The sequence below is a fragment of the Fistularia commersonii genome, chromosome 29 (assembly GCF_037954325.1).
Source record: "Fistularia commersonii isolate RoL2024-O1a breed Wild chromosome 29, RoL_Fcom_v1.0, whole genome shotgun sequence".
In the NCBI taxonomy this organism is placed as follows: Eukaryota; Metazoa; Chordata; class Actinopteri; order Syngnathiformes; family Fistulariidae; genus Fistularia; species Fistularia commersonii.
In genome coordinates this window covers 4,099,138-4,157,383 of record NC_141312.1, presented here as the reverse complement: position 1 = coordinate 4,157,383, position 58,246 = coordinate 4,099,138, and the positions used below count along the sequence as shown (strand labels likewise).

At 40.6% G+C, this 58,246-nt stretch overlaps 1 protein-coding gene across 1 annotated transcript; it reads left to right on the top strand.

The window, feature by feature from the left end:
- Positions 1-7,194: 7,194 nt before the first annotated feature.
- On the top strand, positions 7,195-44,471 carry mtnr1bb (melatonin receptor 1Bb). Its single transcript, XM_086176676.1, has 4 exons — positions 7,195-8,290; positions 36,037-36,155; positions 36,252-36,596; positions 37,099-44,471. The coding sequence occupies exons 1-4, from the start codon at positions 8,083-8,085 to the stop codon at positions 37,513-37,515; spliced, it is 1,089 nt and encodes a 362-aa protein (XP_086032802.1). The 5' UTR covers positions 7,195-8,082; the 3' UTR covers positions 37,516-44,471.
- The last annotated feature ends 13,775 nt before the right edge of the window (positions 44,472-58,246 follow it).

The window sequence follows — 58,246 nt, the reverse complement described above, 5'->3', positions numbered from 1 at the left end:
CCTGGCGAGGCCCGAAACCCGCTCGTTTCTGCTCGTGGCTTTAATTTCAGACGATGGAGCGGCTTCACTCCGCTGAGCATGAAAAGGGTTTGAACTCATAAATTGCTGCTTGTGGCTATATCTTATATTGCATTTGTTCCAAACGCTCAAGAGTTGCACAGAGTTCAGCCATAATTTTTTTTTTTTTTCCATTATGAGTTGTTTTGTTTTTAGAATAGAGGATCCTTTGCACTCCCTGTTCCCGTGGGTCTTGACCGGTGCAAAAATCAAACACGTAAATGATGAATCCCTGATGAAACTGAGCTTCACCGCTCTTAGTATCAATGAACAAAACTATTTGAAAGCTGAATGACACATGAAAACTATATTCCAGTACATCTTTGATTAACGCAACACAGACCTTGGCACATAATCCAAAAAAAAAAAAAAAAAAAAAAAAGCAACTAATTTCCAAATTTTGCTGCGTCTTCCGCTGACAAGTGCAGTGACATTTATAAATCACTTTATCTCTATCTTGGAAAGGTGGCCGGCCATTCATTTTTTACCAGAGACGAAAGGTTGTGAGGAAGCTGTGGTCAGTGTGTGTGTGTGTGTGTGTGTGTGTGTGTGTGCATGCTGTACACACACTATCTGCCACTAAGAAAATGCACTGAGGTAGTTTGTGATTATCTCTCCTGCTCCCCCATGCTCTCCATGCAGTTGACATGAAAACTTTGTCCTTATCATCATCCCATCCTGCACGTATATAAACCACCATGCTGACTGAAATAACAACATTCCCATGGCAACCAGACATTCCTGTGATCTGTGATGTTTGAGTTTCATTTTCCCTGTCACATCCAACACATTTTGGCCAATTAAGGTGCGAGGAGGAGTGTGTGTGTGTGTGTGTGTGTTGTGGATGATGTTGGTATTTGCAGACTTGCTTTCAAAATTCTGTATGTTTTCTATGATAGTCGCTACACAGTGACACGGTGTGTGTGTGTGTGTGTGTGTGTGTTTGGGGGGAGGAGGGGGGGCCACACCAGAATAACAGCTCAATCACTTCTAAACATAATCGGAAAATACTCTGCTTGTATAAGTTGGGGTTTCATTCCTTGGTATCTATAGGAAAGCACCTCCATATTATTTAAAAATTAAAAAATGAGAACATTTTTGTGGATAGCATTTCAGGACAGCTATCAGTTGCTGCAAATTATTTTTGTTACTATTTTTGAGTGACGGTTAATTTTTTTGGAGGTTTTTTTTTTTTTTTCCTGTGAAATGCTCCATATATCTATCTTTCAGCGCATGCCAGTTTGTGTCAAGGAAATAGATGGAAATAGCTCCTAGTCAAACGTTGGCTCTCTCTCTCACTCTCTCAAACCACAAAAAGCTCAAACAGGTACAAGGCGGAATCCAGGGGAGGCGAATCTTGTTTTGCTCGTCCTACAAACTGTGCGGGCAACGACCACATAAAGTATACAAGGAACCTGATACATACAGGTCACCTCTGCCCGACCTGTTCTGGAAAGGTCTATTGGCCGTTTTACGGTCTGACGCTTCGCAAAGATTCAGCTTTGTTTTGCTGCCCCTGTTATTGCAGCAGCGGACTTCATGTTTCCTCCTTCTTCCATGGCTTTCAAAACAAGGCTACGCACACTATTCTTTTTTTTTTCTTCAAATTAATTATGAATTGTCTCAAGGGATAACACTTGGCGAAAGGTTGGCGCTACAGTCCGTTGACAAATACGTGTTTATTTCATCCTTTGCATTATATTGCAAAACACCACCTCTCCCTCGAGCCGCGCGAGACTCACAAAGGCTAAACACAAACAGTAAAACAACACCATCCAGGTGGACATTGTTCAGCTGTCCAATCAGTGGGTAGAATTCCAGAATTCATTTGTTCGACACGATTTTCAATGGGGTTATTCTGACAACGGTCTTGCGCGGCCTTGCAAAGACCGTTTGTATTTATGTGAATGCAACTTCTACATATCTGTGAACCTTGAGACAACAGCAAACATGAGAGAAACCAGACAGCGTGTGCATTCATTATGAGTCAGGATGAAGTGCTGAGGACCTGTCTGTCCCTCTTGGTAGGCTGGATTTTCACCGGACCATCTGGAATTTACACCACCGATTCAGCTAAGCCACTTAACCCCCCCCCTTTTTTTTTTTTTCCTCTCCTTCCTTCTTGTCTCTGCTCCATTTTTCACAATGACGTTCCTCTAGATCTGACTGGATGCAGCAGTGAAGGCGAGGGATGGACAGAGGGATGAAAGGATGTTACATAAAGGAGAAGGAGAGTGAAGAATAGATGATGGTTGGAAGGGGAAAGATGAGGAGAGAAGCGGTAAAAGTAAGGGAGATTACTGTTCCCACTCCCTGCCTATTAAGGGGTAGCTGTGTGGGTGATTATAAATCCATGCCGTTCTTACTAACACCAGGATTACAAACCCAGCCAGACCTAATCTTTGTGCCTAACATCTGCTTCTGATGACACACATACACACACACACACACACACACATGCGCACACACAAATATAAACATGCACAAACTAGTGCAGGCATGTACAAACAGTCATACGGCTGTTGTGGCTGCATTGACTGTCTCAAGTAATTTCCTTGCATGCATTATTCATGAATAATTGAACATCAAAATCATGCACAATATTCCCGGAGTGCTACGGCAGCCAAATGCCGGGAGATGGGAAAATCGGATGTGAAAGTGTCACAGCCTCACACACGCACACGCACACACGCACACACACACGCGCACACACACGACAATATGAATACACATAAGAGTGCTGACCTCAGTTCTGTGTGACTGAGAAGAGGAGGCTGTGCACTAGACTCAACCCGGCCCCCCCTCGGCTGTTTTAACAGATTATTACTAAGGCAATCCTTTGGCATATGCCTGAAAAACAAATGCGAGACAGGGAAGTTAACGGTCTCCCTTATTGGATTTTCTTTTTCGATTTATGAACATTAGTCTCATTGGATTAACCCACAACTTGGCTCTTATTGAATGCTATCACAGATACGGTGTGTCCAGTGTGTAAATGTAAAAAAGATCTAATGGCAGACATGAATCCTAGACTCTGGATTTCAATCAGTGTACAGTGATTTGAATTTTTCAATGATTAAACCATGCACATACCCCCTACATACCATATATATGTGTGTATATACACCGCTCAAAAAAATAAAGTGAACACTTAAAAAACATATCCTAGATCTAAATGAATGAAATATTCTTATGAAATACTTTGCTCTTTACACAGTTGAATGTGCTGACAACAAAATCACACAAAAATGATCAATGGAAATCAATTGTATCAACCCATGGAGGTCTGATTAGGAATCACACTCAAAATTAGAGTGTAAAAACAAACTCCAGGCCGATCCAACTTTGATGTAATGTCCTTAAAACAAGTCAAAATGAATCTGTGTTGCTTCCTGAGTGGACACTATGATTTCACAGAAGTGTGATTGACTTGGAGTTACACTGTGTTGTTCAAGTGTTCCCTTTATTTTTTTGAGCAGTATATATATACACACCCTGAACATATCCTATGAGTTGGAAAGCGCTACAATGGCTTACGTCATATATTTGCCGATTACTAATTCTGCACTTTTTCAGAGCAGAAAACCTTTTTCTGTAGTCTTTCAAGTAGATTTAAGGCAATTCCCCTCGAACGGTTTTATTATAATTTCAAGCCATTTATACAATTTCGGGGTACTTTTTGTGGAAGATTTTAATTTTGAAAAAAAAGAACACTCTCAAGAGGGCTTACTGGCAATTTACTCATGGCATTTTCTTTCGAGGAGACTTTAAAATACTATTAAGTGCAATAACATAAAACAGAATAGGTACTCTTTACCCGACACAAAGTCTTGTTTGGAAGGAGACAGCGGCGCAATTCCACGAATCCCATTTTGCACAAATCCATGAAATAATACCACAGTCACAAAACATTTGACGTATATCGATATGTTTCCCGGCCATACACCAACAGTGTCTTATTTTCAGCTGGGGAGGTCATTTCGCCAGAGGCTGACTTGGGTTCTCCTCCCAAATTGGAAAGCGAGGGACAAAAGAGTTACAATCTACACCATTACCGTTCGACGCCACTGGGTCTTTCACCCCGATGATGACGACTGCTGATGTCTTTGAGGTTTGACTTTGGATGAAAAGCTCGCAAATCGCAAACCTCACGTACAGCGAAGAAACAGCTGAATCGCATTATCAGGGATGTGTTTATTCCAGCCTCCACGAGTGTTGAGCTGTAGTATGCTGATTTGACAGGGGCCCTCAGTGTTCCACTCAGCTTCTTATCTGCTTTAACTCCGAGGAATTGGCATGCTGTCACCCTCGAGATTGCTGATATCTGATTTTAGTAAGAAGGGAGTTTGTTCTAAATTGCACTCTGTTCATGTTTGCCGGCCAAATGCGCATCTGGATTTGCTGAAGGTGCAACAATTGCAAGACTTTTATTAGATTCTTGTTAGGGCATAAAATTCTTATGATAGTCATCTTTACGGCTCATCTGATTACTCTAATTTATGATCAGTCAAAAACCACAAGGCCACGTAACAAACACACCTAAAAAGCAATTAGGGAAGCACAGCCTTGCATTAGTGCTGAAGACAATAATTCCTATCACTGCCACAAACATTTCGAGTTGAAATTAATTCTGGATACTGTAGTCAGACTGCGCTTAAAGTCACCCTGGGTAAAAAATTAAGGTTGAGTCATTCGTCACTGTACGATAATTAGAAGTAGTGCATCAAGTTCCTTGTCCTGGGGCCAATTCTGCAGTCATTTAGACAATATTCAATGGAAAGGTTTAAGCAGTCAAACTGAATAACAATTATAATTTGTCACAACAGGTGGAAACTCCGATCATCATTTAGAAACACAATATAATAAAGTAGCTTCATTCCAGTTATATGTCTGTTTACATTTCAATTCCTCCTTTTTTTTTTCTACTTGCACATCCTGTTAATACTGTTTCTTTGCATTAATATGCTTATTAATTATTGTTTGGTTTTTGCCATTTTTACTGCCTATCTGGTTTCAATGTGGCGGCAAAATATGACTTTCATTGTACAGGGAAGCATGTTTTCAGACTGAATGTATGACAATAAATCACTGAGTCTTGAACGTGTCACCCCTGATCGGATCTGCAGGTGTAAAACCGTATCAAAGAAAGTATTGGCTCCATCAGATGCTCTGCAAATCTTTGTCAGGATAATCAATGGGCCATACATTTAAAATGTAGCTCTTTATGAATGAAAGAACCACTTGCAGAAAATAAAAAAGCAAGTGAAATATATCCCAAAAATTACAAAATAAGGGAAAAAAAAGCAACAAAAAAATAAAATCAGAACACTCTTATATATATTTTTTTCAGTCCACTGAAACTGTGAGTCATCCAGACTTTTTTTTTTTTCTCCAAAAAAGAGAAATGAAAGGGATGATCTAAATGTGTGTGTTTAACTTAGCTTTTTTTTTGCCCTCACCTTAAGAAGTATTTCAACATATCTCAATACCAACATGTAAATTCTGGATATTATAAATGTGAAAAACGTGCCAGATTTTTATAACACCATCAGATGAACTTTGAAGCATTCAGACGTCACAGTGTTTTAATCCTGTGGATGTACAAAATATAACCCTTTCTAAATTGATACTGAATATACTGGACTTTGATTAGAATTGTTGCAATATGGTATGCAAGTGCAACCTAAAAACTTCCCACGAGACAAAGAATATGGCTCGACCGCTGACTTTTCTTCGTGAGAATAGAATAATTGCAGTTTGCGGGAACATTATTCACCCACTGCGTCATCGATGTTTATATCATCCAATCAAGTTGATTTATATGGTTTGCGCATCAGTAGTGCGACGGGGTCCCTTCATATTTAATGCACATTCACTCAGGTGGATCGTGCCCTGGATTTTACGGATGCGTGTGTGCCTACCAGCGCGCACGTTCAACTGACGGGCGCGTGCACGAGATAGAACTGTCTGTCTCCTGGTCATCACTTCAGGCCTGGAGCGTATCACCCCGCTTTGAGGCTGACATGAGGCTGCTCTAATCTGTTCCTGCTGCGCTGCAGGCCATTGGCTGCAGCCATACGCCCAGCAGAGACAGGGTTAAACAGGCAGATAGCACTGGCCTCAATGTGTCACGACCAGCGCCGACGGTATCGATGACATATACATCCACTGGATCTGATGGAGGGTTTGTTTGCAATGTTGGCACCGGTTACGCAAATTCCGAACGTACGGGATTAGACCGCTCGCTGCCTCCACTGCACAAAGTGAATCATAGTCCGGAGTCCAAAAATGGCCCACTCGAGAAGACATGCATGGAGTGCATAGGGGGAATATCTGTGTTCCACTTGTTTTCATTTCCGTATTCTCGTCTATGCTGATTCACATTCGCTATCGGACATATTCTGTGACATCTGATCAGGTCTGATCAATTAGCAGGGCGTCTGATATGGCAAATATTCCCGAGCCAATATTTTCCAGCCTGCACGACAACGGCTCGGAAAACTGGAAGCGCCGATTTAAATGCTGATTGATGAAAAAACTATTTGCATTTTCACACCTCCTGGGATTTGTAGCAAGAGAGAGAGAGAGAAAGAGTAGGAGGTATGTAAAGATGACTAACATGTCAAAGAAACACCGTTTGTTGGAAAAATATACGTTCGCCTACATGCGTGGAGGGGACCTTCAATTCACAACACTCATACGGGTGATTGATCTGCCATTCAGTTAAAACTTCCTCTGCACACAATCCCCTATTTGTGCAAACCCATATTGACGGTGCATTTGCAATTTTTGCTCAGAGATATATTTTAGATTGGAACGTGACGTGTTGCACATTTAAAACGTTGACCTACGAGGACATTGTAGAGAGTCTCTCTGTATAGAGCCGTGTAGGTGTTCCAATGACTGCTTTTATTTATGAGAATAATTGCTGTGGGTCAACTTGAGCTTTGCAGTGACCAAACCCTCCCGGCTGGTGAGAGATCCGAGCCAGCTGAGGGGAAACCTTCAGAAGGCGTGCTGCTACATAAGAGTGGGAAAGTCAAAGTCAGAGAGAGAGAGTGAGATGGTGGGAGGGTGAGAGAGAGAGAGAGAGAGAGAGAGAGAGAGTACAGGGGTACAGAGGGAGGGAGAGACAGAGAGAGGGAGGGAAAGAGAGGGAGAGAGAGAGAGATTAAACACATAAACCCAAATCAGAGATAAATAAAATGCTGTTTGTGCAGCCGTGCCTCTCGCCATCCCCGCTCCGAGGATTTCTCCACGCCCCGCTGCGCGCCCGGCCGGGGGCTCTTCTGTGATATTTGCCACGGTGTTCCCCCGCCACGCACGGAGGCGGCGGCGTCGCGGATCCCGCGTGTGGCAAGGGCATTTCAAATGGTTAGAGCCGACAACCCCCCCATCCCACACACACCCTCCACCCACCCGACCCTCCACCACCGCCAACCACCTTTTTTTTTTCTCTCCTAAAAAGAGTAGCAAGTACAATCCCGGTGGCTCTCCAGTGGGTCAACTTATCCTCTCCCCACACCTCAAAAAAAAAGAAAAAAGAAAAAAAAAACAAGGAATGGCCTTATTTGTTTTTTTAATTTTTGATTTATTCTTGAAGGTGGGCGAGAACCAATCGGCGTAAAGACATGCCAAACTGCAAACCGAAGTGAAAAGGGGATGCAAAACATGAGAGGTGTGGACGTTTCACCAGTGGGCATCTTCTGAAGGACCAAGAGTTCCTCCGCAGGAAGGACGCTGAACCCGCGCCATGTGAGCGCCGCGCATTTTGGAGCGACTTTCGCACAAATACAAATCCAGCTGAGGATCCATGTAACTTTGCATTTGACCAAAACCCCCACAGACCCTACAAGTCCCTCAGATCGGACTCAGAGGAGGATCCTACAAGTCGCGGTGCGGGACTTTCCGTGCGCTCTCGGAGAACCCGGCGCCGGTGCGCTCCATGATCCACGCACAACGAGCCGGTGCCGGCGGTGCCTGCGTGGCATAAGAGGCGCCCGCGTTGGGATTGTTGCGCCAGGGATGCCGGACACGTTAACGCTCATAAAGAACCGGACGGAACCGCGGCTGGGGCAGCTGGAGCGCACACTGGCTCCGGAGGGGAGCGCCCGCCCCGCCTGGGTCATCGCCATCCTGGCCAGCGTGCTGATCTTCACCACGGTGGTGGACGTGCTGGGGAACCTGCTGGTGATCATCTCTGTGTTTAGGAACCGCAAACTCAGGAATTCCGGTAAGATCTGGCCGCATGGGGTTACGTAATCGATGTGATCCAATATAAAAAACCCGCACCAAGTTCCCGGCGTGGCGCTCGAAAGGTGCGCATCGTGGAAGTTCTTGTGCGACACCGAACGCATCCATTCCGCGCCTTTGGAACTTTGGCACAATGCGTACATTGAGTTTAGTTGTTTTTGTCTTCCGCCGGTGTTTTATTCGCTCCTTTCCCTCGACTTTTAAATGCACTTTGTCCCCAATGCCTTCACCACCAAGCTCCCCGTGCACATTTTCCCTCCTGCATGTGTTTTCCGTATCTACACATACCTCCGCCCGGGGATCAGTCAACAGGATATTACAGACACATCTACGTCTGAGCCTAAAAGCACCCAGTGATCATCTTAACAGGATCTGCAGCCTCTGATCCAGTTGTTAAAGGGATCAAGCCTGTGACAGGATTTTGTAAAATACCGCTGGCTAATGATGGCACATCTTCCCAACTACCCTGACAGATCGATTGATTCCCTGCCTTGCGATTGGCTGAGCGCCTCCTCCTGTTTACCGCGCTGGTTACTTGGCTACTAACCTTGGCTAATGAAGCTCATTATAATTGCGTTGATGTGAATATCTGGGTAAGCCAATTCAAAATCACAAGACATGGAATTATGCTTTTATCAAACCCTCTTGCCAGACAAAAGGGATTTTTTTTAATTTAAAAAAAAAAATCCCAATTTCTCTATTCTTTTTCCTGATTTGTATTTCCTACATCTAAGTTAATTTTTGCATCCATAATTTTAACATATTTTATCACCGGACATTATTTCTTTTGTTTCATTCATACAATGCATGGAAGAAATTACACTTGAGACCGGTCCAATACAATAATTATAGTATTCATCATGAATAATAACTATTATAATTTTTATTGTTGTTATAACCTTAAACATCCATTGACAGTCAGGAACTTTGAAGATGCAAGTTTTATGCGGTGAACCAGCCACGCTGTGCTGACCAGCTATTTTACACTTTATCAGGCCACAATTAGAGTAAGAAACATGCATTTATTTGCATATTCTGTAAATCAGCAACTATTATTCATCCAGGAGGATGAAAGCAAGACTTCGCTGTGGTTGACGGCCAAAACCCCCGAAAGGACGCAGCCACGCAACCTCATCTTTACCCTTAAAAGGGCACAAGGAACCTCATTTACTCTTTACATCTTTGGTAGAGTTTAAAGATCCGTATAAACAGGCTAGGTCTGCAGTTTTAGGTAAAGTAGACAGGGCAGATGTTTACAAAGTTTTCCAGTGGAGAATTCGTGATCGTGGGCTGTTGCATTGGTTGAAGAACATCGGTAAACTTTCTCATCACAAGCTGAGCAGATGTCCCTCTAAAAATCTTTCACCGCTGCCAGCAACTGCTCATTGAATCTGTGCATGCTGCAAAAAACTTCACCGCAGCATTTGGACTCTTTACAACTTCAGTAGTGATGTTACACACTCGGTGACTTGCCAGATACCGTCAGGGGAATCAGGAGACCGATACTGCACGATACCGCGTGCAGTGATGTGACTATCAACCGGAAAGTTTGCCGATAAATGAAAATGATGGTCATGTCAACATGTCAACTCACCCTCTACGCTAGTAAGGGGTGGTTTGAACGGGAAAACGACATTTTATCTTCTGGCCGATTGAGCTTCTCTAAGCAGATGAGAACCCCCACCCTCCCCAGTAATCTGAGTCTGCGAGCCATGAGAAGATGATCTGAAATGAAGTGATTTGTGCCTTGTCTTTAACATATTTTTTCAATGTACCCTTCAAAGCCCTCGGTGGCCTTGGATTATGTAATGTGATGATTTTTTTTTTTTTTTTTTTTGCATTCATGTTTTCTTTTTTGCAATATTTTTTACCAAGTTCACATGAGGGGTCATCGTTTGTATTTCTTGTTTTGGGGGGCTGAAAAGGCACACCTCCAACCCCCCACACCTAAAAAGTGATATATAACCAGATATAGTGTCAGATTTGTTCCATTCTTTCTACATCTTTTTTTTTTAATTTTTGAATGATTTCTCTCAAATTCCTCTCTGATATTCTCTCTTTCTTTTAAAGGGTGGTTACAATTCTTCTTGACTGCACAGATGGCTCTCTACAGACCCTCAAATGGCTCTTCTTTAACTGTCTAGAACAAATAGGACAAGGGCGACCTTCATACCTGAGGTCATTTGTCTTTTGAACTCTGAAAATCTCTCCATTCTTATTTCTGCTGCAGAATGATGTGCCGTGCGCTCTATGAATATAAAATGAACACTGTGAAATATACAATTTACTCTTTGCCCTTATATCCTTTTTTACCGAGCGGTGTGTCATTACGGTCTTTGTTCTTTTTCCTTTCAGTATTTTAAGTATTTATCGGGTCACTGTATTATGCACGGTTGTTCCAAACGCTCGTCTTTGTGCGCATCGGGCTGAACGTCGCAGTCAAATCGCCTCGCCGGTTGTGGGTTTTGATAATGTGTTTTGCATTATTTGAACATTTCATGTTCAGTCATGTGGAAACGCTGATCATTGAAGTATCTCGGTGTAACGGCTTCTCGAGGAAAGAAAGCACAACCGGCACTCCGAAGTATTCTCTCAAGCTCGAGTTAAAGTTCCGGCGTGTTTGTCGCTCTGAATCACCTGGATTATTATTTTATTTATGCTATAGCGGAACACAAAAATTGAGTGTTCAGGAATGCATTTGTAGATCAGGAAGCAAATGTCAAGTGTGATTTCATTTGTTGAGTGCAAACCAAAGTCTTCTTTTTCTTCATTATCTTATTGACCTTCATGCGCATTGACAGTCTTGAGACAGCTGCATTCAAAGACTTTAATCTAACCACACTTCCCTCTCATGCCCTGAATGAATAACAAGGAGATTATGCTTTATTAAAAGAAAAAAAAAAAAAAAGATGTTTTTTGTGACCGGAGAGCAACATGTGTGTCTCTGCCGCTTTCAGGGGTCTTATGTATTCAGCTGCACAGTGGTATTGAAACATAAAAATATATATATTTACAATAAAATAAATGAATGCAGACACGTGATGCCGATGAGAATCATACATCCGCCTTGGCAATTTAACCTTCCGCGCGTGTTGTGAGAAACTTTGCAAACTACCGTATGTTCACAGCAGTGGTGCGTTTCGTACGCTAATGCTAATGTATAACAAATAACTTCTTACCTGAAAAAACCCAAATTATCTGGTTTACGTTGTTTTGGTTTGGTATGAAATAGCACAAAGCAGAAAGGGAAGTAGGTCAAAGTAGGTTAAAGTTGACATTTATATACATATCTCTATGTATAGAAGTGTGTAGAGGCGGGGTTCCCCCTGGATCGATCACAGGGCCTCACAAAGAGACATACAACCATTCCCTCCGGACATGCTAAGAACATGCAAACGGCACACGCAGAAAAGGCCACTGCTGGAATCCAACCACGGACCGTCCTAATTAAAACATCTGATGAAATGTATACATTAATATGAAATATGAAAATGACACTAATATATTGCATAACAAAACACTGAATTAAAAGGCGTTTTTATGACTTTTTTTATTTCGGCCAACTGCTGAGATTCTAACAAACTTAACTTAATGTGCGTTTAATAACAGTGCAAAGGGATTAAATCATTTGAATTTGTTTTTAATGTGCTCATCCATTACTGGTTAGCATACTGTATACGCCTTGTTCTTTCCACATTGGTAGCTTTGAGCCTCTTCAATGTCTATTGGGTTGTGCTTTGGGCTCGGATGTGAGATGAAAAGTGATCATGTTGATTGTTTTCTTTATTTGCTGAATCAGGACGATGAGCGAACTAAAGTGTTCAGTCCTACATCCCCGCTCGTAAAGAACTTGCTTCCCTTTAAATGCCTACAAAGCAACACTTGACAAAGCATCTGTTTCAAGCCCAGTGTGCCCTAATGACATCGGAGTGTTACCAACAAATAATAGATGATTTTATACCAATAGCCGTCGTTGTTGATGTGATATACAATAACATTTTCCATCGCTGTATCTGTGCCTTATGAACTACCCTCACAGGCAATAAAAAAGTGGTATATATTTTGTTGTTTAGCCACGCACACAGGTGCATATCTGCCTTGGAGCTCTCAACTCGAACAGCCCACTCAGCAGTTCAGAAACCAAGTGGAACCTACAGTCGTGAACCTGAAGCGTGGATCCAGCCCACTCAACAGCTCATATGGGAAAACACCTGACTTAACAACAGCATTCATGCAGTTGCAGCAGGAACTGCGGGGAGCGTATGATTAGTCAGTGTTGTCATAGTTTTGTCCCCACTCAGTTTTCCCTCGGAGCAGCAAACCGAGCAAGTCGAATGCAGAGTGCCGTACTGAATCATTCAAAATATATCAGATGATTTATGATTTGTAAGTAAAAAAAAAAAAAAAAAAACTAAAAAAAAAACTGACAAGTTTTGGGTTTATCTTTATCCAAATTACCCATAGTAGCTCTGGCTGCACGCTAGCCAGAGCTAAGATGGGAAATTAGCTCTGAAACCAGGCTCTGGGGAAGACGGCTTTTGTACTGTCACCATGCAAAGCATTACCTGCCTATTGTTCAATGTTCCCTCATCAAAGACCGAGATGTTTACCGGAAGTCGCTGTCTTTCCCAGCGTGCGGTACGGCACGCCAGCCATCCTGTGCCGCAGACGCTCAGCTGCCCCCATGCCCGCATTTACAAACCATTCAAGCCATTTGTCTTTTGAAACCCTCTTTGACTCACACACACATTTGCTCCGACGTACAGGCGCGTTCCTCCACACGGAACACATATAAAGAGCTGCGCGACACACGACTCCTCTTGCAAAGCTGTGCGATGCCGTGCCTTTCTATATGAACAGCGATTGTGTGTTTGTGTGTGAAGCGCAGTTGCGAGGGGCAGAGGATTTTGTCCCCTGAGATTCGTTTTTGAAGGAGCTTAGGTGTTGCAAGCCTTCAAAGCGAGTTAGACGGGATCACACATTACAGTCTCTTCAAAGAGACTTTATTTACATCATATCTGCCCCCCTCCTTCTCCTTCCCCTTCTAGCTACCTTTCTCAAAAGCTCTCTATCCCTATAAAAAATAATGCTTGGAATTTTCCTTAGTTAAGACGAAGGCCTTGAAAGAAAAATGCTGTGTATTCAGCGCAGGGTTTCCAGTCTCTCCGTCTGCTGACTCTCTCCATGGTGCTGAAACATGCTCACTTAACTTATCTACTAACCGATAAAACGCGTAAAAATTCATAAAACATTAATGTCAGAGCGGTTATCTACCTGTGAGGAAAAGCTCTTGAAATCGCAAGAAAGTCTGATGTCACTTGGCTTTGGAGGACACTTGTTCCGCTCTCCGCGCCCGAAAAAGTCTCCCCTGTTTACAAAAAGGATTAAGAATTACTGTAGCGATTAGGTTTGATTCACCGCGTGAAGGTTTCCCCCGGCAAATGAATGGATGTCGATATGTTATTGAGTTTGTGCGTGACCGGGGGAACTGGAGGGGAGCGACGCCGAGAGGCCGCGTTAAATTTCAAATGGACAACTTTTAACTTTTTTTAGTTAATTGGACACGTCGTCTCACATTTTAGACATTCAGGTGACAGATTAATCCACAGCTGTCTCCCACTGAATAAGTATGGGGGGATTTCTGTGTCTTGTTCAAAGACATTTCGACAGGAAAGAAGGCTTTTGGCAGACTATTACATGGACTTTCTCAACACTAACACCATCTGCCCTGCCTATACTAATGACTTATCTGTCATTTTTTTTTTTTTCCTCAGCAATATGCTATTAAAGACTATGAGAGGAAAAGCAGAAGACCGGAGGCCGACAGTGAGTGGTTTGCAGTGTGGCGAACAGGCTTCCGGGGGAGCTTTTTAATGTGTTGCTTTAGCGTAATCAGGGTTGTTTTGGCTCAAATGCCGATACGTCCTCGGATCGCGATTTTGAAACCGCTCTCCAGGAGTCTGAAGCAACCTACTGTAGGTTGCGGGCTCTCACAGAAAGGGATGCATCCTTCTCCCAGGGGTGTTAGCATATTCAGCTTACAGGCGGTTTGCATGAGTAATTAATCAACAGCCATTCTTAAATCATTTGCCTCTCTTTGAACAGTAACCCATTTGTAGTCCCTCTCAGTGTCAGCGGATTCACGTGGACTACAAGCTGGGGGGGGGGAGAATAAAAAATCATTATCTCTGTGTGTTGTTGAAAACATTGTGAAGAGTTGAAAAGATCTGAGAGGCAGCTAATGCAGCGAAAATGTCAATCTTTGGTTACTAGAACATCGTGGCCTTTGGGTATTGCTACCTTTTGTTTGCCACCTCCCAAAAAACCCTTTGTTTTCCCATCTTACCTCCCTTAAGGCCCCTGGTCTTTCTTCACCTGCCCACCAAAATAACTCTTTGCAAAGGACAGACTGCCAGGTGATATTGATGCTGAATTTAAGTCGGGTGCAGCGAAAGTTTTTGGGGATTTATGTTTTAAGTAGAAAGAGGTGAAAACCTGTTGGTATCTCCCATAACTGAGTTTCTGCACCTTGCAGCATTAGCACATTTGAACACTCATATCCATGATTAGAGATGAGCAACAGAAGAATTGCAGTTATATTATACGGAAGGCGGGTCAGATATTAAAACGCAAATGTGATTGATGAGGCACAATATTAACGACTGAAATATGAGATGGCAGAGAGCGGCGCTCACAAATCCTTAAAAACTTCTCAGACGGTACTCCGCTCATGTGTATGAAAACTGCTCATCGGTATATTGGCCAAATAAATGCTCACTTCAAGTAATGGCCTGGCCAAGAGCGAGGGAGCCACAGATTTCAGTTAGCTGAGCTTGGTTTAATGGGGACAAAAGGACTTAATCTTGTGGCTCCTCTACTTCCAAAGTGTTACTGGACCAAGTGGATCAAATTACTCTTTGCCCCACAAATCATTCTGGGGTGTTGTGGCTTTAAAATATATGGGGTTTTGAATAGCTCATAATGGAAGTCAATAGGAAAGAGTATCTCCGGACCGTTGATGAGAGCTTTGGGAGAAATTTGCTCACATTTTGGGGCTACAAATGAAGAAGAGGGGATATCTTCAGGCTCGTTTTCACACACCGGTATTTGTGAGTCACTTGATGCAAATTCTTTCTTTTTTTAGTTGCATACTACGCGTACTATCATAAAATTCTATTAAAAGTATTGAAAGTAGTACGTCTCAATGAGACATTTTATGATTCTTAGTTCACGAAGCTATTGTAGGCCTAGAGCAAATTTCAACACAATACTTGTGGTAATTTCATTGTTCGACAGATATGCCCTTGGGGTTATACAAACATTATTATGTAAATATCAAAAAGATTGAAATACAACGTTTGAAACGACGCGCTTCTAACACTTGTCGTTGTTGGCAATTAAACGTAGATTGTCGGTATATCCAATGTAGCTGCATATTTTTCTGCTTTAGAGACCTGAACAACAAACCGAAGCAGATGAATGCCTTGCACATTCTTTTACTAATCTGCTGTGGGACTCATACAGGATTATCATATCTTAACCAACATCAGCTGTCCTCTTTATTATAAATCAAGTGGTTGTTATGAGATGTTATGATATGGACGTCGCAACCGTCCTTCAACCAACGTCTAAGTCAAGCACGTCCAGCTGGGAATAACTACACAACAAACCAGTGTGGTGTTTGACATACAAAGTATTCATCTGTCATTTTCAAATCCGTCATCCATCCCACCACTGTTTGCGGAATCCCATTTTTCCCCTGAAATGATTTGCTTAAGTTTCACTGTTTAACGGAACCGTTCTATTTGTGATTTCTGAAAGAAGCGCTGAAATTCAAAATGGAAAACTTGTCGTCCTGCAGAATACAGAGCGGCTGATTTCGGGGGTGATAAACATCTCCTTGCCATGATCCTGGCATATTTTCTCATGGTTGAATATCAACATTCTAATCATCGCTTCAATACGTAGTCACGACACGCTTCGTTACCCGCCATCAGATTCTGGTCGCCTTTTTGGTTCCAGTCTTACCTTTATCGCCAAGGTTTTTTGCCAAGGGGTCACTTGACTGTTAGATTTTAATTACTTCAAATCTAAATAGAAATCAGCCAGCTGAACAGGTTGTCAGATCAATCAGATTTTTTTTTTTCCCAATTCCTAAGGAGCTTCTTTTCGCTTCTCTCTGATACGCACTTAAAACGAGCGCTTCAAACCGGACTGCTGAAGGCAGGATCTCATCATCGAACCAAAGACCCTATTGGAACCTTTTTATGTGCATAACAGAGGCGACGGAGAAGGGGAGGCACGGAAAGGGAGAGATCACAGAGCAGACGAAAATGGAAATAGAGGAGTGATAATCTGCGGCTCAAAAAGAAAAGCGGGAAGAGGGAGACACGGGGGCTCTTTGGTCATTTTGATTACAATTAATCCATTCACTTAATAGTGAATTATTTGGAATCACACATAAAAACTCCATATGATGTCTCATTACAGATCCCATTGTGACAAATATCAGCCAGTCAGTCTAGTTTCATAATGTAGTTCCGTGTACAATTCACAGGGGAGCTGATTTGCCACTGATCTATAATGCATGAGAAGGTCGAGAAGGTCTGTGAGGCTTTGGGGGATTTTTTTTTTTTTTTTTTTTTGTGTGTTGGGGCTTTGCCATATAATTCTTTCATCATTTGACTTTCCCTTTTTTTTTTGTCTTAGTGGGTATTTAGGCAGAAGTGAGGCTTGGACATGACTGCTGGGGATGTTTTCAGCGGCTTTAAGTGATCTGGGAGTTGACATCAGCATGAGCCGTGCCCAGACACACTGTCCCGGATCTGTTGAGAGATGCGCAACTTTTATAATTCCCTTGAACGCAGACAACCGGATAAAGGAACCAGGAAGGGCTTAGACTGGCGACATGGCGAGGAGCAGGGCTGGAAAGAGGAGGCCAACATTTGAAAAAAAAAAATAGATCACAAAGAGATAAATGACAAGAGCGCAAACTATTAAGTAGACGCCAACGGTTAGATAAGAGAGGGAAAGGCCTGGCATTCCTTTCCATGAAAAGTAGCTCCGCGATGCATTTGTGAAGCGACAAGGCGTACAGCAGAAACAATGTAAGAGCTACTGTCATATGTCATCAGAATCACCCAGTTATTATCACTACTGTAGTGCAGAGATGGGAGGATGATTCAGTAGCACAAGTTTTCTCATGTGCGTGCGCACACACACACACACACACACACACACACACACACAGCCACTGACAGAACCATTTCCTTTGATCTAAATAACCATGAACATGATAGATTGACCCATTTAATCTGCAAAGCTGGTGATTGGTAATTTCATTGCTCTATTCCTTATCCAGCCCATAATTCTGTATCTCCCCATATCCATTATATATGTATTGTGATAATTTGAAGTGCATTATGTAACACTTTCTCAAAACCTCCAGGCAGCAGTGGATGAAGAGGTGGAAGAAGCGAGGGATTTGCTGCAAGCGAAGGAGGAGAAAGAGAATGAAAGGAGGAGGGAGGTGAAGTGGAGAAGACGTGGGAAATCAAGGGCAATCTAGGATGAGAAAATGAGAATAGAGGGAGGACGGAGGACGGTATCGCGGGGCTGTGCAGAACTGTGTTGATGCAAACAAATTTATAAACAAGGCAGGCAAATACAATGTTTGTTTGAGGCAAATGCGGTGAGAGACGGCAAACCGGGTTGGGAGCCGTTCTAATCTACTCTACGGCGAAACCTTGCAACGATGTAGATACAGCCTGTGCATAAAGGTTTAGGAGCCGAGTGTGAAATACGGTATAAATACACCAAACAAACCAATTTATATTGAATTCCTTCAGCCATCTGATTCGATTGCAAGTGCCGGTCTGAGTAAAACCTTTCTTCACTGGAACGTATACGAGGCCATTTACAGCACTAGATTATAAACAAACTTTGAAATGATGAGACGACTTTCCAATATTGGTGCCCCTGCAGCCAACGAAAATGCAGATACAAATTCTCAATAGAAAATGTATCGGTTTTGACATCCAGTGCAATTCACAAAGGCACCCGAAAAATATTTCGGGATAAGGAGCCGATCAGATTATCGAGTAAATCCGATGATCATTGGGTCATCGGGTCAATGGTGCAGAGATTAGCACTCCAGCCTCACAGAAAGAAGGTTCTCGGCCAGATTCTGACAGTGGGTTTTCCTCCAATTTCCAGAAAGACGCCACTTTCTTTCTAACCGCCTCAGTCTACAATGAGATAGACTAGAGTCTAGTAAATACATCGTTGTTACTTGGTGCCAATTGTTATTTGAGGACTCAACTTTTTTACTGATTTTCAGCCTTACAGCACAAAGGACCCCGGTTCGATTCCGACAAGTCGACCTTTCGGTTTGGAGTTTGCATGCTCTCCCAGTGTCTGCGTGGCTTTCCTTCAGCTTTCTCCCACAGTCCACAAACATGCAGCAGTTTAATTGAAAAAAATTGCGCAGAATGAGCGAGTGAATGGTTGTCTGTCTGTATATGTGGCCTAGCAATTTTCTGGCGACCAGTCCAGGATGTACCCCGCCTCTCGCCCCATGACAGCTGGGATGGATGGATGGATGGATGGATGGATGGATGGATGGATGGATGGATGGACTCCAAGCATAGTGTTGAAATGTCAAACTCAAACAGTAGGTGTCCAAAGAACCTACACAACTGACCTTTAACAGAAATCTCTATTTAGAAGTGGAAACACTCATGAGATTGCTCTCATAGTTCTTTACTTGTTTTTGAGTAAACTTGCAAGTCTGAAGTCATATCAGTTTATGCGAGCACGCTGACGTCCTCTGTCCTGGGGGTGGGCAGCAGTGTGACCTCTGCTTTTTGCTCGTCTGCTTTACAACTTCCGATCAGAACACATTAGTGCACCGCAATAACTTGACAGTTTAGGGAGACGGTTCAAAACTGCTTAAATCCAGTGGCTTCAAAATGCCATTTGATCAAATACGGAATGCCCAGAAAAATTAAGGGCGAGACTCCGGCCCGCCGATCGTAAATAATGCTGCGGAATACGAAGTAAGAACACATGGCAAACACATTATATAAAGAAAGTTGTTGCCCCCGATTTTCAGTGGTTTCGTAATCAATAATGTCAATAATAATTTCTCTCACTGGGCAGTGCGTAGCTTTAATCTGGACTATAATTTTCCCAATGTTCACTGTTATAATGATGAGCTGAGACAGCTTTCTGATTTAATCATCTGCTTTGCTTTACAGTTCACTGTGCACTTCAAAGGTCAATCTGCTCGGACTAACCATACTTAATGTCTGCCTTCTTTAGACAGCCGAAAAGCCAGTAAAGCCACAGAATCAGCGGACCATCTGGATTCAATGTTCAAAATGATCCAAACGCAGATATATTGTAACTAATTGCTAACCATTAACTGTACAGTGAAAATAAAAAAAATGAAAAATAAAAAAAAACTTTGTGCCAGCTGGTGTCCCTAACTAGACACTGAGCTACTGCAAATACCCTCTGAGAGCCAGACTGAGGTCTATCTGATGTTCAACCTGACATCCTGGTAGGCTTGGCAGCATCTGCCCGCCAGACTGAGCAGAACAGCATTTTTAATGTGAGGGAATGCTGGGGACGAGGGACAAGGCCCTGTGCATTCCAAATGTGTGGCGGATATGCGAGGTTTGGCCTGCTTCAGGCAAATCATCTAAAATGAGCTTGCAAAATTTGAAATATTAAGGCATGAGTCAATCTCTACTCTCAAAACTAAAATCACAGTTATGTCTTTTGTACCATTTGTTTTGTTACACCATCGAGTGGATTCGGTCTGGCGTGAGAAGCAGTTACATGCAGCGTGTACACATTTGGCAGTAATACCTCCATTACCCCTGTAGCCTCAGACCAATATCTTGCTTCACTAACTTAGCAAATAGGCAAACATTTTCTTGTTCAATCCAAGTCTCTAAAGGAAATTAAGAAACAAGCTAAACTTAGTGAGCAACCCCAAAGTCGCATGACTAATTGTGACCCCAGAATATTTTCCTAAAGTGACCAAATGAACGTTTTCATCATTCGTTAAATTGACTTTTCTTTCACAATTTTGTGTCCAAATCAGGGCCAGTTTCTGGTAAAGCTGCAAGGCTAATTCCCTGGGAAAAAAAAAAATCTGTATAACAGAATTGAAAAAAAAAAAAAAAAAAACTACTCCTTCTTACATTTGACAGCAATATCAATACGCCGTCACTGAATGTTACGTTAAGACATTTAAATCCCGCCACTTTATTAAGTACTGAGTTTAGTCAGGGTTCAGTAACAAAAGCAGTGAGTTCTGAAGTGCCCTACAGAGAGTGGAGCTGCCAAGGTTGGAGATCCCCATAAAAGCTGCAAGAGCAGCGGGAAATGGAACAAATGCCTTTGAGCAACATAATGAGCGACTGTGGAACTCACAGATGCTATGATAGAACCGTTGAAGTAGGGCCCTCGAGACAGCGGAAATCAGCAAATCAGATCGTGTAGACTCGCAATGCTACGTTTTTGGTTTTTAAATCTTGGACCGCTTCATGTTCCCGAATATATGAATTTAGGCATATTATTCTTTACCTCAGGGAACTCGCACTGCCACATCTATTAAGACTTGGGCTCCTACAGATATATCACAGTTTTTAGAAACTAAGAGAACCGTGGTACGACCTCAGAACGCTCCTGTTGTGAAAGGCTGGGTGACAGCAGCGTCTGAACAGCAAGGGAACAGGAACAGGCATGTCACCGGTTACATCGGACCGCACCGATACCGGCCAGCTGAAGTGCTGAAAAGTGCCAGAAGTGCCAGAAAATATGATAAATCAATAGGAGATATCATACCTGGGGGTGAAAACCAGCTGGCCGGTAGTATTTTTAATGGAAGTTGTATCGCTGCTATGGCTCTGCATTGGGAGATTTTAGCCCAAGGGGGGCTGCAGTCACGCTGGGTGGCATCTTTTATTGTGAGAAAAGGAACTGATGCCAAAGTTTAGCCGGTAAAAACCTGGGATTCTGAGGAAAAAAAGACACTTAAGTTCTGGAAACTCTTGTAATTGAAAACAGGTGAATTAGGTTTGGCACTCGGTGAGTCATCCGAGGTCTTGATCACTTTTCGACTGCGGCGTCTGGGACTCAAATTGTAATGCGGGCTTTCCTGCATTTGCAAGGTTGGCGGTTCGAGACTTGACATCTCCTGTCTGTCTGGTCTCCAAAGTGTTCTTGTGCAAGACACTTAACTCGCAGTTGCCCCCAAGTGTGTGTGCGGATCAGTTCATGCGATCAAGTGTAAAGCGCTTTGAAAAAGCAAGGTCTAAAAGCACTTATAAGTTGAGACTATTTACTCATTTAATAAGTGGTCTCACACGCGTCTACTGCTATTATGTGTTGACGTGTCGCAGGGATCTCTTTGCGTAGCCTGTGCTTGGTCCTGTCTGTGGTGGTGGACTCCTGCCTCCACTGCTGTCCTTTTGCTGCCACGATCAGCACTTCAGTGCCGTCCTTAAGTCCAGCTTATTCCCCACACAGGTAGCTTTACTCAATATCAGCCACTTCCGTCAGTCCTCAGTATAGCTTGCCAGTCCACGTGCTCCACGACTACCAGGATGTACTTGTTCATTGGCATGCAGGCAACTTTTCAGGGCTCTACTTACTTTATTACTGTATTTGACAGTGGCTGACAACACTCATTTCCATCTCTATCTGGGATCCCGAGGTATTTGTATCATCGTGAATGAATAGTTGAACTGCCTCAGTTCTGATTATCCAATTTAGGTTCGAGGGATTGTCTCAGAAAGTTAGAATATTGTGATAAAGTTCTTTATCTTCTGAAATGCAATTAAATAAAAAAACAAAAAATACTTTTTCAGGATATTCTAATATTTTGAGATAGGATTTTTGAGTTTTCTTAAGTTGTAAGCCATAATCAGCAATATTAAAATAATAAAAGGCTTGCAATATTTCAGTTGATCTGTAATGAATCCAGAATGTATGACACTTTTGTTTTTGTAATTGCATTACAGAAGATAAAGAACTTTATCACAAGATTCTAATTTTCTGATATACTGTGGATGGATGGATGGATGGATGGATGGATGGATAGATGGATAGATGGATAGATGGATAGATAGGGCAAACTCAAGTAACCACCTGGCAAGACACGTATGGACATGAAAGTTTGAGCCAAAAGACAAAAGAAACAAAGAACAATACAATATATTATATAAACATATGAGCTCATGGGAGTGAAAACACACGGGTTAAGAGCAGAAAGGACCTTTGTGCAGAAAAGTAACTTTTCTCTGTCATATACATATCCACTTTCCCGGGACGAAAGTCACTTGTCCTACAGCTTTAGCGCTCGGTTAATACGATAAGAAGTACGCTCCTGTCGGACTCATACGTGATCTTTATTTGGCACTTTTACGAAGACGGGTAACAGGGGAAATAATCACACCCAGTTAGAGATTACCCAAAACAATTTGTTCCGAGAAAACTGGCAGTAAAAACATGTTCAGCGCGTTCCTATTTTCATGCTGTTTTATTTTTCAGCACTCACACCGAAGTTCAGACTTGAATACCAGTGCCAGGGTAGCAATAATCATGTGGTGTGGATTAAGAAAAACAAAACTGATGGTGTCTCGCAATAAAATGGAATAAGTGGCATAAACTATTCATGGAGCTTGTTAAAGCTTACTTTGAAGGAAGTCGGACGCTCAAGGCATATGTCCATTTAGGATTAGCAGATGAATTCATGGAGAGTGGTTTATTTATTTATTTATTATTAAACATTTATTTATGTTTTATAAATCACTTACACCATTTGTCAAATCAATGACATTCTGCATTCACAGCTGAATTGAGTTTCTCAATGGGGTGCCACACTGGAGAGGTACATTCAAGTAAGCTCTCCTCCTTGTGTAGCCTTTTTTTTTTCAACATGCGAATAAGCTGAAAGTGCTACCAACATGAGCTGCTGACCGTCTTCTCCTGTTTTTTTTTTTATTTATTTATTTTTTTTTTATGTGGTTCATCCACTTACGGATCCCCTGCACCCTTGCAATGTTATTTATTTGCATCACACAGTCGGCTTCAGAGATAACAGTGTGATCAAATAGAAAAGTTAATTTGCTCATTACTGAATTTGCACAATGTCAAAAGTGGGATCAAGCTGTTTCAATCCTGAATGCAGATGCGTTCCTCATTGTAGACGGGATCACTCCACTTTATTTCATTGCTTTTTATTTATCCTTGGGGACGTAGTCATTAAGTAATGTCTCAATAAGTGTATGAAATGTTTTGCTTCTTGAATATTAAGATGCCAAGTGGAGTTGAAACTTTTCTGAGGACATTACAAACAAACTTGTGCACACACCATGGGTTCAATTCAAAATCAGCTTATGTGGAGAGAGAAATCTGTATTGAGTGAAATATAAATGGAAAATAGGATGATGAACAGACTGCATCCCTCTGGTCACTCCACCAATAATAAAAAAAAAATAATCTTAAAACATTTAATTATATTAAAAAGCTTCTGCAGTTCAGTACCAGGTTGATAAAACCTAACAATCAGAGGTCATTCATACAACGTAACCATTTTTAATCACGCTAATGTGGTACTGACATCAGACTGGGGGCGATACTGTGTCCCTCATTCAAGATGGTGAGCTACCGGCAGAGATGACCATCACTGTTTGAACTGCTGCTGTTTGCAGACGCCAACAAAATCAACAGGACGGACATCAGTATGCAGATTGGTTTTATAACAATCAGTTACAGTATGTTATACTGGACCGTAATGCTGACACCTGCAACACAGTAATAAAGGTTTTCCTGAAAACAAACTGAAATTTATGAGTTCCAAACAGAGCTGTGCACTTTGTGGCGAGTCATGAAACCATGGATCTTTGCTCTTATGAGTTTGCGGTAAAAAATGGCCAAGACTTCGCACGCACGCTCACACACACACACATACACACACGCAGACACACACAGGCCCTGTGCCCAGCAGCACAATCTTCACTTACTATTAATTCATGTGGTCGGGATAGCAAAAGTAGAGGGTTATTTATTTTAATTACTCAGTGAGAAGTCTGGACAAGCGGGATGGGGTGCCAAAATTTTTTTGGTGGATACATCCATTGTTCCAATTAGAAGTTTGGCCTAACAAAATGTATTATCATCACTTGGAGCGAGCTCAGTTGTAAGCCTCTGATGCATTAGCAATTGCCTTCGTAGGTCTCATTTTTTGTCTCTACAGCGTTATAGAAAGAAATCTATTACGGAATACCGCTGCATTAATAACGTGCTCGAAGCATCCCGAGGTCACCATATATAATAGCTGGGACAAATTCAGTCCGATCACTTCTTAGCTCGTGGGTTTTAATAACATCGACACTCTAAACAGCAAGACTTTGTGCAATTTAAAAACAATTAGATGTGAATGTGTTTAGTATCCAGGGTTTATCAGCACAGGGTTCTTATAATTTGGGCAGGAATTGAGTTTTTCCTGTTTGTTGGTTAATTCATTCTGCTTTTTGAGACAAGAATTTCACTAAAATCAATATCCTCTGACACAGACAGCAGTAACATGTATTAAGGAGGAGGTCAGTGTGGGCAGCCTTTCTCCTACAGTCTAACACACATCCTGCTGCTGCAGTCCATCATGAACTCTTTCTCTCTCTCTCTCTCTGTATACAAACACAAAGTTATAGTGCAAATAAATAGATAGATGGGTAGAAACTTCAAGTTGGCATGCTGGCGATAATGTTGGAGAAATTAGATATATTATATGCCATCGACAGCTCATTTTTCCTGTCGCCAAAGAGCTGTTTTAATCTCTGGCTTTCTGACATTATCATAGCACCCTCCTCCGTCGCTGAAGTAAGAGAAGTGTGACATGAGAAAGAGAGAGCTGAAGATAAGGTTAAGCTTTCCGTCTGGGTTGTGCAAGCCAGGACACGTAGCTCTCACTTGTTGATACGTTGAGTCCTTGAAACTTTTTATTCTTCTTTCGTAATTACATCGATCAGTAACGCTTTTATTTCGCTGCCGTGTCTCCTGGGTTTTATCACGCTCATGTTCTTCCGTGCAGCCACACATCCTCATGATCACACATCGCAGGGCCCTAACAAACAGCGGCGCGGGCGCTGACCATGAGGCCCGATGAATTTGCATTGCAGTGATAACATGTCACTATGTTCATTTTATTAGTCTTTTTTCAATTTCCTCTCAAGGTGTGCGAATACAATGCAGAGAGCTTGGCCACTTGCCCAGGGGGAGCTCTATAATACTCCCCATCGCTACTTCTGCTCACTATAATTAGTGAATAAAGTGAAAGGGATTCTCTTTTGTCGAGGAGGGAGAGAGAAGCGAAGATAGCAACTCTGCGGTATGCTCGTGTGCTTGCATGCACACGTGTGGAGAAAGTATGTGAATATTTTTGTTGATCGTTTTGGGGGGGAAAAAAAAATGAGCTGCAGCATCCGGATAACTCACAGAATTTTTTTCATAAAAAAAAAACATTTTGGTTTTCTCTTTGACAAAAAAATGTCATTAAAAATGATATACGTGTCCTTTAATTGTTCAGATCTTAACTTGGGTACTGAATGTTGCACAGACGTGCTTTTCAGCATCTTTATTCGAAAATGAGGTGCAAAATACAAGGGAATGATTAACTCGAACTATATTTTCTTGTTTCTGAAACTCTTGGCTTGAAATTCTGATCAAGTCTTATTCTGGCAAATCTCGACACTGGTTTTGTTCCAGTAGTTCCCCAGAATGATGCTCTTGTAATCTGATGCATTATAAACAAGCCAATTTGTTTTGTCTTTGACAAATCCTGATATCGTCACTTGGAAGAAACCACATTTGAAAGATGCTATCAAGCGATCTGGCTGACGAGCCCCTCACAGAACACATCGAGAGAAATACACTGTTACTATTCCATCTTTCTTTTTGAGTTCATTTCCATCATTTTACTCTTTCGCAACGGTTAAGTTCCACATCTGTTCCGTTGTTGTTTTGTGTTTTTCCCCAACACTCATTGGGTCACGTTAAGGTGTGATGTCCAGATTGCACACTGATTTTCTTTATAGCAACCTGTCACTTTAAAAGACATGGTTCTCTGTGTCTTTTCGGGCTGTCGGGGCCGATGCTTCATGAAAAGGAGATGAAAAAAGGCCAATAAGACAAATAAGAGAAATACGACCAATCCTAATAGGTTTTTGGCAAACGGAATCTATTATAAAAAAAGAAGAACAAAAAAAACATGAGTGAGCTAAATTGTTCATCTGCTGGAAACCCATTCATCATGCTAATGCATGGATGCTTCGCAGATAAACATTTTGCGAGAAGGTTCCCTCGGGCTTAGTGTGTCAGCTGTAAATCCTTCACTCATCCCTTCACGTAACAAGCTTTTTATCACATCCCAGTATGGCAATTTCACCAGTGGCTCTGCACAAACCAAGGAAGCCCCAAAGTGTGTGTACAAACACACGACGGCCACCTGTACAGGGAGCACTGACTGTTCGGACAGCGAACATGAGAGCTTCTCATCTCGGTGTTCTTTTTAATCAAATAATGTTCAAATGATACGCGCTTTCTGCTCTCATGAGAGCACATTTTATTTCACGAAAGGTAACAAGGCTCAGATACCTGAAATAGAAATGTACAACATGCATCTTGTCACATACATGCTGATGACGTTAGGTTTTCTACTTATCTCAAGGAAAAAGCTTTCTGTGTTATATGTCACCCAGTTGGATGTTGAGACTTTCTATAACCATGTCATGCTTTCCCTATCATACATTATAGATTGTTCAATCGGTCTGTCAATTATTCCTTTACAGATGACAAATCATGATCATCAGCATCATTTATCTTCCTGATGTTTGTTCTGCATGGCTGCAGGGTTCGCTTATTTGATACATGAGAAATATAGAACTGAAATTCTACTGGCTAATCTTTATTTCCTTCGCAAGTGTATAAACATACACATACACACACACGCACATTAAAATGCTTGATTGAATATTATGATCCTCTGAAATGCAAAACGGTTTTCAAGCTCTGTATTTGTGATTTATAAAAATGTTTGTTTTGGAAGAAATACATTTTCAGTAAAAAAATCTCAAAGAAAAATCCCTGGAGGTTAACGGTCCAAAAACAAATCACTGCCAGAAGTATAGCTCTAACCCGCACAGCAGAGATTATTTTGAATAATTGAAAAGCTATATTGTAGAGGCCTAATTTGCACATATGGAAGCAATCTAGCCCAGTTGCACAAACAGATGTTTGCCGATGCAGGCACGGTGTCTTTTGCATGTCCTGATGATTCTGAAGGAACGCAAGCATTGCATGCTGATGTGCATATCCACTGAAAGATGGAACCCCTTGATCAGCTCTCTTTGAGTGGAGCTCCAGAAGGCGCACAAGTGACCCTGTTTGTATCCTCTTCTGTTGAGCGGAGTTCAAAATGGAAATTGTACTACACACAGGGGCCAATCAGACCATCCGTTTTCCTCGGATATGCATAAAAGGGCACATTTCGGGCACTCGCTACCCCTCGTGTACAACATTAAAACAAGTATTTCATCACCTTTGTTGAAAAAAAAACCCCAAATAAATTAACTTCACACAGTAATCGCACTTAAGCTCATCTTTTGCCACGCATGAATGAAATAGTTGGAGGTGATTTACTCAGCTATTGTGGTGGTTTGTGCACTTGCCTGAGACTAAAGTTAAACCTTAGTTCCTTAATTAGTTGTTAGATAATGAGCGCAGACAGCCCGCCATGAAGTCTGCTTGCATCTCCCTCTCTGTAGTCTGGTCAGCAGTTTGTGGAACCTGCAAAGCACTTAGCCAAACAAAAAGCTTTAATTCTGTGAAATAATTAACCATTTGTGTGAATTATTATTATTACTATTATTATTATCATAAATGCTTCCGTTGTATTATTTAACTGTGTAATATTTCCTCATGAAGAACGGTCTCAAACAAAATACATATCACTTGAAAGCAAAACTTCGCACATTGAATCACTGTTTCCATGATTGACCTGCAGGTGTTTACACTGATAAACAGGCAGATCACGCCTCTTCAAAGTAACAGGTCATTAAGCAAAAAAAAAAAAAAAAAAAAAAAAGAAATGCAAATTTTGTCTCTGAGATTCACTCAGCAGGAGAACCAAAAAAATGTTAACGTCCATGTCGTGGTCAGTAAATGTCACGGTATTACGCACATTCTGTCCAGATATCTAATTTTCAAGTGCACCAAAATGTATCTAAATTGAATAGACATACATGAAACCTTCAGAACAGAGCATGCATGTATATTTAGTTTATATACTTTTGTTCATATCGTGAATCAGTATCAAACGATCAAGTGCAGCAAAATTAACCCGATCCCTCTTTTGGGTTATGAGGCATGATGAATTGAGTATTACATAACTGCCATTCAGAATAGTTTTTTTTTTTTTTTAATTCGTTAAAAAAAGGTGACAGGTGATTTTTCTCTCAGGATTTTATTGCCTCGTGAATTCATTTGGCAGACTTTGACAGTCAGCGCACAGTGCCATGCATAAAACACCAATTAATCAGCCTTTTAAATTGCCCCAAAATATATTTTTTTAAAATGCCAAAATAAAGAAAAAAAGAGAGCAGATAAAATTGTACAAAAAAAAGTACCATTAGCAAAAATTACCCATGATTTATCAAAAATTACCATCATAATGATAATATCTAAAAAAAACATAACATAACCTTTTCTTTCCCTCACAAAATCGTTTGCAAAATATGACCTTACCTAAATTAACATTAAGGCATTAAAAAATAAATATCAAGGTGTGTACAGACCAATATAAGACATGACCTAATCATGACAATAAGATATATATAATACATATATATATATATATATGTATATGTGTGTGTGTATAAAAAAGCCAAGATTCAAAAAGTAGATATAAATGCAAGTGGATATGATGAAGTGTATGTGTTATTTACACCCACACATACATTATATACATTATTTTAGATCTCTATAACAATAAACTATAGGTCAGTATAGTTATAGAACACTGTCATGTAATGATATCCACATGAATCAAGAGATAAATAGAGTTACACGTAAAAAAAAAAGAAGTTGCATGATCCAGTATAAACAGTTAATAAGAATGCTGGAAAAAGAAGAGACAGAGACAAACAGTGAAACATGAGGTGGGAGGAGGGGGGAAGCCAGAGGGAAAGAACCCTGTTTCAAAGCATCAGCTGGCATCAGCGTCATTATTCTGGCTGGGAAATTCATGCACCAGTGTTTATGGTGTTTATACTTTTGACACCAACCATTGTTTTTGACCTAAAGCTCTACTTTTGAGTGCAACTTCAAACAGGTATCAGAATGTTGACACTGACACGATGACAGGGGTGACAACCAGAGGATGTCAGTGAAAGTACTCTTCATCTAGAATGCTGGAACTCTTTGCTCTTTCAAGATAGACATTTCAACCACCCTGAAATGGGGTGAGAGAAAAAAAAATATCAACTCAAACTCTGATCTTGAGGGAGTGTGTATTTGCTTGAAAACAATAATCTCATTGCCTGGATGTTGGAGGGGTTGAGCTTTTAAAATAAACAAATGTGCAATCTGGTGACCATTTTTGTTTGTTCGGAACTCAAATATAGTTTGAGGTACAAATTCCTTATCAGCTCTGAAAGAATGAAGTAGAAGAGAAACAACAAACACATCTTTAAATATATGTTGCATAAGCTGCTTATTACTGGTAAATGCTCCCCTCTTATATAACACTTTCGACACCTTGCAGTTCCAACCTTCCGGCGCCCGCTCTACCAACCGTAACTGTCTTGTGGTGTCTTTTGGTTGAAAGTTAGGTTTCTTTCAAAATTTGTATGTCTTGATGACTTTAATCGCTGTGTAAATCGACAAATAACAGAAGTTGCTGTCTACACCTTAAACACAGCACATTGGTGGCTTTGACAATGTTAGGTCTTCCCGACATAACTTCTCAATGGTGGATGTTGTGTTGCAAATGTTACACCAATTTTGTATCACATGTAATTTTCATTCATTTTTTAAAAGGTGTTTATACATTCAGAAGTCTCCCTCATCAGATGAAGCAATGACTGCACTTGAAAGACTCCTAATTGCAGATTTATATTAATTTTCTTCTATCTTGAATAACAAATTTTAAGCCTTGAGGCTATTTTTTCCTCTTGCTCCTGCACACTGACGCCAAAGTGGTAAATACATTTTATATTCTTTGTTCAGTTTTTGTTGTACCATTGAACAAACATGCTATTTTTTTTTTTTTATCTGTTTACACGCCTTATTTTTTGTTACCCGTGTGAGCTGGTCCAGCCGGCCTGGGACTGCAGGACCAGGCAGCTGTCAGGGCTGAGAGAGAAGCCTGGCCATGGATATTGCTGATGACCAGATCTTTTATTGCCTTGCCTACAAAACTATGAGAAAATGATTTCTTTATCTTGCGGTCTACCATCAGCTTATTCAGTTTTCCTCCGAAACTAACTCAATCACTCTCTGCGGACCTTTAATCTGCTTTTACTTTTCTTTTTTTTTCTTTTTTTTTGTTCCCATCTACATAATTTTCCATTTCCTGTTGAAAGCCTCGTTCAGTCATTGCTGTAGTAAATGTCAAACACTACCGTCTCTTTGATTGTCTTTAACTTTTTTTTTTTTTTTACCAAATATTTAACAGAATGAAGATATGACCAGAGGTGACAGCATTGTTGTGAAATAATATGGGACTGTCCACTGGCATAATAATGTCTTAAGGAAACGGTATTTGTTTTCTATTCATGTTTGGCTTCCCACTTTTAACTGTTTTGACTTGGAAGTCCAGCTTTTATCATGTCTGACCACATTTCCTTCCACATCACTCCTTCCGGATTTAGTCTCCGTTCCTGTCATCATTCCCTTGCCATATTTTCTTTGCTCCCTTTCCTTGCTAAAACAAATTTAAATGCAAAACAAGGCAAATGCCTGTTCTCTCACAGGAGAGACAAAAAAGAAATTAAAAAAAAAACTAACAAGAGTAAATCATTGCCATCTCACACCCTGGGGGGTTTCCCCACAGACAAGGAATTGACAAAGGCAAAATTGTTGCTTAAACGTGGTTCTAATATTGTTTGTTATCATTCACAGTTTACCTCAACAAATGGGATTGTGTTTAAGTCGACGTCCATGTTTTGCATGTAGCCCTTTGAAAGACCGTCCCCAACATTAGTCTTTTCAACCTCATTTAAAACAGCAGAAGACACAAGTACCAATAGAAATATACTGCTTACTATGCATGTTTGTTCAGTCCCACTTTAATTGCTGCAGCTAAAACAGTTGCCTCTGCAAATTAAACTCGACCCTTCAGACTGCACATACGCTTTCATCTAGGAATTCAAAAAGTTCAAGGCCACTGCGTACTTGGTTCTCCAAATTACACTCCGCTCCCATGGGCTTGTGGGTAAACGGAGTTGTAGTGTACACGGCTTGCTGTGGGCATATACCCCGAAAAAAAATATTGCCACGTTTAAGCTTGGACTCTCATCCATGAATAATTATAAAATGTGATCACCCCCCTAATCCTTGGCTGAGTGAGCCGACGGATCTGAACTTCCCACAGGTTTGTCAGCATGCATGTTTTCTTCCAACATTTGAAATCCTCGCAGCTTTGTTGAACACACGCTGCTTCCAAGAAGTCCGAGCAAATGAAGCCATCGGTCAAAGCAACCGGGCCCCGATTCTCTGATTCCTCACCGCCAAAATGGCACATTTACTAAGCCATGTGCCTTCATTGAAACTACTCAAAATCTATCAGTGAAAGGATTTTTCCATTTTTTTTTCCTTTCTTTTTTACACAACCCTCTGCTTTGTCGTCTCAGCTTCATGTCAGAGCTGCCTATTAATCCATTGGGTGTACAATGTGGATAAAAGACGGGGAAAGACTGTATGTTCTCCATTGATGGTGACGCAACCAACTGTTGCATCATCACACACGATCACACCTATTCATTTATACAAATGCGTTTATTATGCAATTTTTCTGCTCATTGCCACAAACTTTGCGGCCCACTTTTCTCCTACGTTCTGGAATTGAAATGCAGTCTATTCATCACTTAAAACAAGTTTCAAGTTTAGATAGAATTAAATAAGCAGTTTAGTTGGCTGAAATATCCTACATTTTGGATCGGTGAACAAACATGACTGAGTAATAGCCTCATCAGTACAGTTGAAGTATAAAGGGGTTTATGTAATGCTTACTATTTCTTTTATGGCGTGATTCCATGGCCGAGCGGCAGAGCAGCAGGTTGATTTTAGGTCACGCATGTTACATATTTGTAGATTGCGGCGATCGTCTCTTTAAAAACAAAGGTTCGACAACAGCGTGATAATGGGCAGAGTACTTGAAATCTCAGCGCGTCGACACATTTTCACACATCGTCATGTGCCGCTCTTCGCGTGTGTTGGCGGAAACCCATTTCAAATTCCAATTCAAAATGAAACTCATGATTGGCAGAGTAGCTGGGCATATGAGGACAAATGACTTACTTTCATGAAATCACCACTTTTCCGTACTCCGCAGCCATTGAGAAATGGGTACATGGGGCGGTGTCAGCCACAGGATTGTAGGCAGGTGAACCGCTGTGTGTTACCTTGTTCAATTCTTATCTAGAGTTTGCTCCAAGAAACGGGTCTGACCTCTACTCCGTAAATGCAACATCGACTTTTCCTTAAGTGTGACCTGATTGAACTTTGCCAGAATCGTTCCTGGGAGATGTGGATGCAACATCCAAAGCGCCTCAGGCAGCAGAAAGTACCGTAGAATGAACTACTTTATATTAGATGGCCATGTGATAAGCACTGATGGAACCAAAACAACCATTTCTATCCACTTATCTATCCAAGACAAAAATATATTGTTTATATATCCACAAACACACACACACACATACACACACACACACACATAAACATATACGCAATGATATAACTGTGTATATATCCATGCTTTCAATAGAAGAAAAAATAAATAAACAGATAAATGATGATTAATATGCAGTACACGCAGATTGATTCAGTTGAGATATAAACAAGTTCATTTTTTAGGGTCTATAGGTTCATTCGCCTTGTCTGTTTTCCATGTTCTGTAAAAGATGCATTTGAATAGACAAGCAACACGAATAGAAATAAAATAGTCACGTACGTTAACCAGCAAGGTAACTTCCTTTCACTTGAAAAGAGGTTGAAGGCCATGAGATGAAGAGAAATGTCATTTTGGCCTTAAAGTGAGATTACTGAGCTCACAGAGCCTGATCTTTTTTTATTCCAGAAGCTGTCGATGAAATGGGGTCAGATCCAGACAGAATATATAATTCTACTTTTTCATTTGTTGCGAAACCCCTAAATTAAAGTCCGCCATGTCTTTTTCTTTGTTTGTTTTTTTCTTTTCTCTTTTTATCAACGCCAAAATTATTCCTCTTATCACTGTATAAAAAGGGTCTTTCAGACACACATGCATTAAAAAGACTGAGGTCTTGATTACATAGTATTTTACCTGTTTAAGTTCTCAGACGTCCAGGTCACGCTTCTATTTGTAAAATCTCATTTCAGCAAGTGGATTTGTTCAGCCTATCTTAACGGACTCAGTGAGGAAAAAAAAAGCTGAACCAGTCAAGTGCTCGGACAAAGGTTTGCAACAAGATTATAAAGTATTATGATAATGTAATGGAAGATACGAAGCTGAGTTTGAGAAATAAAGTAATTATAAGGATATATAAAGTGCTTATGTTGGCTACTTTGTCACATTTGTTTTTTTGTTAAATGTCACTCTCAAAGAGTAAAAAAAAATTCACACATTAGTTATAACTGCATTTTACACAAGTCTAGGATGAGATTCATTTAGACTATTGAGTATCAAAAAGGGTAAGCTCTCTTTCTCACACACACACACACACACACACACACACACATACAGGCACGAGCGCGCGTGCACACACACTCACGCACACACACACGCTAATGTGTTGTCTTTAATGTTTTGAAGAAACAAGATAAATCCAGAAAGACTATTCAGTCAAATTCCATCTATTCCTTCCTGTCATAATATGCAGCAAATTGTGTGCTATTACGCTGCAATACTACAAGATAGAACAATCAAACTTCCATCTCATACCAAACCAATTTCACATTTTTCCACCAGACTTATTTCCCTCTCCAGTCGGTGCAGAATTACTGCATTTATGCATCCTGGTGCTCTGTGACAGATCTAGGTCAACAACCACACACTAAAGACAATGTAGTCACAAATGTTGATTGAAATGTTAAATTTTGCTTTGCTTTATTGACAAATAGGAATTTTTGTTCGGGTTTTTAGTAAATGCAGTCCGATCTCATGTATTCCCTCTTGCATACGTGAGGACCTCCTGCCAAGTCTGATCATTTTAAATGATACCAATCTTCAACCTAAAGGCAACATGGGATCAGATATGTTAAAAAATTGTCCAAACACTGGAAATGCTTTAGCCAATTATGCGTGGAAATGGGGTTCAGAGGGAGCCCTTTTATTTAATTTCAGCATATGATATTATATATGACTATTCTCTTTTGTTGTTGTTTTCAATGAATTCTCGTTATTTCTTCTCTTTTGTAGAATGGTTGTGAAAAGGGGCTTACAAATAGGTACCATTTATTATTTACGTTCTTCGCAAACATTCCATCTCGATGCGAAACGTTCGAGATATTAATTGGAGCTCGGTGGCTATGAATACAGGGATGTAGCTGCAAGTGAAATTGTCACCTGGAAGCCAAACACCTGGCAAATGAGCCACTATTGTTGGATGCTGATGCAATTGGGCTTATGTAAGAGCGGTTTCAGTGCTGCACTTGACCCAAAGCAATACCTTGTTTATATGCCGCTCTCACTGGAGAGACCACATTCAGGCATTGACTGGGGTTTGAAAAGCGAAGGTGAGGCTCCTCTTGTCTCATCTTCTCTGTCAAAATGGACACTCCTAATAAAACGAGAAGCTACAGTCCTTTTTCTGCCACTGACCTCGCAACCCTTGGAGATAAATGCCAAGCATAAAGGAGAGAAGACAAACAAAATAGGTGTTTTTCTCAGTTCAGTCATTGCAGGTTCTTCAAAATAAAGCAATCTGATATGTATTTGCATCATACCAATTCCTATTTGGTCCCTGTCAAAATGTTAATCCACTCCTGGGCGCATTAAAAATCTACCTTGTGAAATAAGAATGTATTCAGACACAAGGGGATCCTGTCCCTCCACACAGTGGCAACAAGACAACCTCTTACATTGTGACATAATTAAAGTCCTAAAGAGCATGTAAACAGGAATATGAATATATCTCATTTGAATGCAAAATAAGTATGCACTTCAAATGTTGTATCATCAATGGATGAGCACAACCTCCGGTGAGACGCGAACCCAGGGTTGAATGTATTTAGACAGAATGACTGAATGACTGTGTGTGTGTGTGTGTGTGTGGGGGGGGGGGGGGGGGGGGGGGTCATCCCATCAGAGCCACATTAAAAGATGAAACCCCTATTAATTACAACAGCAACTTTACTGTCTGCATAATGAACCGTGAAGACAATTAGAGCGCAAGTTGCAATGAATACATTTAAAGGAAGTGAGACTGTCTAATTACATCTCTCTCTCTCCAGGTAATGTGTTTGTGGTAAGTCTGGCATTTGCCGACCTTGTGGTGGCGTTCTATCCCTATCCCTTGGTTCTCTACGCTCTCTTCCATGATGGATGGGCACTAGGAAACATACAATGCATGGTAAGTTGCAACGACACACGGTTTTGCTCGATTTTACCCATAACGCCAATAAGCCCAGCCAAGAGACTTAACATCCCCTCCATCTTCCCCATTTAGGTCAGTGGTTTCCTCATGGGACTGAGCGTGATCGGCTCCATCTTCAACATCACCGGAATCGCAGTGAACAGATACTGCTACATTTGCCACTCGTTCTCCTACAGTCGGCTGTACAGCTACCGCAACACGCTGCTGTTTGTCGCCTTGATATGGCTGCTGACGATCGTGGCGATCGTCCCAAATTTCTTTGTTGGGTCTCTGCGCTATGACCCGCGAGTCTACTCCTGCACCTTCGCCCAGAATGTCAGCAGCTCCTATACGGTTGCTGTGGTGGTGGTTCACTTCCTGGTTCCGATCGCTGTGGTTACCTTCTGTTATCTACGCATCTGGATACTTGTGATTCAGGTCAGGCTGCTGCTTCTTTGCATGGTTATTTATGTCATGACAGGCACACAACTGGTACTTATGGGCATTTTTATGAAAAGCTTGATAATACCTTAAAAAGTAGGTTTTGCAATTGGTCCACCAGACTCATCCAAAATGGATTTCCAATGTCCAAAATGTGGTTTCGCCAAGTTTTTTGACCTTTGACTTTTTAACCTTTCCTGGGTGAAACAGTATAATTTCTTAAATGCCAGATTACGCAGGGAAAATAAATACATCACCCCATCATTTAAATCCATTTTGACACCTAACATTTCAGCTTACCACTGCAATATCAGTGGTTAGCTCTATAATCACAGCTAAATTTAGATTTAAAAGAAAAAAAAAAAAGATTTGGCAAACACAATGGGGATTTTGGCTACTCATGTTTTTCCATGTTTTAATGTCTGTTGAGGAACGTGTGAGTGTGTTTTCATGAAAAAGAGACAAACCGAATCTAATCATTTGTGGTTTCCTTGTCCAGGTGCGACGTAAAGTAAAGACTGAGGACAGTCCTCGCCTCAGACCCAGTGACTTAAGGAATTTCATTACGATGTTTGTGGTTTTTGTGCTTTTCGCCATCTGCTGGGCTCCGCTCAACCTGATCGGCTTGGCCGTGGCCATTGATCCGTCCCGTGTGGTGCCACGCATCCCGGAGTGGCTCTTTGTGGTCAGCTACTTCATGGCCTACTTCAATAGCTGTCTGAACGCCATCATCTATGGCTTACTCAACAGGAATTTTAGGAATGAGTACAAACGCATCGTCACCTCAGTTTGGGTGACGCGGCTATTTGTGACAGAGACTTCTCGAGCCGCCACGGATGGCAGGAGCATGCGGAGCAAGCAGTCGCCGCCGCTCAACAACAACGAATCGCTGAGAGATCGCATAAACAAAGAATGAAATGTCTACTATAAAGTCTGCTTCTGCTAATTGTTGTTCGGTGATATCCAGACAGCTGTGCAGCTAAAGAGCATCAAATAACAGATACAACTGAAATGCATAGCTTGGTTTTCTACGGGCAAACATCTCTGCCTGCTGCACGGATGTGAGCCTTTATATTTGGAAGTTGTCGAGAAAGACGTAAAAAAAATATATAAATAAATAAATAGATAGATAGATAAATAAATAAAATATTGGATTTTTGAGAATCTAACATTTGAACAAATAAGCCAACAACTTTTTATAATGTTAAATGAGGAGAGTGGAGCATTTTTCACTGTGTCTTAGCTTTTAAGCATCAACAGAACAAACTTTTGCCAGAGGATGTAATGTCCTGGGAGAACTGAGCCATGGATTGCAGTTTCGTTTTGTTTTTATGACTGCTCTAAAAACAGTCTGAATGGTACATTAATATTACATTGCAAATGTAATATCCTTTAATTTCTGCTGCTGTAGACTGATAAACAAGCACCTCTCTTGACTAACTTCAAAAGCCTCAAATAATAAAACTCGCCTCACCTGAATGATATATTTGTGAAAGAGGACTCAACGGCAGTCCGCCAGTATAAACTCAGTCTGCCAGCGGTTGACATGGTAACAATTATATGGTCAAAATGCACAATATGCCTACATGTGTCAGAAGATTATATTCCACGCTGCCTGATCTGACCCTGCACTGCACAGCAAAACAGGAAACTTAGTAATCAACTCTATTTGGGACGTTACGTCGGCGTTAGAGGAAACAAGACAAAAACCTCGGCCAAAACTGGTAGCAAATGATCTAAAAGTGCCATCGATCACGGCTGTTATCAAAACAAATGGTGCATGTTATGTAGCAGGTTGAGGACACCTATACCTCGTACAGTATCTACAATTACTGCTTGGACCAACACTGCTGCCCTACCTTTACCAGTGCTGTAGCTTTACTGCAATGCCAATTCATTCAATTCTGTTTAATTTACAAAGCACCAAATCATAATAACAAACATTTTCCAAAGGAGCTTTCCGTGAAGCAGGTCTAGGCCGTACTCCTTATAATATAATGAGACCCCTTATAGGTCAGTCAAAGGCCAAATACAAAGTATTGGCCATTTGTGTATATAGTCTTTTGAATAGGAAAGGTTCCCCTTTCATAAGACGATGAAACCAAGTTGACATTGAAAACTGCTGCCTGTGACAAGAATTTTATCTTCCATAAGAGACAACTGTCTGCACACGCGCAAACCTTTGTGTTCTGATTACATTGAAATCAATGACCAAACCCAAGGCGCAGAGTATTACAGCATGGATTTTTCCACAAATTGGTCCAAACTACAGTCAAAAAGATAATTATAATAATTATACTTGGGTTCGGCAAACTCAGATATTGATAAATACGAAGAAATTTCTGCCAGAGATATACACTATACTGATTCAACCGCAGAGAAAGCGAGATTGTCATTCTATAATCCAAAATATAAAAACAGGAGAGAGTATTACCAAGAGAGAACAAAATGAATTCACCGTAAACCAACAGCGAGCAGAAGAGTCTAATTAGTCGCACACCCACGGTGCATCGACAGAAAGATTTCACACAGTGGGGGGAGCACAACTTCTTAGACTGCTCCGGTCAGATTCCCAGTCAGGCAGCAGGACTCTTTCCGCCCGTAACTGCTTTGCTTTGCAAATTCCGAACACAGTGGTCGTCACCTTACATCAAACAGGACGACACATCGGTTGCATTGGAAACCCACATACAGTAAATGTAGTAAAGTTCGCTGGGTCGCACAGCAACAAACAGACAGTTCAAGGTGCTTTTCTGCTTATCGTCTTTAAATTAAAAAAAAAAAAAAAAAAAAAAAAAAAAAAAACAAAAGAAAGAAAGAAAAAAAAAGAGAAAAAAGTTGTCTCACACTGATAATGTTTAAGTGGATAAATAGAATCACTGAATGTGCAGCAGCAGCAGCAGCAGCAACAACAACAGCATGGATAAAAGGATCCTCCTCCTCCTACATGGGATGCAGTCGTGACGCTTCTCATAAATGCAGTGGTGAGTCTTGTTCTTCATTCTGAAAAAAACTTATGCAAAATTTTACCAGTTTGTTTTGCAAGTGATATTTTTTCTTGATTAATTCTCTAAAGAAAAAAAAATATTTTTATGCTTCGTCTTGGAAAAAAAAAAAAAAAAAAAAGTATATCATGGGGATATGATAGGACTCATACGATCTCCGGGTTTTATTTTATTGAGTATTATTCATTTCCATCTTTGCTAAAAATGCTTAATTAAAAATGTATATTTGTGAGAAGGTACTGCTTTATCTGTATTCCCATCTCAGGGTGCCTACCAAACACTTTTATTTTGTAATACATCTGTCTAGTATATTTGCATTTAATTAGCTGCATTTAAGAACTTTAATGAGGGATGTTTTGTAAATTAGTGTCAGTGTGGTTTTTAACTGTTGTTATTCAAAATGTATTCAAAATGTGTTATTAATATATTTGACGCTCGATACCCCCCACACAATTAAAAGTTTATTATTGTATTATGCATAACCTCTCTTTCCATTCACACTGGACCTGCGGAGTGCTTCTTCTCAAACGATATCTTTAATTGGCATGTATATTGCATAACCGCGAATACATTTCTTCTTATAATTGTGGGGCGGCACAGATAGTGCAAACATGAAAGAGACTTCGAGCCACACTAAACAAGTCATAATCACTTGGATGTGACGGTCTTTTAAATTCAAATTACAATTTTTCACAGAACGGCGGCCTCTTATAGCGGGCGAGAATGTGAAAAGCCATACAGTGGAAGGAGCACGGTCACACGCACAAAGCTAAATACTGCGCGTTAATGTATAGTCACAACTTGGGAAAGATTTGAGAGCTGCAACAAGAGGAGGCATCTGTGGAAGCCCGAATATAATACACATCCCTGAGTACATTTATGAACCAAGGGTTTTTCTGAGTGACAGAACTCCATCTGGGCTTTTAAAAAAAAAAAAAAAAAAAAAAAAATGGATTTTTCCTTTGCCAAAACCAGAGCTTTCCCAAATCTGCCTCCTGAGTGGGTTAATCTTAAAATAGCGCCTCAGTGTTTACATTTTGTTTGCAGGGAAATATCTTTTTGAAATAGTGATTTAAGTACCCCAACAGGAGCTGGATCTGCGGGCAGCAAAGATTAAGAAGTTGTTTTCAGCTCTCCTGAAAACCGGTGCGGAGGATGAGTTTAAGATGCAAAGAAAAAACTTTGCACGTCGACTTTGAAATAAACGCCAGCAAAATACATTTACAAGGGTTGCACTCGTGCCTCTGTTGTCTGCCAGCAAAAAGGCACTTTTAAATTTGGTTTCATGGTAACACAGTGGGGGTGCTGTTTAACACATTAAATGTTACTGATGTGACTGTGCGATGGCAAATATTACCATGTAATATTTGCCATCTTACCTGCTCAATAATAACGCAGTTTAAAGAGCACCGACTATGTTTTTGATTTTCTTTTCTGCTATGTACATTATGCGATAATGATTATTTTAAAAGAGAAAAACACATGTTGGCTAAATCTGTGATACTTCTGTTGGAGATGCCCAGAACATGCTAGATTGTTACTGGTGAATGGTTAAATTGATCGATTGGCAAAGTCGGAGATGTTAAAATGTTACGTTTCAGTCTGGTATCAAATAGTGGCTCTGTTTCAGCAATGCCTGCTCGCAATGCAGTGAAAGCAAACACACACACAAAAAAAATAAGTACATCACAACACAGTAAGCAGCAGGTGGAGTGAGAACACAAACAAGCGCAGAAGAAGTTTACCACAGGGTTTCAGTATAACCGAAACTGAACTGAAAATGAATGGAAATGACCCGACAAACCGAATGAAGGGCCATAATTCAGTATTCTCTTCCATTTGTGACGGATACATATACTGCATAATTCCTTTTTCTACAATCGAAATATTCTACACAAAACTAGTCATTTATGGATGCTCAAAATCACTGGTAAAAGACAAAACTATACACCTTAATTGGTATGAATTGTACTTTCATGTATTTAAAATGACCCAATATCCTGGGGTGTGTCAGAATTATGACCAAATGTCAAATTAGATGATTATGAGGAATTACGACTGTCTCTCAATTCCAACTTTTCACAACATTTTATTTTTTTGGTTAAGTAGTCATCTTATAGGTTACGTTTGGGTTTTTTTTTCTACTCCCTTGCATCCACAAATAAATGCTAAAAGCTTATTACATTGAATCCATGTAGTCATTGATGTTGTAGCCATTAATTGGTCAATTTGCAAGCCTGGGCTTCTGTTCTCCATAAAAAAGGTGCTTTTATTATATTGTATTTTTATGTGCACCAGAAGACGTTTAATTTCTGCAATTTTTCTGTTTGCATAATTAGTCAGAGTGCAGACATGGGTTGTTTGGTGAAAAGAAATAAAGTATAGGTAAACTCACTTGCCTGGGCGGGCAACAGAGGTGGGAGGACTGTTTGACCTTGACGGCTGCAGAAGTGAGAAAGAGAGTCAAAGCACCTGCAGGGGGAAAGAGTGCATAACATGAACAAACATGGAAAGAGAATGACACGAGAGCTTTTATGATTCGCTCGGAGGAACGAAAAGACTCCGATATAAACCAAAGAAACAGCTATAAGTGTCAAGTCCACTTGTGGCTGGAGAAAAACTTTTTTCGAATTCAAGCGCTGCCTTACAATGAACACAACGGTTTAAAATCCGACGGCAAGTGCCATGGCTTCTATTAAGAATGAAAGCATTTCGCAAACCTGGCTCTCCTCGATGCGACTTCTTTTATTTCATCCAGGATAGTCGTCCGTAGACGTTTCCTTTGCAGCACCATGCAGACCATTTGGATGCAGACCTCAGGCAGGAGACTCAATAGCTAGAACACAAGTACAAATATTATCTTTTCCTCCTTTGTGTTTTCTTTTGATATACCCCACAGAAACATTACGTAACCATGTTAATTTACTCCGTGCTCACTGCCCGCGGTGAGCTTTTTTTTTTTTTTTTTCTCTCTGTGAAGCTATATATATATAATACACATTGCTGCACTGCTTCTCAATCTGCATGTTGGTAAAGTGTTGTGTCCCAGGCTCGGCTGCACACAGATTTAGACTTTAAGAAAGACACTCCAGCAAATGTAGGTAGATCTTACTTCAAGATTTCAGGACAGAAATTTTAAATCACAGCATTCAGAATTAACAGAACATTCTGTCACTTGGATTTACACTTTATATGATTTCACCATGTAAAACATGCAGGGAAACAATATTTCTTTCAGTTTCAGTGCAAAGAGAAGCAACAGCGGCAGTGAAAATAAAGATCTGCCTTCAAATTAAAAACTCTGCTTCCTAAATAAAATGCAGAAACATAAGCAGTGTGTAGTTTTATTGGAGATTAAAAGCGGCTCATTGGGAGTGCTGCATTGATCTGAAAAGATGCTGGCCAGAACGTCGGAGCAGTGCCATTATCACAGCTCCTGCACCTACACAGCTGTCAGTTTGTCACAGCATCGACGCATGTTGGCGTTCCCTGATGTTTCTCTCTGACATTCTTCTCCCGTGGGTTTGTTTTGGAGAGAGTGGAATGCAGCATTTATTGCCATAAACACACAGATAGGAAAAACTTGGCCACATTCAAACAGCATGGTGACTGGGGGATGGATGATACCAATAATAATGATAATACCAATACTAATAATAATAATAATTAAATATATTTGAAGCCAAGTTGGAAGTTTACTTTTGACAAATTCATTACCAAAAAAAAAAAAAAAATCACAATCGGAGAGAATAGTTTTTTACCCCCAGGTTTCAGTGCAAAAATTACAGCAGTCTCCCAAATGGCTGTCTGAGCGGAAGAAGATTTTTTTTCTGTCCAAAATCTAAATACGCTCACATATGTATATATTCCTTTAATTTTACACCTTAACAACCTGCAGGCAACGAGCTTTCCTGCCACCGCGCGCCACCAATGAGTTATGTAACCACGACTTACAAACAAAACAGTCACATTTTGTTCGTTCAAGTGCATTCACCTCCATGCAAGCAAATTGACTTACATCGCAGACATAATGAAGCGACAATTCACCGAAACAAACGGCGTGCGCATTCGATAGTGAGTTGAAAAAAAGAATCTAATCGACCCCATTAAAAAAAAACGTGACTGCAGAAATGAAAGAGCCAATAAGACATAGCGACAAATCAGAAATCCCTTTCTGCCAGTAGATATTTACACCCAGCGGAAACCTAATTGTCCGCAGCTCATCAGACACAAGTAGGGCTTCTGTTTACTCCCAGACTGAATTATTTGAGGTATGAAAGAAATGTCACACAAGTCTCTTTGCTCACGCCGACTGGAAGCTCCGGAAAAACTCTTGTTGAGTTTTAACGAGACTTTAATGCGCCACAGTTTGTAAGTCATCAAATGTGGCCACTAAGTCTGTATCTTAAGTCTCCAATGACTCTTGTCTAAATCGTCCTGCATTATTTTATTGCTTTTTCTTGTGCAAAGAAGATGCAGACGGAAAAGCATTCAAAAGGTCTTTCAGTGTGGATGGGAGTCAGTCATTAAGCCTCGCATTCAGGGCCTTTGGCCGATCGACTGGTAATGTGCCATGATAAATGTTTCCTATTCAATAGGCTGCGTGAATGTGCATGTTTGTCCGCCGTTATTTATGACCCTTTGATGGGAATTCACCAACAGGTGCGGGCCTAAATACCCGGAGGACAGCCCCAGTTTTGGGCACCGAGGGGAAATCTGTGGAATGTAATGGTGTTTGACAGTTTAACCCTCTAAAGACTGGGCCGTGATGCAGAGCCTTGTCCAAAGTGTGCGTAAACATGCTTTCAAATGTACAGTTCACCTGAAATGAAAAACTGTGTTATTGAAAATAAAATGATACATCATATGCTTTGATATTTATGCATTATTAATGATCTCATTTTGCATTCCCTGTCATATCTATAGGAATTGGTCTGTGCGCTTTCAGTGCATTTAATATTATTGATCTTTTGCACAATGTTGAGGTAGTTATGGATGTGAATCATTTCATGACTGCTTTTTTTTCCCTTTTGCTTCTTCAGCTTGGGCTTGACTGATTTTTAAAAACTGATTTGAATTTTATGAGTAATATGCTATTTGCAAGGTGGGCCGCAGTGGTTCGTGTCTCCCTCTCACAGCAAGGAGATCCCTGAATCGATTCAGAGTTCTCCGTTTTCCTCCTACAGTCCAAAAACATGCAGTAGGTTCATTGGGGACCCCAAATTGATTGAGGACTTTTAACGATATTTCCCCTCAGCAAATCAATTTAGTATTTTTCACAAGGAAGGGAGAGAAGGTCATGAATGCGAAATGAGAATTTTGAAAAATTAGAAAACCTTTTTTTACATTATGTTTATAATGAGATGGTGGGGGAAAATAAATTACTCAAATGAAGCATTAAAATAAAATTGATTAATATTGCTGTCACGCAGACATTTAGTTTTACATACAAACACATATCTTGATTAATATTGTTATTTTTTCATTTGTTTTTTTTTCCCTTCTCAACCCTACATCCCCTATCAATTTCTTATAGTGTTGGGCAAAGAAAAGTGGATTTAATTTGGGCAACTTGTTTAGAAAAAATAAGTTACTGTGGACATGATATCCCAATGGTGGCTCAAACCAATAATCAAGCTAAGCAAGTGTCAGCACTCAACTGGGATCAGGTGATAAACAGGATCAATTAAAATTATCATACAAGATTCTTAGCACCTGAATGCTTTACTCATTAAAAACATAAACAAAACGCTTTTTAATGTGTACGTCCCACAGGAACTCTTATGGTCTCTAAAAAATCTACATCCTTTTCATCAAAGGACAACCAACTAAGATCCAATATGACCGCAGTTATTGAAATGAAAAGGGACCCCGCACTTTTTTTCACCGATAAGGATGTCAGCTGATATTAAAGTGAGTAATAAGCCTCTCCAATTTAATACTTCCGTTCATTATTTCTTCAATCTTCACCAAGATATCAGATAGTGATTGCTTCCCTCCAATAGGTTTGTTTTCCCATCACTCATATCTGTGTTGAAAACTAGCCGACGCAGGAAGTTTGCATTTGATCGCTCTATGTCCTATTTGCTGGGCGGTTTTCACAGGAAGGCTTAACCGGGTTTGCCTTTAATAACTATGATTATCATTTAATGTGTAAAAGAGAACTTTAATTGCATCTAAAGTAGGGGATTAAAGGATTAATCCATGTGGTAGATTAACTTTGTTAATCTGTGTTTTAATTTAATCTAGAAACAATATTACACTATTTCATTCCACGTTAATGCAGAGATTAAAGAGGACTGTTAAGAAATTAAATCTAGTTTATATAGGCTGTTTGAAGAGTATATTACAATTTGAATTGCATTTCATTGATGCGACCCTCCCAGGAACTCAAATAAAGAGTTGAGTTCAACTGTGAGGAAATGCTTGGTTTTATCTGTGTGTGTGTGTGTGTGTATCTCGAGGGAGGGGGTACATTAACATATTAGACATTGCATTTGTCTCCCAATAAAAATGGCGAAAAACAATCAAATGCAACATTTGTTTGCTTGAACTGCAAATGCTGTTTATCAAAATTACAAATACAAGCATCATCCCAAAAGTCAGCGCCGAGTCGCTTGAATACATTTTGAGCGAATAAGTCTTTCTTTATACGTGCGAAGTATGACTATGATTTCTGTAAACTTTGAGAATTGATTCAGCTTTCCAGGAAGATGAGAATCAGACGGTCTGGTAGCCTTTTTTTTTTTTTCTTTAAGTCTTAATTGCAGGAAGAAAGCTGTTCTTTGTGCCTGACTTATTGCACGCGTGAAGGAAAAACACACACACATATCTAAAAGTATTGACCACGGTTATTGTCTTTTTCACAAAAATGCTCGAAACCAATCCCGCTAGCATAATGGCTTCGCTTCAAACACAGTCACTGCTGTGCAATAAGGCATTGCATAAGCGCGGTGACTTTGAGCTGCAGGACTCCACTGTCCGCTTCCAGGGTCAAAGCCGCCTGAGGAGTGCTAGTGGAGCACGAAGACCTTGACTCGTGTCCCGTGGCTATAATCACATCAGACGCTGCAGAAACCGAACCCTTCTCCACAGATAAAAAGTTGTCAGCCGAAACATGCTGAAACTCAAAACGAACCTAATTCCGCGCCTGATGCTTTACGACGCCGACCGCCAACCCCTCAACTCCTGCTCTATATTTCTTGTCAGGTATGTAAGCTCAGCGATTTTGGTCGCCGACAAATACACTGCAGGATACGTCCTTTCTGTCCCAGTGACCTTAGAAAAGGGAGCACAGTGGGAGCGGATAATCTCCTGCTGTTTATACGGACAATAAGCGCTACGGCGGCCAACGGCGAGGATCTCCCGCTGTTTATTTAGCTCCGGGGGCTGCCGATGACACCGCAGCTCATCAATGGTGAGCTCGCCGCGGTAAGACCACTGCGCTTATTTCACAGAATAAACAACAAGTGGTCCTCCATCACCGTGCCAGGATTCAAACACGTCTGCCAAAGCCTCCACTTCTTTGGGACCATCTGCTCTGGATGCGGACAGCTGCAACCAGACGGAGGAGCGATGCACAGATATTTGGAAGGTGCACAGAAATGTCCCCCTTCAGGACGTTAACATCGTCAAAAACGTTTCAAAAAGACAGGTCTGCAACCGAGCTCTGGATAAACAGGGGGACAATGAATGAAAGAGTGCCTGAAAAAAGTCGGGATGGAGTCCCGCTGCCAGAACTGTGTTTCAAAGACTGTTTGACGGGAAGTCATTGAACTGCACAGATTAAAATGTGACTGGTGTCGCTTTCGAAAACGTAATGGATGGATGATATGGCGTTCATGCAAATTCATTTCAAAATACTCAGGTTATATTGTTATTCACACCAATGGCCACAATTTTCATAATAATTAGGGAAATATTATTTGGGCAGGAATCAGGAATAGGTAGATGCAGGTTTGCAGTTGGAAGTGGTCATAAACCGCGAGTATATTGAGAAGGAACCGCAGAAGTCTCAGTCGGTGTTACATCAGCTGGAGAATTAAATTACCTTAACTTTGAACTTAGAAAATCCTGGGTCCTATGTGTGAGTGCAAACACTCGACGGCAGCAACATATTTTTTTTAAACGCACATTTCATTATAGTTGGGCTTTAATTGAAAGTGCATTGAATCACAGCGACGTTATTAATTCTACTCTCATAATCATAAATCAAGCTGGGGAAAAGCAAAGGGAACCATCTCAGTTGTTGGGTGCTTTTTTTTCCCTCCAATAACATGAACTACATAACATTATTTTTTTATAGGAAACAGGAACCGTCGGCGCCTTGAATTCTCAGGTCTCTTTGACTTTACACAAACAAATCTTGTTCTGCCGCAGGTTGGGAGAAGTGAAAGCTCCAAACTGAAGGTTTGATGGTTCGAACCATCTCTGCACGTCTTGTGATGGACGTCAGAACAACACACAGCAGCTGTGACACACAATTCATTTCAAATGCTAATACAATTAAAATATCTTGGGACATGACCGCGGTCTAAAATGTTGGTTTAAGTTTGATCTCCCCCCCTTTGGACATTTAAATTGTACAGTAACATACTGTAAGGTAAGCGACCATATAAAATGCTTAAATCCATTTCTTATCTGCTTCATTTTTTGACACACTTTCCACTTTCACCGCAGAGCAGATGCAAATTTTGTCTAATCAAGAATTACTTTTACCACCACCACCCTCAACCCCCGCCACTTTCTCTGCTTCTATTATTCATTTTAGCAGAGAAAGTAGGGAAAGTCTTTTCTGCCCGTCTCCAGCGTAACATTTTCCCGACCCGTGTTTGCAGATATAATCAAGAAACTTGAGTGTCAATACAGAATGTGTGTTGATGTGTCCTAATCTTGCGTTTACGTCCCGGTGCCACTCCAGCTTGGCCCTCAAATCATTGTTTCTCTTCAGCTGCATTCGCTTTTTCCCTAAAGTTAGAAAATTCCAGGCCTGTTCTTAACATTTGAACTGGAATTATGGATTACAGTTCTCAATTTTTAATGACGACATTAATATTTCTGATTATAGTGTTGTCTAAATTAATAATGATGAGGTTTAACATTGCCAAACTTTATTAGCAAGCGATAGAGAGCTACACTGTAATTACAATATGTAAAAGGTATTAGTGCATTGCTCTACCTGACAAGATATTAAACAAAAAAAGGAAGGTGTCTCGACACCAGTGAGCTTAATAAGGCAAATTTGTGCACCGTAAGCCCAGATTATCAACGACACCTGGAGAAGACAGGGGCGGCAAACACGAGATTTAATTAATATCCTGCCCTTTTGTGCTGTGTGGCCTTTTTTTAGATTGAACACCCGGATTAAGTTTTTTAAGGCTGCGAGTCTTAAGGGCTTTGAACGCATGAGGCCACCCTGATCTAACGCTTATAATCGACAATTGACTTTAGTTATAGTTGATCTTGAATTAGGATCTTCAATGCATTATTCTGTTAAATTGATCTTTTTTTTTCCCAAAAAGGGCGTTATATCACTTCGGTTTATCGTGTCTTTCGTTTCTTACATGTTCTTGAATTTTTTTTTATCCATGCAGAGAAAAGTGGTCCTGAATCTTAATCACTCGCTCCGTTGCCCCCCCATCCCCTTTATCTATCTTTTCAATGATAGCATATTCTCACTGAGGGGAACACAAAGTAATATATGAGTGAGATCTCATCCGGCAGCTCAGCATAGATTAGCTGGTAAATGACAATGCTGCCGCAGCAGTGGTTACTGTAATGGACAATAGATTAACGGGCCACCGAGTATCTTCTCTACCAAGGGCACTCAAATATAAATCTCAAAGGTGCACAAATAAAAAACTTCAGTTAGATAAAGGTTAGTTTATGGAGGGTAGATGCATCAATATGATTCAAATGTGGATAAACATTATGAGTCTGTTTGATTGCCTCAAACTACTAAAATGTCTGCATTTGACTTTTCGTTTGTTTTGATATTGTCATTCGATTTCACACGGTCTTCAAATCCTGCCACCTATGGGAAGCAGTTGTTCTCAACTCTGACATCAATGCCTTAAAAGAGACATTTGGTATGTTAAACAGGTCCGATATCCATTCATAAAGGCTTCAGAATAATTGACAGAAACCAAAATCATTTCAGTCGTGTCACCATTGGGGTAATTTTCTCTGCTGAAACCGAATATCGGGTGCACTGAGGGAAAAACTGTGCAGGACAGTGTTTGAAATCAGAACCTGTTTTGTCGTCGATGTCTATTGAGCACATATAATTGACGGCTGTTTGCTCCTCTCTATGATCTTGGAGGGATGCCATTGTGTGTTTTGGAGAGTTCCCAAACAGCTGCAACAGGCAGAACAAGGCAGAGGACTAGGGAAAAAAACACACACACACACAGAACTCGTGTTTATGCGTCATTGAATTGTGTCAATAAGATGAAGCGAAACATTTAGCAAAGCTCTCACCCACTAAATTAGGTGGGCAGAGTATTGTTGAAGTTGAAGTCAACTCAGAATCTGAAAAAGGAGGAAAACACTACATTTGGAGACTAAATTCTGCGGACAGATGTTTTTGTAGTGACAATTTGGATCAAAATGATGACTGGCAGTGGAGGGAGTCCAACACAAAGGCTCCTTTCCAGGGAAAATGCCAAATCCGAACTAGAACGCAGCATCCTGTTGGTATGTGATGAGAGCATAAACAGAAAATACCTGTAAAGAAGGCATTACAGAGTTCTAGAAATGGTTGAGCCCTTCATGAGGAAAATCCAAATATCCTCTTGGGCTACATTAATTGTAAGAAACAACAGAAGGTTGAAGGACAACTAGCAAAGAGGGCAAAGATGCCAAAGAGAGTCCATCCTTTTCGCTCGCTCTCTTTCTATCCCAACCGGTCGAGACAAAAAGCCGCCCACACTGAGCGGTTGTTTCCTCGCCCCGTCTCTTGCTCGTGTGGTCCAGACCTGCTCTACATAGAAAGTGTTCTGAGACAACCATGTTGTTATTTGTTGCCATTTTAATATGATCTGACTTGACTTGACATGACATGACAATCCCCACAGCTGTTTTTGGGGAATGGGTGTTTCAACCAGTGATGATGGCTATTTACTTTGTTTTGGAAAAATCCATTGCTGATAAAGTGCTAGTATTAGTAAAAAAGAGGTGTGTGTGCCCAAGCATAGATGCATTTTATGGACTCAAATATTGCTTTTTTTTTTTTTCCAATTCATTTTATCTTTCCACCGTCTCATTTTGTAAAGTATGACCGGAGAGTCAACATGTTTAGCAAAGAGATATCTATAAAACACCAAGACCATTATCCTTAAGACATTACATGGATCTTCTTAACAATTGTCGTAGCTCATTCTTTTCATACAAAGACCGAATTACCCACAAGGTTCACGAGCAATAAAACAGCTTGCAATCAATTAGAATCGTGTGAAAACAACACAGCTGCCACAAGTTCTATTCCCCGGTTCAGTTTAGACCGACTCTCCTTGACACATGTGAGTTAATGTCCACACTTTGAAAACAGCGCTGACTGACAGGGAGTCCCTGCTCAACAGATCAAAATCAGCACAGCAGATGCAGTCCAGAAGGTGTCTCAGTTGCCTGGCTGAAAGGATTACAGACAACATTAAATGGTAATCTGAGATCTTTCCGTGGCAGCTTCTCTGATAAAATGGAAAAATGGATGAGAATGATGCAGGCTGTACACATTAGTAGGTCTTACAAAGGGTAGAAGTACTTGGGTGAATGAGGCACAATGATATTGGCTAATTGCATTTAAATCACGACAGCTAGCGCTGTATAGGGCAAGCAAATTAAAAGAAAAAACACAATTTCTCTCTCTCTTTCTCTATACGTACAAACATGTGCCAGAAAACATCAATACGGTAATTCCAAACACCTTTTCTGGAAATTCATTACATCCATTGAAGAATAAACATTCTGATGTAGCAGCGGATGTCAGATATTGATAGTTCACGGCTCCCGCAATACTGGCAGCAACTTGTGAGCTGGCGTTCCATCTAGATTTATTCCATGCAACAAAGCATTCGGCTGAGTTGTAAATTAAACGTTCACTTCTTGAATATTTTGAATGTCGCCCATCTATACACACCGCGGAATGGATAAAATGTTCCAGTGGGGGTATTAACCCAGGTGTCATGTAACACCATGATAGCCCATCGAGAGCCCTTAACAGAGTGAGCGGATACTCGGGGATTGTTAAATCAAGCTAGAGAGCCGTCGGAACAGCAAGTTACATTGTTGGAAGCACGTTCAAGACGGACCAATACTGCCGATGTACAGAGAGGACGCACTGTAAGTAGAGCGGAAACAAATATTCAGTTGTATGCATGTATAATTAACTTGATGGCTCGCTGTTTAACATCCCAAACTCCAAGACTTCTGACGGAATTGGATACTCTCAGTTCCTCAGATCATCACCTACCAAACACACACTCTTGGACACGAGGGGCTTCACCTACTACAATCTGAGACAGTTTGCATAACAAAACTACCGATGAGAGACGACACCAGAGATGGCTGATGGTGATTGGCTCAGTATGTGGAACACCGCTGCAAATCTGAAGAAACTGGGGGAAGAAACCTTCATTTTCAAGAAACCGAATTTACTTATATTGAACTTGAACATGAATAATCCGCGTTTTAAAAGTGCATCTAACTTCTCTAATGCAGCACAAACTTTGGAGTGGAATATTATTTATGGAACTTGTCGGATACAACCCAAGCTGACAACATGGAGATTGTGAGCCATTCTCTTGTTCTTCTCCAGTACCTGCTGCCTCAGAGCCAGGAGGCTGTCAACACTGTCAACCCATTTTGTCACATTTGCTCCAAGTAGTTACTGTACGCAGCGGGCCTCTCGGCTGTTTCATCCATTAGGATTTTACATCCTGTCCACTCTTTGGTGCCGCATATTCTAAAACCCCGAGCTGGACTTCAATCTCAACGCAATCTCTCTTTGCTTTACCGCACAGTGAGGTGTATCAGATTTTAAGAATGTCCGTTATCTCAAAAGTGATTTAACGCGGATGATTTAGGGCATGGCATCTTCTGATCCTTTGAAACTATTTAGGCACAAGGAAAGTTCTGATTATTATCAACAGATGCTTATCTTGTGTATGAAGTGTTCATTTTATTTCCATTTCCGCTTGAAATTGGCTGTTCAACATTTCAGTATGGATTCATTCTTGGCGCTGGTCGTTTCAATCATTTCAGGCAGGTGTCTATGTTAGCCTTTTGTGACAATGTACAGCGGAATAGGAAAAGAAGGAAAAGAAATCCTTTTAAATAACATTATGCATGAATAAATTCAGATTTGGTGTTGCCTCTCATCTCTTCTTTATTTGATGGCATTGTTAATTCAAATAGAAAATTCAGTAAGCATGACTGGAACTGCTTCTGGCTAATTTTTATTCATACCTGAATAACACTGCCTTCTCTCTGCTGATTTGCAGACATTTTCTACTGCATGGATGGTCCTTCGAGGTTCTATTCCTTCTGATCATGTTACCATGACAATGATCAGTGACATTCCTATTTTATTTGTTTAACTATTCAAGTATGTGTGTTCATGATTTTTTGGACGTCATCGTTTAGGGTTCTAGATGTCCAGTAACCATCCGAATGTTGGATTGTGACAAAACGGACGTGTTTGTGTTTGGTTCTTCAGCCCACAGTTACTTTATTTTGGGTGCGTGAAGCCACATATCTAGATGCAGCTTTTGATTTAAAGCCTTATGCTTCATACCATTTTAGAGACATGGACAAATCAACTATTGATCACATTAAGGGCATTGTAAAGGATATATTATAACTTGCATTCAGCAAAATATAAAGTGTTATTTGAGCCCCAGAAACTCATTTAAAGCTTCTTCCCCTTACAAAATGCATACAGCTAGGATAACGTGTAATTAAAAATTGTTCAGTTTTCCCTCATATCATGCTTTCACACTTTTAGTTATTCTTAGGATTTGGATAAATTCTTCTTTACTCGTGTTTCTATCTCAAGTGTTTTGGTCTGGACCTTAGCTAATTAAGTCACCTGATACTCTATCTTCAACTTTGCAGGATGGCTTCCGTTTTTTTATCTAAAATCTATCATATAATTGGAAATTAAAGCAATTACATGAGGTACAGAGAGTGTATCCCCTCCCACCAGCCATAACCAATGTGCATTAATATAATTCTGAAATTGTAACACACACATTATTTTCATTATGCTCTTTTACCCGGATTAGTCTCCATTATGTATAGCATGAGTGACTTCATTTTTATCAAGTCTGTGAACTGTAAAATAAATGTTTTCTTTTAGTTAGTCAACTTACTCTGGACATTAAGATTGGACAATAAAGAAAGTTCAATATATCATTAGAGGTGTATTGTCTTACCACACTGGACAATGAAGAACAGATTCCCGATTCATTTATTCAGATATAACCCTCGAAATACTCAATATATATAAGTCACACTATATAGATTGGTGTGATATAGAAGCCAAATAATGAACGTGTTAAATCGGATGGTATTTTCTGATGTTTCGCACCTCATCTCTGGAACAAATTCTGTGAAGTGCTTGATGACCAGCTTGAAGCAAAGCAATCATCGTCCTTTCTATCCAATGATTTGATTAGAATAAAAAAAATGGAGGGAATGGAGGGGTACTGTTGGAGGGAATTAGTATTTCTTTCATTAAACTAATAATTGTGCTAAAACAATGTGAGTTGAGCATCCCAAATGTGATGAAGGCTACAAACAAGCAACGACGTGATAAACCATTTAGCCCTTTCTAGCGACTATGCCAATTCTGTACACAATACTTTCAAATACAAATGAATGTAGGAATTAGGATGTAAGATGATGCAAAAACTGAACATGTTGCGAGGTACAGCTCTCAAAAAGTAAGCAATCATCAAACCAACAGATAATCCAGTGTGTTTAATCAGACAAGGAGCCTTTGGACACTTGGTCATTGATAAAAATCAGCATGAGGAGGCTTTGAATAACTTTTCAAAATTTGTATCACACACTGCATTCGGCATTTTCAGGTGCATTTTGGAGCTTTTCAAGGACCCTATAACCCGCCTACCAGTCGCCTAGAAATGCAGTGTCATCAAGCAATGACACCTCTATATACTGTAGATTGGATCCCAATAGTGGTGTTTTGCCTTCTGGGTGAGTTTAAAGATACTGAAAAGCTCCTTCCATCCATTAAAAGCTGTTTCTATTTATTTAGCCCACTATAGCCCACTTTAGCCCTATCGTTGCTGTTGGTGATTTGTTGAAAGCCTGATGTTTGAGGATGTTGTGGAATGAACTGCAACACTGTTTGTTAAACATAGTGTTAAACATGGTTCAGTGTAATTCAAACAAATGTGGTTACAACGCTGATGTAAGATCATTGCTATTAAAAGTGGATCTGCTTTCATCCATTCTGGAGAGCGGGGATGTCGTCTCTCCCCCACCTGCATTCCCGATGTTGATGCACCTCTTGGCAACTGTTTGAAGACGCTTGTGTGTTTTTTTTTCTCTGATTCTCCAGAGCTCAGCGCTAATGGACTGCCTCAATCATTTTGTGCCACTCTACATATTTCATTTTATGGCGGCGCCACTGCTACGACGCCAAACAAAATAGCTCCCCTCATCAATTCGACATCTCCAACCAGAATTTCATTTTTCCCAATTCAGTGTTTGTTTGCTGTCTTTTCATTTCCTTGAACAAATTGAGCTCGTAATATGTTGGTTGTTTTTTGGGAGGACCAAGTACACAATTACTGGTATTAAAAAACACAACTGGATACAGAATTCTAAATCAGAGGCTTTTTTAATCTAACAAATCCAAATGCTCATTAATATATAGTCATGACTTTGCACATAAGTATATAGATCTGACCCCAGATACAAACAATACAGGAGCAGCAGGTGATAACCCCAAATCTATATTGGAACTTCAACTTTTAATATGATCTAAATAATTATGTACAGGCAGCACAGTTACACATGGATCCACCTCGCAACAAGAAGGTCCCTGGTTGGATTACAACAGAGATCTTTCTGTGTGGAGTTTGCGTATCCTCCCTGTGTCTATGTGGGGTTCCTGCCACGGTTCAAACTTATGTAGTTGGTGGTTGAAGACTTTAAATTGCCTGTGAGCGAGTGGATGGTTGCACGTCCACAGGCGACCGGTCCAGGTTCTACCCTATCTCTTGCCCATTCATTGCTGCCTTACAGTTAAGGCATCATCAACCCCAACCTTGGGCCCCAAAAGAGCCAATAAGAAAAAATAATTTAAAGGGGGATGGAGTGCTTCAAAATGTGACTAATGTTTCCTTCTTATCCTGTTCATTTGCAATCACAAAAGCCCTGTAGTACGGTGCTGGTCCCCTGCACGAAAGTGTAGCTCATCAGTGTTCATCAACTAAGCTGCACACTGGTTAATTTGGAGGGCCTCTGCATTGCTTATCTGCAGTAAGCGGACTACATCTGATAGAAGTGTGCCTTTTTAAATAATTTCTGAGTGGACTGACTGTGAATCACTGTGTATGAATGAAAGTAAAAACTTAATGTACAGCCTTCAACGACTAAACTCTGCAGCACGTACATAAGGATGTTGAAGTGAGACTATAAGAGAGTACAAAAATGGTAATACATTCATTTATGTCAAAAAGCATCCGATTGTTTGGGGAGGAACAAATGCCTCCAGCATATGATAGCAGGGGGTCCATAAGGCTGGATCCAGTGTGAAGTTGTGGAAGAGCATGTCAAATAGACATTAAAAGCATCAAGACCAACGCTGACACCGGGGGGTAGGGAGAAACTGTACATGAAAAGGGGAAAAAAGAAGTAATAATTGATGTCAGTGGCCTCCTCTTCAAACAAACAGACGCTTCATTTCAGACTACTCATCATCAAAGAATTAAAAAGTAAGCGGTGCGATATTTCATCAGTGGGAGAAAATACAGAAAATGGAAAATATTCACAACTCTGATTTACCTCAATCTTTTTTTATAGAATGGAATATTGCAACACGTAAATTGCTCTTAGCAGTTTATGAATGTACAAGCCCATAGGTGACAGAACTCTTTAGCAGTAATAATGATAAATCATTTCTGTTTATATGCACAAAGAAACGTAGGATCCCAACACGCATGTCCTGCATCGAGCGTAAATGAGCCTTCTAACTGCTGGAGCTGTTTGTGTCAGTGGGTGCACAGTTTCTCTTGTTAGCATCACGAGCAGCAGCCAGACAGATAACAGCAGGACAAGAAGCCATGGTAATAATTTATTCCGAGCTTTTGATGACCACCTGGATCGTATCTGGATGTTACTTTTCAACTTAATGGACAGGAGGAAAAAAAAACAACGACAGGCAATTAGCACCTATTTGTTCAATTTGTTGAGGGCCGGACGTATTTTTTTTGGGGGGGAGGGGGGTTACTTTATTATCACTGCACCGGAATCTACAAAGCCAGCAAAATTCTACACTATGAATAAAAAGGCAAAACAATTGAAATGCCACAAATTCATAGTTTCTTTCCTCATATGAAATGGTTATTTATCTAGCAGTATGCACACATATGTTCACAACTTAAAGACTAAATGAAAATTGAAAAACAGAAGAGATAAATTATATTTATTGTGGAGGAAATGCTTCCATCCCCATAAAACAGTGCAATTTTTTGACAATACTGCACTTAGAGGACGAACTTTGCATTTGATCAAATTGTTTGAATTGGTTTGAATGTACTTATGATCATAAAAAAAAAAAAAAGACTAGGACTGCGATATGAAAAAGCAGCTGTGGATGGCTGCTCTGCTACAGCACTTAGTCTTTGCCCTTTTCCAATAAACCTCTGGTTCCCAAGGAGAAAATGGCTCTAGGGATGAGCCATAACTCACTCTCAGTATTATTGGCTGCTGTAAACACAAATAAATTTGTGCCTCTATACCCCACTAGGTTTTTCTTTTCTCTTTTTTCTGAATATACATAGATGTGCAGACACCGCTCTGAATATAGTTTTATAAGGGCTTTCACATATTGTGACAAATAATCACAGAAAACCAGGAAAGAAAGCTCCAAGGCCCAGGCGAGAAATACAAGCCTGTACTGTTGAAGAATTACAAACACAAGCAATATCGGACTCGTACTGTCTGTGTCTAATTCACGCACTCACTTACAGTAGTTGGACAACAAAATAAAAATAATTTAAACTACCTCGTAAAATTAAGTAAGGGGCCCTCAATAGCTATTTGGATTTGCAGTGGCGCTGAATTATACTAAGGCATACTAGGCTGCAGGGTCATGCCCCTCCTCTCTTTCATGCCTGCAGCCTTGCCATGGATACCAGCTTTGAGTACATGCTCTTTGCCCAGGAGGCAATGAACCAACCCTTACCCTTTATCTTTCAGCTGTCGTGTCCACATGTTCATGCTTGGTGAGACCCCACAGCACGTGCTGGGCGGAGTTGTGTGTGTGTGTGTCTCCCGGATTTCCTTCTGCTACTGTGTCCCAATGCAGTTGTGCCAAGAGGTTACGTGACTAAAAATGTTGCTTGAAAATACAGGTTATTTGCGTTCAAGGAATGCACAGGCTGTTTTGAC

Coding starts and splice junctions, on each gene's coding strand:
- mtnr1bb (XM_086176676.1), top strand. CDS start 8,083: ATGCCGGACACGTTAACGCTCATAAAGAACCGGACGGAACCGCGGCTG. Junction 8,291..36,036: donor CCGCAAACTCAGGAATTCCG/GTAAGATCTGGC, acceptor CTCTCTCTCCAG/GTAATGTGTTTGTGGTAAGT. Junction 36,156..36,251: donor TAGGAAACATACAATGCATG/GTAAGTTGCAAC, acceptor TTCCCCATTTAG/GTCAGTGGTTTCCTCATGGG.